Source organism: Olea europaea, chromosome 10, assembly GCF_002742605.1.
Source record: "Olea europaea var. sylvestris chromosome 10, O_europaea_v1, whole genome shotgun sequence".
NCBI classification, from domain to species: Eukaryota; Viridiplantae; Streptophyta; class Magnoliopsida; order Lamiales; family Oleaceae; genus Olea; species Olea europaea.
The window spans coordinates 33,433,578-33,499,387 of record NC_036246.1 but is presented as its reverse complement, the minus strand read 5'-3'; the positions used below and the strand labels follow the sequence as shown (position 1 = coordinate 33,499,387).

At 31.9% G+C, this 65,810-nt stretch overlaps 4 protein-coding genes across 10 annotated transcripts; 1 reads left to right on the top strand and 3 right to left on the bottom strand.

Moving 5' to 3' along the window:
• Positions 1 to 13,453: 13,453 nt before the first annotated feature.
• LOC111402736 (probable N-acetyltransferase HLS1) lies at positions 13,454 to 15,914 on the bottom strand. Its single transcript, XM_023031077.1, has 3 exons — positions 15,581 to 15,914; positions 15,102 to 15,250; positions 13,454 to 14,399 (listed from the first exon to the last, which is right to left on the bottom strand). The coding sequence occupies exons 1-3, from the start codon at positions 15,794 to 15,796 to the stop codon at positions 13,535 to 13,537; spliced, it is 1,230 nt and encodes a 409-aa protein (XP_022886845.1). The 5' UTR covers positions 15,797 to 15,914; the 3' UTR covers positions 13,454 to 13,534.
• Positions 15,915 to 39,244: 23,330 nt separating this feature from the next.
• On the bottom strand, positions 39,245 to 42,307 carry LOC111401909 (photosynthetic NDH subunit of subcomplex B 1, chloroplastic). The gene is made up of 6 exons (XM_023029885.1): positions 41,700 to 42,307; positions 41,209 to 41,399; positions 40,518 to 40,775; positions 40,319 to 40,424; positions 39,869 to 39,954; positions 39,245 to 39,577 (listed from the first exon to the last, which is right to left on the bottom strand). Exons 1-6 carry the CDS (start codon positions 42,282 to 42,284, stop codon positions 39,412 to 39,414), a joined length of 1,392 nt encoding a protein of 463 aa, XP_022885653.1. The 5' UTR covers positions 42,285 to 42,307; the 3' UTR covers positions 39,245 to 39,411.
• A 5,433-nt stretch (positions 42,308 to 47,740) lies between these two features.
• On the top strand, positions 47,741 to 53,402 carry LOC111401908 (DNA-3-methyladenine glycosylase 1-like). 7 transcript variants are annotated; one of them, XR_002704139.1, is made up of 6 exons: positions 47,742 to 48,643; positions 50,044 to 50,126; positions 51,155 to 51,229; positions 51,338 to 51,421; positions 51,567 to 51,662; positions 52,364 to 53,402. XR_002704139.1 is itself a non-coding variant. In XM_023029883.1 (6 exons), the coding sequence occupies exons 2-6, from the start codon at positions 50,072 to 50,074 to the stop codon at positions 52,372 to 52,374; spliced, it is 306 nt and encodes a 101-aa protein (XP_022885651.1). In that variant the 5' UTR covers positions 47,742 to 48,643; positions 50,044 to 50,071; the 3' UTR covers positions 52,375 to 53,402. The 7 variants fall into 7 exon arrangements, 1 of the variants encoding a protein (XP_022885651.1); XR_002704138.1 differs by having other exon boundaries at positions 51,535 to 51,662; XM_023029883.1 differs by having other exon boundaries at positions 51,202 to 51,229; positions 51,535 to 51,662.
• A 56-nt stretch (positions 53,403 to 53,458) lies between these two features.
• Positions 53,459 to 56,373, bottom strand: LOC111401906 (probable WRKY transcription factor 40). The gene is made up of 5 exons (XM_023029882.1): positions 56,081 to 56,373; positions 55,923 to 55,982; positions 55,305 to 55,616; positions 54,929 to 55,045; positions 53,459 to 54,199 (listed from the first exon to the last, which is right to left on the bottom strand). The coding sequence occupies exons 1-5, from the start codon at positions 56,159 to 56,161 to the stop codon at positions 53,840 to 53,842; spliced, it is 930 nt and encodes a 309-aa protein (XP_022885650.1). The 5' UTR covers positions 56,162 to 56,373; the 3' UTR covers positions 53,459 to 53,839.
• Between the last annotated feature and the right edge of the window lie 9,437 nt (positions 56,374 to 65,810).

Genomic DNA, 65,810 nt, shown 5'->3' with positions numbered 1-65,810 from the left:
CGATTGGAGGACCAAAATGGCAATTCATGCCTACTCCGATGGCCACCAAGGAAACGCAAACTGGCAATCTTACTGCTGGTCCACCTGCCACATTAATTAATGTGAATGTTCCTACCACCGAAGTTAACTTCGAAGTGATCAGTAATGAGTTGCAGACCATTGATGAGGCAGAATCGGTGCGGTTGAGAGCTGACAGGGCACGAAAAAGAAGGAATGATGCGATAAGTTCGAAGGCCACATCCTTACACCCTACAAGCAGAAGGGCAGGGACAAAGTGAAGCGTAGCAATGAAATGATATTTTTTGGTTTTTTGATTTTTTGGAGCGGCCTTAACTCTATAAAACCGAGTTAAAGCATTGATGTTTAGGTCACTACACATTTGTTGGCTGCTTGGAGACGTTGTAATGTTGGACTTGCATGGTCATGGCCTCTATGAAAAATTAACTTCTCCTTCTTGTATCTATGATTTCATTTCATTGATGGCCTGTTGTTTGCATTTGGTCCAAGTTGCTTAACGTTAGATTTAATGTTTACAATCTGTTTTTGATTAATGACATTAAATAATTCTGTAACATACACATGCATCTAAAATGGGTTTCTACAACATTGCATATAAGATTGGAGGGAACCACTTTCATTGAAAAATAATTGAGTTACTACAACATTCCATCGATAAATAATGGAGTTAATACAAATCGCATCCAAGTCTCGATGCCTTAAAAGACAATGCAACTACTACTGTTGATTACATAAGCATTATGTTTCAAAACTACAATTCAAACTTTTCTTCCATTACATAGCTGAGAACAAGTTATGGAACTTTTCCCTTTCCTTTCCCGTCGTCCTCGGTAGCTCCTTTTCCCTTATGAATCGTTATGTTAATAGATATCTCCAATTGTTGTTCTTCTATTAACCGAACGGCGGTCTTCAACATGGATGACAAATCTTCAGGCGGGTCTTTCGCCTTCAATTTTCCACTCGACTCACTGTCATATTGTAGAGGCGTTTCTTGTGACGACGATGGATCATCGATCCACTTGAATTAACCACAATCTCTAGTACAACATTTGAATAATCGACCTATGTTTTCTGTCTTTTTTTCAACTCCCATACATTTCACAAATCCCAATCCACATTTTTGGCATCCTGTCTTTGTTGGGCATTCCAGTAACATGTGCCCAAGCAGCCTACAACTATGACAAATTTCCCTGTTTCTCCATGGCATTCTGAAGTAGAATGTGTAGGTAAGGAAGAAACCCAAAGAAATTTAACCCTGTTTCTATGAAAGACATATGAACTCCATGTCATTAGGCATAATTCATACAAGTTCATTTAATTCGCACCAGCAGCAACCCGTTTCATCTCGCAGCTAAGTTCGTACATATGAAGAAAATCAAAAACACTTAATTTTAAAACAAATTAAATGCAAACCTGGATTGGTCTTCCCTAAACCAATGAAACAATTAACTATTCACACACAAAATGTAATTCTGGGGATTTTCTTCAATTGCAGAGTGTTTGGGAATTCTGGGGATTTTCTTCGATTACCGTTTGTGTTTGGGTTTGATATTTGTTCAGCAATTCCCCTGCCCGAACCTGAATTGAATGGTTTGCCAAATGGATTTCAGGTCTGCGATTCGTCGTGTGTCGTTATGGGCTATCGAATTCGAAAGAGGAAACACATTCTACACACGAAATGGATTTGGGAGAATGACTACATTTTAGGGGTTTCTTCAGTTGCAGAGCGAGTGAGTGAGTTTAGGATTTCCAATTCGACTGCGAATTAACTCAAACCGGGGGCTAGGGCTTTGGAAGGGCGAAGAGGGTTTTTGGTTGAGTTTCTATTCTTTGTGGCCGTCTCCAACTTCTAGTAATAGAAAGAAAGAAATAATGGGGTGTGTTTGGATGATTTGTCATCCACATCTTTCATTTATTAGCATTTTAACAGACAAGTCAGCATACTGTCTTCCACGTGGATAGTTTGACGGACGGAATCCATCAATGGCCATTTGGGTGAAATAGGGATAAGTTCAATGGCTGTTGGGAAGCATCGTGAAGTTCAGTAGGTAAGCTGTGACGATGGGCAAAGTACAATGGCCAATGAAACAATTTACAATTGTAAAGAAGTGTAAATTTTATTTCAACGCACTTTATTTTGTATGTTTGTGTTTGGAAGGGCTCATGTACCCTGTTTTAAATTATATGTATTGGTTTGTGAAAGCTGATAAATTTTCAGATGATTTTAGTCCATATTTTTTAGGAAACTCCACCAAATTTTTTATAAAATTATGTCACAGTCAAAGCAAATCATAGTTGCCTTGGTGGTGGGTCCAGCATTTAACTGGTATCCTTCATTGGCGCACGACACGTATCGGGTCCATTAGGGTGATTCGGGACGGATCGTGTCAGTTGCCATGTCCAATTGTCCTAGGCATAGTTGAAGCTTGTTGCACAAATTAAAGCCTTCATCTTCTTATCGCTAGAAATGTTTGCCATATTTTAAGCTTTGTGAGTGAAATTTGCGCTGCATCTGTTGCTTGTATTCTCGTATTAGATCGTTAACTTTTCTCATTGTAGGTTCTGACAATTGAAAAGCTGCCTAGGTTTTCCTCATCTTTGATTTTTAAAGGCAGAAGCATTCAAATAGATGGTGAGGTAATAAAATTTTGTTACTGCTAATTATATTGATTCTTCTCGCAGAATCCAACAACCCATGCTAAAAAATTGGTCAACATTAGATGTATTCATAGTCTGTAAATTACTTATTTGTTAGCCTCTACATGAACTTCGGGCGATTTACTCCATACCATCTATCATAACAGAATAATATGTAATCCTCCAGTCTAGAAAATTATAGATAAGCTTTTTAATGTAACTAAGAACGTCAGGCTGTTGAGACTCGAACCAGATTTGTGCTCCCATAATTTTCAGAACTTAAAACGTGTTTTTCAAAACACATTTTTATAAGTTGGCAACTCATTGGATGATGACACCTGGCCTATTATCTACCTTTGGATGGAGGGTTTGATCTTTGGTGATATATATACCCAAAGATGGTTTAATTGGCCAAAGACTTTTCATATTTGGTGGCTTTTCGCGTGAGGGTGTTTGAGAGAGAGTTCCATCTTATCTCTGTAGCTAGGGTTTCTAATTTCCTCATTTCTGTTGCACATCTCATTCGAAATTGTGGTTTGATGTTTCAGCCATAGAATACTTGTATTTTCTTGAGTGAAAATTTGTAAGAACAAGAGGGTTTTTATGTGTTGAGTATGAAGTACGCATTGACCACCAAGGTTTAGCCAGGCTCAAATTATTCTTTCAATTACAACACAATCAAACAACCAATCGGCCCAAGACAATGCCAAGCCTTCTCACTTATAGTTGCCATGAGAGTACACAATTAGGAGACCATAAAGGCAGATAATAACTCAATGACAATCACCAAGAAGGTAGAGATGAAGAAGAAAAAAGCAACGTGCAGAGAAGTAGAAGAAGCAGAAAGAAAAAAAAATCTCACACAAAGAAGAAAAGAGGCGCACGATCACCTTGGCAAAGGGTAGAAGACCCAATATGTTCAACTAATGAGCCAAGTAAGGTAAGTTACAATAGGGTAACTAATGGGTCAAGTAAAGGCCCAAATGTTACCGAAACATACTCCAAGGATCTTCAAATTGGTGTTTTTCGGGTTCAGTCCAATGTACATTTCTCTATCAAACAACCAAACCAACTGGCTTCAATTCACAACCAATTTATTCACATCGATTCCTATTCAATCTTACCCACAAAGAACAAAAAAAAGTGATGATTTGTAATTACAAAGGCAAGGAAAAACACAACAAAGGTAGACTATGAAGAGACCACAAAATATGGACTAAAATCAAATTGGTGTTTTTCGGGTTTAGTCCAATGTACATTTCTCTATAAACCAACCAAACCAACTGGCTCCAATCCACAACCAATTTATTCACCTTGATTTCTATTCAATCTTACCTACAAAGGAAGAGTAAAAGGAAAAAACACAACAAAGGTAGACTATGAAGAGACCACAAAATAGACAGAGTAATCAACCGGTTTTGGACACAAAGAAGGGCCGATTTTCACACTTCAAAGGGGTAGCTGAAAATTCTCCTTTTGCACACACAAATCACACTAGAAAATAGCTAGTGTTGTAATCTTATAAGTAGGCTAGGGTTAGACTTTAAATTGGACCTATAAAAAAGTTAAACGGGCCAAGATTCAAGTCATCCAAGAGGGAAAAAAAATTGGATCGAGTAGAGCTCATGGATTTGGTTGTTGGACTTATTTTATTCTTTGGCATAGGCCTATGAAATACATTATCCCATGTTAACATCATAACCTGAGATTTATTGGATATCAAAATCCAATATTGAGATTTGATAAATTGGTCTGATGATTCATGAGTGATCTGAGGTAGATCTGTTGATTTCTTGAAAAGATAAGTCTCTTCCTTTGTGTATTCTTGTATTGGCTGAAGATTGTAACATTCGTTGCCGATTTTTGAGGCATCTAGTGCAACCGAGCAATATTCATTCTTGATTGGATGCTTAACAGGGGATTAGGTGTTTGAAAGAACACTGAACCTCTAGGGCTTTGGCCCAAAAATTCTGCTGTGTTCATTTTATTTTTCTGCAAGTTTATATTCTGTTTTATTGTTGATTGATTGTATCTTACAATTAATTGTGTGGGTTTGGTCCCCTTTTCATAGCCCTTTAAGCGACATATCCAAACCAGAAAGAGGAAACGAAACATAAATATGTTTAACATCATTTATTTTAGATAAATCAAGATAGGAGAATCTCAAACTTTTGATAAAGGCAAAAATAGCTTATAAATGTAGTAGTTTATAAAACCTGATAAATGAGGAAATGAATGCCTCCAGTTTTTCTTTTTTCCACTTTTGTTTACGTTTAGGCTAGTGACTACAGTTATTTGGAAACCAAGGGACAGAGACTCCACAGCTAAGGCACTATATATATATATGTATATATATATGTATATGTATATGTATATATATGTGTATATATATATGTAGTGTCTTTGGTTACAAGTTCAACTTTTGTTTGTGAGAACTCGAATGGAATTAATTATTTCTCTACAACTCTGGTTAGCACCTTCAATTTTTGCATACAGAATGACAATAGGTTAGCAGCAACATAAAATAATTTTATGTTACTTATCTCCAAACAGCAGGTTCTCTTGTTTGCTTTAGTGTGGAGTTTTGGATAATGTGCAAGGAATCGAGTAACATATCTATCGAGTTTGAATTTGAGAAGATTGACATCAATTTTGTAATCTAATTTTTCCTGGTTAGCTGTTACGTTTTATAAGATAGTTCGTACTGCACTTACTACTTGCTCCTATGAGAAATTCCCATAATAATTTGGAAAATAATTTGGCCACACCTTAGTAAATCATGAGGCGATTGAGGTTGTGGAAATGAATGAGATGGCTCCTTTTAATACAACTGGTAATGTAAGGTGAGATCTCGAAAGTGAATATGAAGCATAATCTCGAAGATGGGAAACCAAGGGACAGAGACTCCACAGCTAAGGCACTATATATATATATGTATATATATATGTATATGTATATGTATATATATGTGTATATATATATGTAGTGTCTTTGGTTACAAGTTCAACTTTTGTTTGTGAGAACTCGAATGGAATTAATTATTTCTCTACAACTCTGGTTAGCACCTTCAATTTTTGCATACAGAATGACAATAGGTTAGCAGCAACATAAAATAATTTTATGTTACTTATCTCCAAACAGCAGGTTCTCTTGTTTGCTTTAGTGTGGAGTTTTGGATAATGTGCATGGAATCGAGTAACATATCTATCGAGTTTGAATTTGAGAAGATTGACATCAATTTTGTAATCTAATTTTTCCTGGTTAGCTGTTACGTTTTATAAGATAGTTCGTACTGCACTTACTACTTGCTCCTATGAGAAATTCCCATAATAATTTGGAAAATAATTTGGCCACACCTTAGTAAATCATGAGGCGATTGAGGTTGTGGAAATGAATGAGATGGCTCCTTTTAATACAACTGGTAATGTAAGGTGAGATCTCGAAAGTGAATATGAAGCATAATCTCGAAGATGGAAAAACGAAGTTGGTTTCCAGGTTTGGAGCATTAGCGAAGGAGCTAGATAAGCCTTTGATATCCTTTCTCTAACTAGTTAGAGTTGCTCCCAATCGTTTAAGAATTTCCTTTTCAGCATCCTGAATTTATGTTCTATTTGTGTCATATCAATGCATGCCTCCTTGTACCTGGCATTCATGAGATTTCATAATCAGTTGCAAAAATTTTCCTTTTTCAGGGACTTGCGTGACAACTAAGGTGTCATCTTAAACAACTACATGAATATTCATTTAACCAAAGAACAAATTAAGGGTGAGATGAAAGCACTATCTAACTGCCTCCTGGATTTTTTGCTATTTGTCTTGTCTTTCTAGTTCTGTTTGCTTCTTTTCAGGTTTGGTGAAAATCATGAAATTATTAGCAGTATATTTATTAGAACCTTGCTATATGTAAACTTTAATTTACACTTTATTACGTGTTATTATCTTATTGGACAATTTAAATTTCAAACAATTTTTTCATCCAATTGACACTTGGTAACAATGCAAATGTTAACCGAAGTATCAAAAATCAGTGTACAAATAACAAATTTCCATTTATTATATGTTTTTTTTTTGGGCAACTTACAAAAATACCCTCAAAATTATAGGTGTATTGAAAAATCATATGAAAAGCTTTTTGAATGTAAAAAATACTGTGTAAAATGAAAAGTGACACAATGTCACTTTTTTTATAAAAATTGAAAAAAAGTGACACAAACTCAAAAAAAGTGACACAAACGCTTAAAAAGTGACAAAATAAAAAAAAACTGACACAAACTCAAAAAAATGACAAACACAAAAATAGCATCATCTATTTGTGCAGCACCAATAATCATATTAATATAATCAACACATCCAGGACAATCTAGATGAGCGTAGTGGCGGTTCTTAACATAATATGCATGTCCAGGATGATCTACATGCTGATTATGCTAGAAAAATATAACATATCATGTCACTTTTTATCTTATTAAATAAGTGCCAAAAATTTTAAAGGTGACGAAAATTCAAGAAAAAAGTGACAAAATGTAATAAAGTGACAATGTCACTTTTGAAAGTTTAGTGTCACATTTTTATTAAAAAATGACATACAATGTCACTTTTATTAAAAAGTGATATTTGTCACTAAAAAAAGTTATAGAAATTTCAAGAACGTAATTGATAAAAAAGTGATAAACACTAAAAAAAAAAGTGACAAAAATTCAAAAAAAGTGATAAATATTAAAAAAAGTGACAATTTTTAAAAAGTGACATCAATTTAAAAAAGTGGCGAAAAAGAAAAAGACACCAATTAAAAAAAGCTACAAAATTAAAAAAAAAAAGTGACAGAAAATAAAAAAAAGTGACAAACAGTTAAAAAAATGAAGTAAATTAAAAAAAGTGACAACCTAAAAAAAGTGATGAAACATCGATCAAAAACTTAAAATATATCATTTTATGCAAATTCAATACAAACTACAATTGAAAATGCCTATCAACTAGCTGCATAAAATTGATTCTATGCAAATGCAATCTTACAAACATAAATACTCTTTATTGAGGAGGAAAATTTCTTTTGACACCAGAATGAAGTAACATATAATAAATGCACTTCAATAGAGGGTGAACTGCTGCAAATTTCTCTTGCTAGTTCAGATTGTATACATTTATGACATCTGCAACTCATTAGTGACAGTGGACTAGCTTCACACTGAGAAAATCATCAATAATTAAACATTTTCTACTCTTCCCATATATTTGTTGCAACTAAAAACCAGCTATTTTTGAATTAAAGCAAAAGATTAACCTTAAGATGGAAATGAAGATGTTGAATATGGTACCTAAACAGGAGTAAAATCCAGAAAAATAAAAATAAAATAAAAATAAAAATAAAAAGTAAAGAATTAAACTCAAAAGAATACTATCTTAATGCCACCGCAAACTTTCTATCTTCCCTACCCCGAAAAACGTATAATCAAAGGAGCACAATAAAACGTAAACTATAGTACCTTGCTCTGGCAGAATGAATATAATATGCACAATTTTCTTCTTAGATCATTCAGTAAGTTTTAACTTACCTATATCAACAAAAACCCAAAATAACAAAATCCACTTTATTGTATATGCAACCCAGAAACACAAGGAGATTCGCATACATAAATAAATTGCTAATAGTTTGAATACCGATTTCTTGAGAAATGGAGCATGTGGATAGTATTAACAATGACAATCTTGCAGCAGAAATGTTCTCCATTATCAATTTGACAACTTGAGCTAAGAGTTTTTTCGATTTTGGAAACAAAGTTCCTCTTCCGTTACAAAGATGACAAGCTTTGGATTTCAAAACAATGTCATTTAACAACCGAATGTTGAGTAAATGACGTTGACGATATTCAGACGTTAAAATACCAGAGAGGTAAAATCTGCATTTTCAACATGAGCGGCGGTGGAATGCACAATATAAAATCGGGTGAAGCGCTTTCGTCTCTGGAAATAGAATTGAAGCATAAGTCAAGGAATCTAGTAGACAGGATAGCTGATTATTTTGATCACTATTTGCACAGGCGTCGGAGGAATTCCCACGACGATGCCTTTCCCTACTAAAGATCAGAACTAGATTGTTGAAAATATTTTTCCACTCAACTGGAATGTAATGAACCCTAGCTCTGATTTCATTCTTGAACTCTTCATTGAAAATTGGGATTTTACCGACGTCGACCCTGTTGCAGTCATGACTGTTGCCATATTTGTAAAATTTCAATCTTTTTCTTAATTTTTGTATAAAATGCTTCAAGAAAATCGGGGAGAAGGGGGTTAGAGGCGGAGAGTGAGTGTGTTTGAGTGGGTGAGTTATAACACTTAAGCTTTTAAGACATACTGATTACGGTGTTAAATGATTTAATTACTTTATAAGTGTACTATTCAATTTAGTTATTTTAATAGAGTAGTGGGCCTAATTTGCCCCTTTTTTGTGTAATCAAGTCCGTATGAAATAATAATGGGCCCTGCTTGAAGTAAAAGAGGGGGCCGGCCCTGTACAAAGGCCCTTTTCCAATAATAATCTTTATTTATTTGGTTTGCACTTTGCAATACACATTTATAAGATAGACTTATTGAATCTGGATTCTTTAAAAAACATAAATTTCAAGGAAAAAATGTCGTACTAATTTAGTTATGATCTTCTATCATGTTAATTTAAAATTAGGGATATGAGTAAGCTTCTCTACAATTGAGTAGAAAGCATGGGGGAGGGCGGAACTTGCTCCTGTCAGATTTTTTTCATTCTAGGAGCATTGACTCCTGTACAAATTCAGCTATATTATAAATTATACTACAAATATTGAATATGTTAAAATATATTATGAAATGAATCATAATGATTGTAAAATAAATTACGCGATAAACATTACTTATTTTGAAATGTATATTACTACAAACATATTTTGATGCAAAAAGAAATAGGTAGCAAACATTATACTTTTAAATAGTATTCACAACAAATTTTCTTGCAAAATTAATTTTAGAATAAATTTTCGATAAATTGACTTGTCGCCCTTTTAATTTTCGTGACATATAGGCATTGCAACGACATTATAACAAAAATATATTGCTGCTCTTTATACTATTTGCATCAAACAAATAATATTGCGAGTTTATTTAGGAGATGAATGATTCAAAGCTGTTACAAAATAAATATTGTGAATCATATAGCATGACAATTCCCCCAACAACATTGTCGTTAAATTATATTTACAACATAATTTTTATTTATGTGATAACATTTTTTTTTCAATTTTTTGAGTCAAGTCGATTTAGATTATTCCAACGTTTTATTACTTTTTTTTTTTTGAACAGAAAAACTTTTTGAATTCCCGGTAGAAAGAGAACATCTAGTACCGGATCAATGATTTGGATGATATTGCCCAAGTTTTGTTTTTTCAAGCGTGGAAACCCGAGAACCAAAAGCAGTAAGATTAGGGGTGGGCGTGGGCCGGTTTGTTTCGATTCTAAAGAGAACCGAACCGAACCGAACCAAAATTTTTTGGTATTTAGCAAATGGAACCGTCGGGTCCAAATATAATTATGGAACCGTTCGGGTTCAGTTCGGTTCGGTTCTATACTATAATTAAATTTTTTAACATTTATAACAACATTATATGAATACAACTAATGACATATTCAATGGTTTTAAAATGTCAGAGACTAGTAGACTACCTTGTTCAAATGATCGCTACAGTCAAAATTTCGATTGGCGGAGGTTACAGTTTCGATCGGAGGTCATAGCATCGATCGACGATTGTATATATTTTGGAATGTTAGCAAGGCTGCGAGATTAAGACAGCGTTATGCACTTTAGTTAGGTGTTTAGGGTTATTTAATGGGTTTGATCTTGTTCGGCTAAGAAATGAGACAATAAAATGGATAATTTGACCAAAAATTAAAAAATTAGAAATGAAACAAATTATTGGGCAAAAAATTTGAATTTATAAATTGTTAATTTGTTTAGAAAAAATTAAAATTAAAATAATTTGATTTATTCAATATAAAAAAAATTAGAAAGATTCGGTTTTTCGGTTCTTGGTCTAGAACCGAGAACCAAATCGTACCCGTCGGTTCTCAATTCAGATACCCGTTCGGGTATTTAATTTGATAAGAACCGTCGGATTCGGTTCGGATTTGATTCGGTCGATTTGGTTCGGGAGATTTGCCTAGCCCTAAGTAAAATTAATTCTCATAATAATAAACAAAGACCTGGCCATTTCTCAAGAATAATAGTTAAAGGATCTGATACTACCACTTGGATTTGGAACCTATATGCTGATGCTCACGACACTTGAACCCTTCATTTTTTGCTTTTTATTGGGTTGTAAATAGTCAACGATGGAGCTCGAGTGGAAAGGATTAACCTTTCTTTTGAAAAGAAATTATGTTCAAGTAAGCGCAAAAATGTCATGGTTAACGGAAAGATCCATTAGATAATGAACTATTGGTTCTAAGTCATCTCTGACGATTAATCAACTATTATATATAATTCTGCGAAAAAGCTGTATTCGATGAAAGTCGTATGTACAGCTTGGAGGGAGATCTTTCATTAATGTTGTTTGAGGAACCATATGTGGAGCATTATCCTTAAATTTAGAATGACAAAGAATCATTTATTTCAGGCTTAAGAAAAAAGGGATTTCTTAATATTGAAGAAATGATTTTAATTTATACAAGTTAATAACTTGGGTTTGAGATAATTTGTAAAATACATATGCTTGTGATAAGTATGATAAGTTATAAAAAATATGTAGAGGGAGAAGGGTTAAGGATTTACTCGGTGTAAGATATCACATTGTTTGAGGAACCCTAGATGCTAGAGACCTCGCCCGTGAAGTAAATCATCGCACCTACGGTCCAACCAATTGGGAGAGAATCAATAGATTCCTTTTCGGGAGTGATTCGTTCATCGTGAATCATACTTTTTGTAGAGAATCTTGGATCATCGCGTCAGGCAATTCTTCTCGCCTCCATTTCTCTAAGCCTTAGGTGCAAAGTTATGTATCTGTGTATTTTTTTTTTTCCTTCCTAGAAAGGTTCCCCACTGAAGTAAAAGAGTTCTACTACATATCAGAATCAATTAGGGTGTAAAATTCAAGTACAAGTTGACCCAAAATACCCATAAGAATCCTACCAAAATTAAACTTTGTATGTTGCAATGGACGTCCCGCTCGAGCGAATAGAACAATCACATTCTTTTTACACAGGTCTGCTTGAGCCGATAGACAAGTGTAAAACTATGCTTATCATATCTATACTGTTTTATACAAAAGAATAAAAAAATTTCATTGTTGAGTTCTCTGCCTTTACATTAATCAACATTTAACAATCATAGTATACGAGACAAAAATCTCAACATAGTGATTTTAAGCCGCTCAAAATGTGGTTCTCAATCTCATTTTGATAAAGTTGAAGATTTGACTGCGGTGACAGGTGTTAAAGCTCAAAGTTAGCACGTTCCTTTATTCTCAATTGATATATAATCAATTTATGGATTAGTTAGTAGAATAATTAATGTGTACTAATTACATTATTAAAGTCGAGTTTGTTCTTTCAGCCGAAAGGATGGAAGCTTTTTTCAAGCTGTTTTATTTAATAATCACACGTTAATAACACGTTAATGATTCTTCATAAATGTATAATACCCTCCATACAAAGAAACTTTTTGTTAAGATTGACAACAAGTATTCAGCTTCGATACATGATAATGTATTAATTCTAAGACTCAAATAGCATCCAAGTGTAATTCTCTTTGTTGATTGTACCATAGATCGAGAATAATTAAAAATTGTACCATTATTTGTCGAAACACTAAATATAATGCTTAACAATTAATCTACTTGCACACTTATGATTTACACCTTTGTTGATAGATAACAAGGTGACATGCAGTTTGGCCATTGATTTGAATAACATTTATATTAATCACTAGCCATACTGCACACCACATCATTATCTGTCAAATTTTTTTGCCAACAAAGGTATGCACGTAGAGAGTTGAATGCTTGAAAGGGTAGTAATAAATCATAGAATCAATTGATTCATGATGTCACTATTTTCTAGTGAATGAAAAATTTGTCAAACCTAACCATTTACTCATTTTTGCCAACCTTCTGTCATAGTAAAGAATTAAACCAGATGATTACGTTTCTCGTCGTTTATCTTTAGGAGGTAAGGTTTGAATTTTATACTTTATTTTTTGAATTTAATTTAGGAGTAAGAGTCCACGTCTAACAAGAATATCTTCTTTTTTCTTAATAAATAAACAAGTAAATTCAAAGGGCACTCATTTTTTTTTTTTATCGTCAACTGATCAGAGTTCAATTCTGGTCATGGTGCAAGTAAAATATAATGCAAAATTAGCAATCAAAGAATGTGTGTTCTTAGGACGTGTAGGTGAAGGATATTTAATTCGCTGTTAAATTTTTGTCATACCTTAGTTTTATTTTTTACAACCGGCATAAGAAGAGGGAGTTTGTCTTGAACGGTTACAGCATATTATTGACTACAGAATAGACATGGCTCGGGACATTTTTCTTTGTCTATGATTTACGGGTTGTCAATGGAATTTTTCCTTAAATTAATCAATCTATGCCTCTATTGGGTATAACTTAAAAAGTTCACAAAAATAAATTTAAAGTCAATAATTAGTTTTGACAACATATTTCATGAGACTTACGACTATTTTTCAATTACGTATTTCATCAACTTTTATTAAAATATTCTAAAATTTTAATTTTTAAATGCAAACAAAGAGTATAAATTAGATCTTTGCCCTATTTCACGGAAGAAAATTAATATGAGTTCTCTTTTTCCTTACATTATTTCTGTCAAAATGAATGTACTTAAATTCAAATAACAATCAATTATCCCGTGGATCGACGAAAATAACTGAAGAAGATGTCTGAGATTTAATCCAGTATTCTTGAGAATTTCTATTGTCTTCTCCTTGTGCTTCTCTGAGTTTTTTAATGCACCATATATCTTGATCCCATGAAAATTTTCTCCAGTGCGGAATTGCCTCTCTAACAGGGTCCATTTGCCCTACTTCAGCCACCAAAACCCTACAATCTTTATCATCTCGGGCCATATTATGAGCAAATGCACATAGAGATTTCATGAGATTGGAGCCATCCTTTCCTTCCATGTGCAGCCCATACAGAAAATAAAACCCAAAATTCTCGAAAATATTTGGTACTGATGGAAATTTTAGCCAGGGCATCAATGCATCAATAACCCGACTACCTAAACAGGCTGCAGACTTTAATCCTGAAACGCCCTTCACTTGTAACTTGTAAACTTCTTTGGTGTTCCATATGCTAAGCATAGCAAAATTCGCTGGCAATTCCCCGGTTTTAGGGTTCCAACTTTTTAGGGATTTCTTTGTTAAGGCCATAAAAGTGCCTAAAGTGAGTTTGTTGTTCAACACACAGTCGATGTCATTAGGGAAGAACTCCGAGTGAGAAAATATTCGACGATATATTGATTCAGATAGTTGTGGAGAAACCCTAATTATAGCGATACCTGAGCCTAATGGCTTGTAGTGAAGATGAACAGGCTGCACCAATACTGTAGGGTTTCTGAATTTGACATAATTGCACCTTAGGGTGAAAAGATTTAGTGAAGGTTGATTGCTACCGTCAGTAGCCATGTATGCATAGTTAGCCCCATTTTGTCTACACCATTCTTCTAGTTGTTGAACTAATTTTGCTCCAATTCCAAGCCTCCTGCATGCAAAATCTTGATCAAAAATTAATAGATAATCTAATTAAAATAATTGCATTAAAATAATCCATATGCATTATCATGATATATAGTATATGGATTTTAATATTCCACTATAAGTTTACTAGATTTTCGGGTCTTTGTTTAATCTAAAATAGGAATATGTTCCGATAATAGAATTTCTTTTAAAATAATATTAAATAAGAATGATGAGATACACAACAATTACTAGAGTTTTTTGGATTTTGTTGAAGGAATTTAATCACACTGTCTATAATTCGAAGGAAAATCTAAGTTTGACCATGTGTTAAAAGATAGAATGGTGAAAAAAATGTTATTTTTTCCTCAAAATTTTGAACTCATCATAGAAAATAATAATAGAAATCATGTATCTTATTTTCAACCGTCAATCTCCATTAATAGTACTTGTCTAGTATTAATGGAAATAAGCATATGCTATGAACATGTGATATGCATATGTTATGCACATGTATTAGAAAGAGGCGACTAATTATAGGGGAGCTTCCCTGAGACCGTGATTAATCAAACAAAATAAGTCCTCCGGGAGGAAATCGTATGTCTACCATTGTTGATATAACAAGGTCCTCCCCGAGGGGGGATTCAGGCTTTTCCCTCTCTTACTGAACACATACATGTGTTATGTATATATATGTAAAGAGAGATAGAGAAAGAGAGAGAGAGACCTGTGTGCAGATGAAACTCTGAGTCCAAAAACATAAGCCAGCTTTACATAGATTGGAAATTCATTTGAGCTTCTCTTTCCAATTGCCACAGTTTTTATACAGCCCCTAATAGTCCCCACAACTTCCTTTCTATTTCCATATTCTGCTACCTGTTGATCATTTATAATCATTTACCTAAGAAAAAAGTGTATCTATTTGAACAGTCACTGGTTAGAACATATTTATTTTGGCAAGAAACTAATTTAAAAAATTAAATACATAATTATATCCTTAATTCCATTTATTTGCGTAATGTGCATCATAAATATACTAAAAGACATTTTAGTATCATAGATTAGACATTTGTTTGACATGAATTATCGACTGCTAAAGTTTATCGAGTGAGTATGACAAACAACATGGACTTCAAGTGGTCGAAGAAAATGTGTCAAAGCGAACATGCAAACGTTTCAACTTTAGGGTGAGACTGAAGTTTTTACCAGCATAACATGCGATGCAAAATATCGAAGACGGCAAATCGGGTCACCCATGAGGTCGGTGACGAGTGCTGGTTTCCCTCGCTGACCCACCTCGCACTGGCGCTCCAGCTCATTCACAGCCACCTTATCTCTTCTTTCGTCATACTCTCGCACCACCACTAGTGGTGTCTCTGCCCCCGCACTTGGCATATTCTCTGCTGCTATTTTGGATGACATTGCAAAGAAATTTATAATCTCTCTTCAAAAGTTCAGTTCTTTAGGTTTCTAAAGTTGTGTGGGTTCTTGAACCTCCAAATCCATATCCTTATATATACATATAAATAGGCAATGGACTGGCTGAAATGGCATCCATTTGGCTACCTAAACACCTAATGGGTATATCAAATTCATATTAAATGTATGACGTTTTATTCTGACTATCAACTTAGGTACCCTTTTATCGTTTCCTCAAATCTGAGACTCACTATGTAAGAAGAAAATCGTAAGTTCTAGGTGCTCATTCTTGTTTTCTTGCAGAGTAAAATGGTAATTGATGAATAATAACCAGATAGTTTACCATTTATTGATCCAGAAGCTGCAGGATAATTTATATTGGGTTTGTCGTCTTGTGCGTTTATGGCTATGGCGGCGAATATGGAACCTTGTATAAATAACTTGTTTGCGCTTTCCTAGATATGCCTTTTACACATATATACTATCCCAGAATAACCATACCCTATGGTTCATCGCCATATTTCATTAATACTTTCACTATCCCTACCCAACTTTGATCCTTTTTCTTTAAATTCTTATTTTATTGAGCCTTATTTATTTTGATAAGTAAGTATTTCAATTCATTTTAATAGAACGCGAGTCTTCAAAATTTCATGCTTCTAATTCATTTTAGTAGAACGTGAGCCTTCAAAATTCAATAACATAAAGGCTTCTAATTCAATTTGGTAGAATGTAAACGTTCTCCAAAACTCAATGTTGTACCTCATCCATATGCTTAGGAAGTCACCTCCAAATTAGTTTTGTACTTAAAAGTATCTATAGCTTTAAAAGGAAAAGTTTTTCCCCTTTGCCTCCTATATTGATGGATGAATTATATATATGTAAACTTTCAATTATTATATGTCTACATACCTTCGATTTCAAGAAAATCGAAGATGAAGGATGTTATTTTGACTTAGAAGTCTATGCGTGAACATTGATATGTGAAGGGGATTGTTTCTCAAATACTTTCATGAATAAACTTGTGAGAAAATATAGTTATTTTCTAGAGTATTCATTTGACAGCTCATTAAATGAGAAGAAAATAAAAATCCAAAGAACGCTAGTATAAACAAGTGTTTGCATTAGTACATATAAAACTAATATATTCTAATCCTATTGTTTTATCATTCACAAAAGGAAGTAATTAAGATGACGTGCTTATCTCCACTCCCCATTGCAGAAAAGGGTTTTTAAGTATTAAATAGGTGATTAAGATCAATTATTAGGTGGATTTTGGAGAGAATGATGCTTAAGACCATGTTCATTGGTTAACATGTGGAAGAATTTTTATGATTGTATGGTGATGATCACATGATCTTGATTAATTTATTTAGAGATTTGCCTTTGTTAAAAGAATGGTTATGAGACGAAAAGGGGGCAGATGTTGTATGGCTAAGAATTTTAAGACCATCTTTTTATCAAATTCAAAATTATTGCTCATCTGTCCAATTGTTTTTATGGTTCTTGGAGTGAGTTTGACCTTTGAAAGGTAAAGATGACGCATCACAAATTAAAGGCCCATTCACACGATAAAAGATACGTAATTTTGAACCTTTTTATTATATGGATAATGTATGAGTTTTTGTTTAAGGTTTTGATTAGATGTAAAACTTGAATATAGTAAAATATATATCATGTATTCTAGTTATTACAAGTGACAAATACACATAAAATAGATCTAGCAAAAATGGGCATATCGGAATCCATGTATATTTATTCTAGAATACACATAAAATAAGAAATAAATACAGATACACAAATGAGTAAAGATATATATGTTGAACTAACTGAAAATAAAAAAGAAAATGACTGCTGGTTTGGTGAGCATGTTAATGCATTTATCTTCCAAGTGTTAATTGTCTAGTAGACTTCATAATTAATATTGGACTTACTGTCATTGGAACGAGTAATTACCTTTTGGGCCCATTTGAGTTAGGGTTTATTAATCATAATGGAATTAGGATTTGTGGAAATATATAAGTACATGGCTATGTTTAGGATTTTATACACTTGTTTTTATTGATTATTAGCCAAGAGAAATAGGCATAAACCATAAACTTGATTATCTAAATTCGATCGTCGTCGCGGTTGCCACCTCGCCACTTGGTTCCCGCCTTGATCTAATCATGGTGGTGGAGTTCCAATTTTATTCTTGTCGTGTGAATGTTATTAGAGACTAGACATTTAGACAAGTTTGGTGCGATGAGGTCGTGTTAAATCAGATTGTGAATCGTTCCAACTAATAGGAATTGTCGAGGTATAATTCTTATTATAAATCCTATCTAAACACAAAGATGACCAAGCGGTATTAAATTTGATTTAATTCCATTATACATATCTAAATAAATACTTAATAGTGGTATCAAATCTACTTTATTGTATGGTTGGGCACAATACATAATAACTATAGTTTCAAGATACACTTTTAAATTTAAGAAGCTTGTGGACTTTTTTTAAAAACTAGGTTGAATTAATTAAATAAATTAAGGTCAGAATAACATATAATTTATATTTACAATTATGTACTAATTACAAATCACACATTTTTAGATGTCATGACTTATTTATCAACCACAAATTATCAAATTAATTGGTCACAACTTATTTATTAATTATAAATTATCAATTTATTTATCGAGAATAACTTATTTATCAATCACAATGATATAAATCATAGGTCACAGTTACAAATTTAGTCACAAATTACATATTTTATGTCACACCATTTATTAGTTACAAATTATCCATTGTAATAGTTACAATTACTCATATAATTGGCCACAAATGCTCTTAGTCCTATCTCCACTACTCCACCATCATTCCACCACCACTAACATCACTCAAACACCGCTACCATCTCACCACCAACGCACTACTACACCATCATCTACAATACCACCTCCTGTACCAACAACTATCACCACCACCACCAAATCACACCATACAGAACACACCAACAACTATCAACAACCATCACCACCACCTAGACTTTCACCACTAACAACCATCATCACCACCTCACTAACCTTCACCACCAACGACCATCACCCAGGTCGCACAAATACAATCATCACCACCACTCAAATCACACTACCACCCAAAACTCCACCATCCAGATCCTACCACCAATGCATAACTAGAGATGCAACACCATTACCATTGCACCACCACCACCTTTTCCACTATTGAAAATCACATTCAATTTCAAAAACCAAAAGGAATAAACAAAATTGCCTTACAAATTGAAGCAATGTGCGGTACCCACACAAATCTATTTCTATAGCACAAACCTAAGATAAATGACCTCGATTTTAATGGAAGAAGGAAAGACAGTCGGTGGGCAACCACGTGCTTCCTATTGGAATGTTCAAAAATAAATAAATGAATGTGGAATGAAAAATCAGAACCAAAGAACTTAAAGTTGACCTATGTGACTGCATAGGCCAGAGGGCTTGCGATCACATAGGCATTTGTAGGGCCTAAAGGCCCTGTCATTGGTTGTTCTATGTGACCGCATGAGTTTGTTCTATGTGGTCACATATAACAACAATTTAGCCATTGGGGGCCTTTTGTCTAAATTTCTGGTGGCTCTTCAAGTGTTTTGGCACCACTTCGTGTAGTCTTGGATGATGACTATAAATAGGTGATTAGTGATCAATGAAATCGCATTGAAAAACGTTGAGCAACACTTGAAATTATTTCCTAATTCCAAAAGCATTTAAATTCATTTTCTTCATATTCATATCTTGATTTTGCATTCTCAAGTTTTGGAGGATTTCATTAGTGTTTGCGTGTTAAATCTTTGTCAAGACTTTGATAAATCCGATAAACCATTTACCGTAAATGCCTTTAAGCTCTAAATTCAATTCAAGAGAGGGCAAATATCGTTTAAGGACAACGATTATGTATTCAAGCCTTCTTCTTCATAATTTTCTTTTCTTGGTTTTATTTTTTGTTTTTTCTCCATTCTTCTTTTGTGAGACCACATATCCAACAATCTCAAAACGATATTTTGTAGTGGAGATGAAACTAATATGGTGACAATCAAATTGATGAATAAAGATCTAGTTTGGTTGGACCATTTTGATGGCACTAACTTCACAAAATGGCAAAATAAATTTAAGTTCCTGTTATTAGCATTGAAGATATACTACATCATTGATCCGGAGTTGGCACCGCTACCAGAACCAACAAGTGGAGAAATGGATGCTATAAAAGTCGAAAGACAAAAGCGCCAAGAAGATGAACTTGTATGTCGTGGCCATATTCTCAATGCTCTATCAGGCTGGTTGTATGATTTATACACTAGCACATCATCGATAAAGGAAATTTGGAACGTCTTGGAAAGTAAGTACAAAGCTGCAAAAGAAGGTGTCAAGAAATTTTTAATTTCAAAATGTTTTTATTTTAAATTTTTTGATAATATTTTCCTTCTTCCCCAAATACATGAATTGCAAGTCACTATCAACAAATTAAATGTGGTCAAAATTGATATTTCAGAAACTTTCCAAGTGGGAGCAATTATTGCAAAATTCCCTAGAACTTGGAAAAGATATCGGAAGAAAAGTATGCATAGTTCCAAAGACTATTCTTTGGAATAATTGCAGAAACATCTTCGAATAGAAGAAGAGTCTATGGCAGGAGATAAGAACGACAATTCTCATGAAAGGACTTCAAATGCCAATTGGAGAAGATCGAGCTTTCTAATAAATCCAACAAGAGAAAGCTTTCAAGAAACTTTGACAAAAGAAGACCAAAGGTGGTTGTTTCATATTTGGGAAAGCTGGACATTATGCAAAGGAATGTCAACATTGAAAATGAAACAACTCCAAGGAAAAGTGAACTCCATCAATGAAGACACCATCGTGCCACCTTAAGCAAAATTAATGCTGTCAAGGGAGAGGTTCTTGATTGGTGGTATTATACATGTGTGACCGTACATCTGTCATATGATAAATCATTGTTCAAAACATGCTATGATGTTGATGGAGACTAAGATATTCAGATGGATAATGAAGTTCGATCCAAGGTGATTGGAAAAGCAAATGTAAAGATTTTCTTCACTTTCGACAAGATCGTTACTTTAACCAATGTGTTACATGTTCCCAACATAAATAGAAATTTGGTTAGCGGTAATCACTTAGGAAAATTGGACATAAAATATGTTCATGAGTCCAGTAAATTTATATTATTCCTAAATGGAAAATTTATTGGAAAAGGTCATTCTTGTGAAGGAATTGTCAAATTATGAATTGTTGACAAAAAAATTAATAATAAAGTTGATTTTGCTTATATTGTTGATTCATTTTCTTTATGACATGCTAGATTAGGTCATACGGGTAAAAGTACTATGAAAAGAATGATGAAATGTGACTTAATATCTTACAATGAAAATTATACATTTAAATGTAAAACTTGCATAAAACTAAGATGACTAAAAGGCCTTATCAAAGTGTAAAAATGACTTTTAGTATCTTAGAATTAATTCATACGGATATATGTGAGTTAAATGGTATGTTGACTAGAGGTGAAAATATGTATTTTATTACCTTTATTGATGATTTCATTAGATATACACGAAGACTTTGACATGTTTAAGATATATAAAAATGAAGTTAAATATCACCTAAGTAAGAAAATAAAAACTCTAAGAAGTGATAGAAGAGGTGAATACTTTTTCAGTGATTTTAACTTGTTTTGTGAACAGGGCAATGTTCATCAATGTTTTGCACCTAGGATACTTGAATAAAATGGTTTCGCTGAATGAAAAAATAGAACTCTAGTTGAAATGATAAATGTTATGTTAACTTATGCTAAGTTGTCATTTAATTTGTTGGGTGAAGCATTGTTGAGTGCATGTAGAATACTAAATAAGATTCCTTCTAAAATTACAAAGATTTCTCTTTATGAATTGTGAAAATGAAGAAAGCCTAACATTGGATACTTCAAAGTATGGGGGTGTTTTGCTTATTGTAAGAACATGAACCTTAATATGCCCAAGTTGGGTCTGAGAGGCATTAAATATACTTTTGTTGGATATGCTAATAATAGAAAATCATATAGATTATTAAATTTGGAGACCAATGTGATTATTGAATCCAATGATGTAGAGTTCTTTGAGAATTCACTAACCTCAGATATTGAATTAAGGGAAACTTTTAAAGAAATCCCAAACTTTAGTAGAACAAAAGATGAAACATCTTCTAAAGATGTTGATGAATCTAGTGAAATTAAGAGAAGTTAAAGAACTCGAATTGAGAAGTCTTTAGGACCGGATGAAATTGACTCTCAACTTATTTCCTTTTGCTTAGTAGAGAAAAGTGAGAAAAATGTTGTAAAAACAATTCTTTTTGTTCTATAAGTGGAAACCAATCCCAAGATTTATAGGGAGGCTATGACTTTTCGTGATTGCGTCTCTTAGAAAGAAGCAATTAAAGGTGAAATGGATTCAATTATGTCGAACAATACATGGGAACTTGTTGATTTACCACTTGGATCCAAACCTATTTGATGTAAATGGGTGTTTAGGATGGGTATTTAAGAGAAAGTATAACGTTGATGGTTCTCTTAATGCCTTTAAGTCTAAACTAGTAGCTAAAGGTTATCGACAAAAGAAAGGAATAGATTATTTTGATACTTATGCATCGATAACAATAATAACATCAATTAGATATTATTCGCATGCGTCTATACATGACTTGTATGTTCATTAAATGGATGTTAAGAAGATATTCTTAAATGGGGATCTCGATAAGGAGGTTTATATGAACAACCTAAAGGGTTAGCTCTATCTAAAATTGAACATATGGTGTGCAAGTTAGTAAAGTCATTATACAGTTTGAAGCAAACTCCCAATAAATGGCATGAAAATTTTGATTTAGCCATCATTTCATTTAGTTTTAAACATAATAGTTTAGCTAAATGTTTTTAATCTAAATTATGTGATGATTATTTGATATTTACTTGTTAATGATGACATGTTGATTTTGAGTAATCACGTTAATGAAATAAAAGAAACGAAGATGTTTCTTTCTTCCACATTTAAGATAAAGGATTTTGGACAAGTAGATGCCATTTTGGATATCAAAGTTACTAAAACTAGTGAAGGTTACCATTGAAATAAATCACATTATATCGAGAATATGATGAATAAGTTCAAATATTAGAACACAAAAGAATGTAGTACCTTTATTGATCCAAGTTCAAAGCTTATGAAGAATGATAGAAGGGCGATGTTCAATTGGAGTACGTAAGTGTTATAAGGAGTCTAATGTACGTAGTTCAATGTACAAGACCAGGCATAATATTTGCAATTAATAAGCCTAGTAGGTTTACTAGTAATTCGAGTAATGAACATTGCAAGGTCATTGGAAAAGTTCTTGGATACTTAAAAAAAAATCTAGAACTTAGGTCTACAATATACTAAATTTTCGGCTATATTAGAAGGTTTAAAGATGTTAGTTGGATATCTAGTATGAGTGAAAGTAAATCTACTTTAGGTTGGGTGTTTATTCTTGTAAGAGGAGCTGTTTCTTAGAAATCGAAGAAGCAGACATGTATAACACACTCAACTATGAATCTGAATTCATAGCGTTGTCAAAAATCAGGAAAGAAGCTAAGTGGCCTAAGAATTTACTTTATGAGATATAGTTGGGATCGAAGAGCACATGTTTGATACCTATCATGTATGATAGTCAAGCCACATTAGTGAAAGCATACAAGGAAATATACAATGGAAAGTCTAGACATATGGGTCTAAGTCAATTGAGAATTTAGCGGATCCTTTAACTAAACCTGTAAATAGAGATTTAGTAACTTTTATTTCGAGTAGGATATTGTTCAAACTCTTAAACTAAAAGATTCACCAATCATGACAACCTTTCTTGTTATTACTTAACAAGCAATCCATAGGTTCAAAGGGTAATAACAAATTATTCGATATGTGATGATAGTCTCAACTTTATAATATTCACGATAACACTATTCTAATTGAATAATGCTGGTTGTTATTGAAATGAGGGCTAAGCTTCACGCTCTTAATGAAGTTCAGTGCTAATTACAAGTATCTCTAAAAGTAACAAAGATACTAGAAGAACTTTATTTAGATAAACTTCGAGATGATGCCGTCTCAATAGAGAGTTAGAGTTTCTCTTTTAAAAGTTTGTTGAAAAAGATGAGTGCAAAGCCATATTAGCGCTAAGTAAGTTTGAGGAACTTGAGAATGCGTGATACTTGTATGTGTCCATATTGTCACATGGAGTAATTGGTTCAAAGTTTAATGTTACCTTTAATTCCGACTTTGCTTTGTTTGAATTACACCATGGTTAGATTCAAATCGAGAGATATTTAATCCTTATGCATGAGTATTATATATTTTAAATATGAGATTTCACTGAATATTGAACAAGTCGGAGATTGTTGAAATGTTGTTCAAAAATCAATAAAACAAACGTGGAGTGAAAAATTGGAACCGAAAACATTAAAGTCGCATAGGCGAGAAAGCTTGCAGTCGCATAGACATTTGCAGGGCGTAAAGGCCCAACAGTTGGTTGTTCTATGCGATAGAATGGGTTGGTTCTATGCGGTCACATAGAACAACAATGCAGCTATTGAGGGCCTTTTAGTTTAAATTTCTGGCGACTTTTCAAGTGTTTTGGCACCGCTTCGTGTAACCTTGGATGATTGCTATAAATAGGTGATTAGTGATCAAAGAAATCACATTGAAAAACATTGAGTAACACTCGAAATTATTCCTCATTTCAAAAGCATTTAAATTCATTTTCTTCATATTCGTATTCATATTCAAATCTTAATTTTGTATTCTCAAGTTTTGGAAGATTTCACTAGTGTTTGAGTATTTAGTCCTTGTCATGGTTTGATAAATCCTGCATACCATTTGTCATAAATCCTTTTAAGCACCAAGTTCAATTCGAGAGGGAGCAAATATCATTTGACGACAGTGATTACACGTTCGAGCGTTCTTCTCCATAATTTTCTTTTTTTGGTTTCATTCTTTATTTCTTCTCCATTCCTCTTTTGTAAGACCATATATCCAACACTTTCGGCAGACAGTGAAATTCGAAAATAATATGATAATGGATTTTAGTTGAGCCTAGCACTACTAAAAAACATGGCAGGGACGGATTTTCCATTTGTGAAATCCCGATATCCGTTGCTATTACTATTTACCAACGAAATATTTGCAATCGCAAATTCGTTGCTAATTTGAGGGTCTACTAAAAAACATGGCAGGGACGGATTTTCCATTTGTGAAATCCCGATATCCGTTGCTATTACTATTTACCAACGGAATATTTGCAATCGCAAATTCGTTGCTAATTTGAGGGTCATTGATAGTTACAACGAATCCTGCCGTAGGTAAAGAATAAACATTTTACCAACTAGTTTTTCGTTGGTAAAGTGTGAATCTTTTACCAACGAAATTTTCGTTGATAAAAATCTTGACCAATACTAATGTACTTTCCGTTGGTAAATATCTACCATTACAATTGGTAAAAATCAATGTTATAAATAACCGCATGGTTGTGAGGCATGGAAAAAAAATTATTTATTTTTTTATTATTGTTATTATTATTTATTTAATAATTCTATTTTTTTTTTTAAACTTTTAGCCAACCAAATCGAAAGGCTAAATTATTGTTTACCCAAAAATTGGACCACAAATTAATTTATAGAGGACAACTCCAAAAACTTTGTTAAGAAAATTCGATGTGGGATAAGTGAATTACTTTTACCAACGGATAATTCGTTTCTAATTATCAACGGAATATCCGTAGATGAAAAATTCAAATGTTAAACGATTACATGAGGCACGAAATATCCGTTAGTAAAGAGATATCATCGTTACCAATGAAAAATTCGTTGCTGATTATCGTAGTTGAAAGTAATTACCAACGGATGCAATCTGTTGGTAATATTCAGTACGTCATCTACGGATATTTCGTAGGTGAAAGATCCAAATATTAAACAGTTACATGAGGCACGAAATATCATTTGGTAAAGAAATATTATCATTACCAACGGAAAATCCGTTGCTGATTATCGTGGTTGAAAGTGAATAACTTTTATCAACGGATAATCCGTTTCTAATTACCAACGAATTGCATCCATTGATAATTTTTCGTAGGTGAAAAGCTGTTTTTTAGTAGTGTATGTTGGGTTTAAGTTTTCTAGTTTTGAATCTTTCCAAATGATTTAGGTGCCGAAGAGAAAGGTGGCGATGCTGGAAATGTGGAATGAAGCAGCCTTTTCTATGAACTTTTTGGGGTTAAAAAAGAATTAGGGCTAGGGGGGTTATGGTGTGGAATCGGTACACCTGTTTTTAGAAAAATAACTTTATCATCCGATTATTGAAATGAAAAATTTTTTAAAAAAAAAATGTATGGGTGTAATTTTCTCTGTAGGGTTTGACCCAAAATTGTGAATTTTGACCTGAGTAGACTTTGATCAAATTCAGATATTTAATTGATTTAACGTTTTATTGATTTCTTAAACAATTGTTTTAACTTAATTTATTTTGGATTAAAATTGAAATTTTGACCTAACCAATATAATTTTGCCATAAATTTGGGATTTCATCGAATGGATTTTGACTCAATTTTAATATTAACCTATTTTAGGGCTTGAATCTAAATGAGGTTTTAATTAATAACCTAATTTTATCCCAAATTGAAAATTAGGTTAGGATCTAATTTATAATTTTAATTTATTACATATTATCAAATTAAATTTAATGCTTGACAATCAATTATATCAATTAGTTTAATTAATTAAGGGGTTTGATTATCATTTAACGTTCCAATTTCGTCTAAATAGTTTAGACTAATATTTCATTTCGAAATACATAGGATTGGCATGATTTTATTCAGATTAAATCTTCAGGAATTCATGATATTAGTCTAGTGGATGACTGTGGATTCAACTTATGTGATTGATTTTAATAGTTGACTTATTTATTGCTGCTTTAATTATTGATTTTTGACCTGCGTGCTCACTATTTTTAATTATTGGGCTTTTATTCTCATTTTATTATAATTATTTTTTATGTCATGTTGTAATTTTTGGCCTACTTGTCCATTTATTTTAAGTCTACGCGCCACCTAGTAAGCCTGAGCCCCATTTTATTGTACGAATGCATTTTGAAATAGCGGATTGATGAAAAATATATGGTTAAAAAATAAGAAAAAATTTGAGTTTGCATGTAATATTATTTTATTGAAGAATGCGTGGTTAAAAAGAAGAGGGATAGAAATGTATTTTGAAAATTCTTCCTTTTAGCTCAGAAATATTATATAATATTAGTCCATAATCATCCACAATTTAAGTTATTTATGTTTGATTGCATGGTAGATGAAACTTTTGTAAACATAATTGCGATGATGCTAAATCTCTTATTTAAAATATTGAGTTTGTATATATTTCAATATACATTGTGCTTTCCAACGTTATAGTGAAAAATCAACATCCCTCATCTATGTCAAATTGTTGAGTCACTCGAGGTTGCTTGATTACATGTACGAGTAATATTATGAAATATTTGATTTTTGTGAACAACGTGTCAGCCAAAATTAAAATTCGCTCTTTCGTTGGGTCATTCAAGGAGATGCAATTCTAAGAGTCATAAGTAATTACATAAGATGTGTGCTACAAAGATATTGTCTACTTGATGATTTAGGGGTTACATAAAGATGTAATTGATAAAGTCTATATATTTTGATTTTCTATTAGGGCATGTTGAGTCGCTCAGGATTCAAATAAAAGAAAAAGGATCCTAGCCCGCTGGGTATCCAATAATTTATATTAGTTATTAATACAGAGGAGTTTATAATGAGTAATCAGTTGAACTTATATAGCATAATTGATGCTAACAAATTTACTGGATTGAATTACTTGGATTGGCATTGTTGTTTGAAGATTGTTCTCACATTAGACAGTCGGAATGATTCTTGATAAAACCACCTTGGACATGCCAATAGAAGGTTATTGAAAGTAAAAATGCAAAGCTTTCATAATCAAAATGGAGAGCAAGAAGCTTAGTGAAGTCTCTACTTCATACTAATATTTGATATAGGTTAACTTGTCTACTACTTTACTCGCTTAGGTATTACATAACTGGTACAGATCACATAATTTTTTTTATTTTTTTTCCAGAAATGTGCAAGGGCTAAAAGTAGAGTTCAAGAAATCTTCTTTTAGAAAACTAGTATGAGATGATTCTAATTTAATTTTGTTTATTGCCTTTTTAAGCATATAGTGCAATTAATATTTGATGTGAAGACGAAACATTATTAGATTTCTATATTGAACAACTACACTTATGTATTTATATAAAACAATATTGATGTAAGTTTTTTAATTTACTATTGACGTGGTTATTGTTGTTGATATTTTTATTACAAAACATAATGCTTTTGAATATTTACATTTGACAACTAACGAATTAGGAATGATATTTAATAAGTATATATTACAATCAAAAAATGCTATTGAAAATGATACATTATATTCAACGACTACTATAAATATTAAAAAATTATAATGGAAAAAGAAAACTATTGAAGATGTAACCATGATGATTAAAATTTTTTTATTAAAGTCAAAATTATAACAAAAAATGCTATCAAATTAAAAAAAAAAATTGCACGAAAAGAATACTATAAGTATTAAAATCATGATGACAACAAAATGCTATTTAAAAGTTTTTATAACACTTTATAATAGCATTAAAAAATCTTTATAGTAAATGTACAACTTTTAATGATATCACCTGCAATAGCATTTCAAAAATGCTATAGAACATGATAGATAGCACTCTTGGCAAGTTATAGATAAGTTGATATGTTGTAGTGAATATCTCTAATGAAGCAATAGATTTTTAGCTGATGGGGTTAAATACAAGATTTAATGAGCAATCGATAGAGCTCGTCTCTCTCACTATTGCTTTGGATCCTCAAGATTCTTGAATCATTAACGAGGAGCATTTGTAAGCTTGTATAGAAGTTTTATCCTGATGATTTTAAAGAGCAAGAGGTTTGTTCTTTGAGGTTTGAGTTACAACATTATGAGTATGATGTGATTCGTGAACCTTGATTTCAATTGCCTTCACTTTTTGAATTACGCAAGCTCTTCGTTGCAAGTAGGAGGTCACAACATAATATTATGCTGAATATATTGATTTGTATTATACTAACACTACTTGTATCTACAACGACTTCGAGCGAGCTTTTTCATCAATTAAACATGTGAAAATAGCGATTTGTAATAGAACTGAGGATGAGTTTCTTTTTGATCATAAGACACTTTTATATCAAATGAGAATTTGCCGATTTTATATATATATATAAATTGTACTTGACTTATTTTAAATTTCAGCTCCCTTGATATGATTTTCCGAATCCACACTGATGCGATGCACGATATCGAATGGAAGACAAAATTAGGTCCATGAACATTCAAAACACCAAGATAATGATGAATAGTAGTATAGAATAACAAGTTGATTCTTTAGAATCAGATTCATGAATTTTCTACTTAGACTGAAAAGCTACTTCTATGATGCACAAGAATCTTGTTCCCATGTCCACTGTCTGTTACTCCTATTTGTCTCTGCCAGCACTTTTATCCGGGACAAATCTGAATTTCTGATTAATGATATAATTGTTTAGGGAAAAATAACATAATGGTTAAAAAGTTGAGGGCTATAAAATAAAGATAAACGTGATAAAATAATTATCAGAAATAAATGAATATTTTATAATTTTCTGTTTTTTGTATTATAAAGTTGAAAGACATGATATTTTTGGAGTTACAAAAAGATATAAAAATAAAGATTTGTAATAAAACAGATCATGAAAAAAAGTGGCAGATCTCTAACTACATGCTTTATTAAACTTTAAATATATAACACCTTCGTTTCTAAACATATTTAAAATAAGTTATTCCTCTTACTTACGAGTACTAAATAATTGGTAATTTAACAATAAATTATATATTATGTTCAAGATAAGGAACTTACTTATTTCAAGCTTAACTAACAAAAAAAATGTTTATTTCAATATGTTATTTACTATTAAGTAAACTTATAAGTAAATTTTTAATCTTACTAATGCATAACATCAACAATTCAGATGTTAAAAAGATCTGTTCTAATGTATGATAGATAAATCTATTAAAATACATTAAATGATACCATTTTTCTCTTCTTTAATCTACATTCACCAAACATAAGAAGACCTAGGTGGGGTGGACGAGGGTGAGGCTGAGGTGTGATTAAAAAACAAAAAGAGATTTTCAAGATCGGGAATATGGAAAGAGGCAAATGAAAGGAAAGAACTAAAAGAAACTAAAGGGTTTAATTAGAAGGCATATTCGTTGTTCAACACAGATAATTATTTGTCTTACTATATTCTAACTTTAAGTAATAGATTTTTGTGTCATCATCTTGTCACATGCCTTTCTGCTTTTTTCTTTTTTCCCCTCTAAGTATAATTTGTTTTCAATAAGGATTTTTAATTGCAATTCATTAGTTACAAATGTTTAACTCAAATTTTGCACATGTTGAGGCGAGTTTCTACTTTGAGCCTAAGATATAAGTAAGGATTGAATAGCCCAATTCGAAAAAATTATGTTATTAAGGTTTTCACTTGAATTCATTGTTTCGTGCAGCATCAAGTGGTATTAGAGCCGTTTTTTCCTTCTCTATTCTTTGATTTATTACCATAGGTGACGTACCAATTACTAAGGCAGATTTAAATGATTAGAATTGATGAATTGACTTTCTTACTACTCAGATCGGAGAGTCCATTCATTGTTGCTATAGGTGTTAGAAACAAAGGGCGGAATGAACAACAGAAAATCAACAATAAACAAGTCACTGAGCCTATAGTTCGGAGAGATAATAATAGGAGACTTGCAGTAAAAGATAGCGAATCAAAATTTGATAAAGAATTTGAAATGTTTTTCTAACCCTAATCATTAAAATTGAAAGGCCTTTGATAATTATCGTATTAAAGCACATATTCTGTTGTTCTTTGGTAATATGAAGATAGAGGATTCTTGGATTGGTTGGTAGAGGTTGAACAAGTTTTCGAAATTATAGATGTTTTAGAGGACAAGACGGTTAAAATGGTGACGTTCCGTTTGAAATTTGCAACAGCGGTATGGTGAGATCACTTATAGAATGTTTGAATAAGGAATGAAATGAGTCATATTTGGACTTGGAGAAAAATGGAGCAGTCAGTGATGGTCGATTTCTACCTACAGATTAGAAACAGATTTATATCATATGTACCTAGGATGCACGTGGGGTAGTCATATAGTATAAGACTACACCAATGAATTTATGTGATTGGTAGAGAGGAACAATCTATTAGAATCCAAAAATTAAAGGGTGGCCAAGTATACCACTGGTTTGAAAGCGGCTGTTCAAGATAGAATTGGATTGCAGAATATTTGGATGTTGTAAGAAATTATAAACCTGGCAATGAAGACTGAGATTATAGAATCAGAAAAGAGGGCGAGTTCGTATAGGAGGTCTCCACCTACCAAACCATCATCATCAGTTCTTTCAAACATAGGAAAGGCCATGTAAAAACCAATCCTAACAATAGTAATGTTAACAACAATGGTCGGTCTAGCAACAAAGGTCGAATTCGAGGTGTACCTTAAAATGAAAATTCGTAAACTTATCCCATGGGAGATATTGTTATAGATGCCACAAGCCTAGCATCATTCTAATACCTATCCTAAAAGAAAGTATGTCAATTTGGTGAAACCGGAGACAGTGGATGAGTAAGAAGACATTGAGATGGAAGATAAGTACGCAGGAATGGATTTTGCTGTTGACGAAGGTGTAGAAAGACTCACTTTGTTATTGTAGTGGATCCCTTTGTCATTTAAGAAGGAGGGACAACGTGACTACATCTTTCGATTACTTTGTTCTGTCAAAAATAAGGTGTGTAAAGTGATTGTTGACAACAAAAGCTATGAGAATTTTGTGTCGAAGAGGTTGGTGAATTTGTTGAAGTCACCAACTGAGAACCATCCTAAACCTTATTCTCTTGGTTGGATGAAGAGATGTCATTCCGTTCAGGTTGTTAAAACTTCTAAAGTACTTGTTTCCATTGGTGAGTATTATAAAGATGAAATTATGTGTGATGACATGATATGGATGCTTGCCATAACCTATTGGATCTCCCATGATGGTTTGATGTGGATTCAACTCTCAAAGAACGTGATAATGTGGTATACTTTTCATGGGCCAGTCATAAAATTGCTATGGTTCCTCTCAAACAGGCGGAGAAATCTTCTCAACAACGAACCAAGAGTTTCTTTACCTTACAAGTTATGAGAAGGAGATTGCACAGTTTATAAGAGAATCTGATTACCTTTATCCAATTGTGATTAAGTGGCTTTTTACAGTAAATAAGGAAGATGAGAGTGTTCTACTTGAGATACAAGAAATATTGGTAGAATTTAAGGATTTGGTTTTCGATGAATTGCCGAATGAATTACCTATTATGAGGAATATTGGACACTAGATTGATTTGGTACCTAGAGCTAGCCTTCCAAATTTGCCTAATTATTAAATGAGTCAAGAGGAGAATGAGATTCTGAGGAAACAAGTTGAAAACCTATTGAGGAAATGCTTCATAAAGGAGAGTATGGGTCTGTGTATAGTACGTATCCTCTTAATACCAAAGAAAGATAGAAAGTGGCATATGTGGGTTGAAGGTCAAACTATCAACAAGATAACACTGAAGTACAATTTCCTATTCCACGGTTGGAGGACATGTTAGATGTGCTTGGGAATTCTAAGGTCTTTTTAAAAATAGACCTTGGCAGTGGCAATCACCAGATCCGTATCAAACTTGGGAACGAGCAAAAAAATAACTTCAAGATTAAGTATAGACTTTATGAATGGTTGGTGATGCCATTCGGACTCTCATATGCTCCGAGTACCTTCATAAGGGTGATTGAACCAGGTCCTACGTCCTTTTATTGGGTCTTTTGTTATGGTTTATTTTGATGATATACTCATTTACAGCAAGTCCAAAGAAGATCATTCGAGTCAATTGAGGCAAGTCCTAGAGGTTCTAAAAGAAAGTCAACTATACATCAACCCGAAGAAGTGCACTTTCAGTGTGCATAAGCTACTGATTCTAAGCTTTGTGGTTGGTGAAGAAGTTCTACAAATGGTTGAAGAGAAGACAAAAGCAATTTGAGATTGGCCAACACCAAAATCAATTTATAAAGTAAGGAGTTTCCATGGTTTGGCAACTTCTTATATGCTATTTATTAGGCATCTTAGCACTATTATGGCACCAATCATAAAATGTTTGAAGAATGAGAGATTCAGTTGGCGAGAGAAGCAAGATAAAAGCTTTATCTTCATAAAAAAAAAAAAGTTGTGCACTTTTCAGTATTAGCTTTTCTAAGTTTCAAGAAGATCTTTGAGGTGGAGTGTGTTGCTAGTGGTATGGGTGTTAAAGCTGTCCTTTCCCAGAAAAGCTGAGTAATGCAAGGTAGAAGTGGAGTACATATGAGTGAGAATTCTATGTGGTTGTGATGGCTTTGAAGTAATGAGAACACTATCTTGTACAAAATGAGTTTGTGTTGTTTACCGATCACTAAGCCTTGAAATTTATTTATAATAAAAAAACATATTAGCAAGATGTACGCTCTGTGGGTGGCTTTCCTTCAAAAAATTTATTTTGTGATTAAACATAAATCTGAAAGTACAAATACCCTGATCGGAGAGCTTCTTTATTGGTCTCACTTTGAGTGCTTGAAAGAATTGTATGCAGATGATCCCAACTTTAAGGAGATTTGGAGCAATGTGTGAATCATGAATTAGTGGTGAATTTTTATATTAGTGGTTTATATTTGTTCAAAGGCAACTGTTTTGCATTATTTTATCTCTATGTAAAAAGTTGATTCAAGATCTGCACAGTGGAGTTCTATGTGTGCATTTGGGGCATGACAAGACAACAGTTTGTAAGCTAGGTATTATTGTCCACAATGGAAGCGAGATGTTGAAGTTCTGGTTAGAAAATATTATACTCGTTAGGTGTCAAAGGGTCAAGTGCAGAATATCGGATTGCACATGCCATTCCTATCCTTCAGGACATATGACAAGATCTTACTATGGATTTTATTTTAGGATTACCTCTTACTCATCAGGGAGTAGATTCTGTTATTGTGGCGATTGGGTGGCTCACTTTATAACTTCTCGGAAGACTTCTGATTCATCGAATATTGCTAAATTGTTTTTCAAGAAGGTTGTTAGATTGAATGGAGTTCCCAAGTCTATCTCGTCAAATCGAGATACAAAATTTTTGGGATACTTTTGGATTACCTTATGGAAGTTGTTTGGAACAAATTTGAATTGAAACTGCACTGCCTATCCCCAAATCGATAGACAGACTGAAGTCACTAACTGTGCCTTTCAAAATATGGTTTGAAGTATTTGTAGAGATAAGCCCAAATAGTGAGATCTTACTCCCCCTTAGGCAGAGTTTGCATACAACTGTGCAGTTCATAGTACTACAAGCATGTCCCCATTTGCTATTGTATATATCAAGGTTCCTTATCACGCGGTGGATTTAGTGAAGTTGCCCAATGGCATCAGCAAGAGTGTTGCTACTGAACATCTAGCAGAAAAGGTGTCATCATTCTGTGATGATGTAAAAAGGAATTGGAGAAGACTAACGTACAGTATAAGGTAGCAGTAGATTCACATCGACGAGATAAATGATTTCAAGATGGAGATTCAGTGATAGTGTTTTTTAGAAAAGAGGGATTTCCCGTTGGTACTTACAACAAGTTGAAACTGAGGAAGTATGAGCCTTTCAAAGTACTTAAGCAAATTAACAACAATGCCTACATTATTGATTTACCAACTTCTATAGCTATCTCTAGTACATTCAGAGTGATACAACCATTCGCATTCCATGAAGATGATGAGCCTCTTTATCCAGATTATAACTTGGGGTCAAGTTCTTTGGATGTGGAAGAACTGATGTAGAATAGATTGTTGAATGGATTGAAAAAGAATTGGATCGAAATGAAAAAAAAAGGTAATAGTGCATAGAGAGCATCCGATCTCTGGTATGGACAATAATACCATTCAGAAAAGAGAATGATGAGACGAGTAGAACTCACTATTGTGATGTACGACGAATTTTGGCCATCCGAGTTCGTCTAGGACTTGAAAACTACTTTTAGAGTTTTAGTGATGTTTTTATCATTTAGTTTTGAATTTTTTTTTTTTGTTTATTTTGTTTAAAGTAGGTTTTCATGTAAACCCTTTTAAATAAGAGGGTTATTTCATTGTTTTTGATCATCTTACACTAATAAAATTTGTGAGTTTATTTTCTTCATAATTTGATGGGTTCCAAAATTGTATTTTTAGGGTTTTTGTATGAACTCCTTGTTTTACGATGCGTCAGATTCTCTGAATTCTAATGACAATTTTTTTGGCCGATATGTGTTTATTAATCAAAGAAATTGGCCTGAATCTAGATAGTCTATTGGGACATCTCTATTTTTCCTCCGGAGAATATTTAGAATTCTCATTGCTTAGTTTTCAATTTGCGTCTAACTATCAAATGAAATATGAGTAACCCGTCATCCTCTTTTTGATAGTTTTAGGTAGTGAAATAGAAATTATTTTTTAAAAAAAAATGTTTATGAGATTTGCAAGAATGAATATATTTTTTTGTTAGCTATGTGCTAAAAGGAAGTACCAAGCTTTGAGTAAAAAAGAGATTACATTCAAACAATTTTGGCTCGTTAGGTGGGTGCATTATACGATTGTGAACAATATCTAAAAAGAAAAAAGAAAATGCTAAGAGTCTTTTCTACCCAACGTCTCATCATGTACCGCATATGGCCTTTTATTCATTCTTTGTGGGCTCTTATTAGAAAGATATATATGTTGTAATAAGAGAAATTGCGAAACCACCATCGCCAACCTGGATTGCAAGCACAACGATCTAGTCTAAGAGAGTTGATCAAAGTCAAGTACCATTACCGCGTTACAAATTTTGAAGTCAACACTGTTAAATTGTGTGTCCATATAGTATAATTTTACAATTGTAAAATAACAATTTCGTAATCAATAAATTATGTTTTTTATTTATTTATTTTGTATTATTGCATTTTATTTAATGTTGAGCATGTGAATAAAATGGTCAATGATTATGTGTGATAAAATAAGTTGGGTATTTATGTGAAAAAACATTGTGTGACATACTTATATTTTGATCATAAATAAAATGGTTCATAACCAATGTATAAGGGTTGACATATTTACATTGAAAGTTTGTAGCGTCCACTAATTCAATATTCGGGATTATGATTGATCATTGTCTCAGAAATATTTTAATACTGAATAACTAGACTTGTAGTAGATGGAACGGTCACATAACGAGATTAATTTAATAGCATGACCGTTCAATAAATTAAATTTCATTTGATCATTGGGTATTTTATCTAATTCTTGGACATGATCGTGGAATTCAATAATTCTTTTTTTGTCACTAGGTGAGATGATTGATAAAATATCTCGATAGGCCAAAAGCTTGAAAACGAATGAAATAGAGAATACAAATTCATTTCAAGAAATATCTCCCTAACAAAGGGATAAGCTACTACTTAAGTATTTTTTATTGAATGACTATAAATTTGAGCTTAGTCTTTAGCGACAACTAAACTTTGATATTTGTGTTTGGTTGGTTCACAAGACCGTTGAAGAAAATGGAAATTAAATTATTTAAAATAATTAAAGGGACAAAACAATCATTTGTATCCCTAAATAAATATTGGATCTAGGATGGGAATGAAATACATATACTCTAGGTTAGAGAAAAGTATTCTAGAAATATATTAGCTTTTGCGATATTATATATTTCAGGAGTGTGGTATTTTGCCTTTAGTGAAAAATTTAAAGACTAATAATTAGATTGAATGACTTATGATAGATTAGATATGATCTAATTATTGGAATTTAAATAATATATGTCCAAACCAATGGAAAAAAGTATTAGGATTTTATTAAATTGTGTATCGACAAGAATAAAATATTATGAAACATTGACAAACACAATAATTCCTTTGATCATTAATCTCCTTGGTTCCACATTCAGGCCTCCTTGTTTGATTTTTTTGATTCACCTTCAAACATTTTAACCTTCTCCAGTGCTCTTCAAGAAATCAAAACTGTAGAGATTTCTTTTGTGTGTGAGCGCATGAATTGTTATGATCTTGCTTATTAATTAAACCCTAATGTTAAGCATCTTTATAATATGGATTTGATTAGGAGGTATCACAATCCCAAAAGAATTTTTTCTTTTGATTGAATAAAGATCCTAAATAAAAAAGGACTCTTTTAATTCTAATCCAAATTAAAGTCTTCTATATCTTAAATGGCACATCCATGACACATCTGTGAAACATTTCGGTTCAATTAATTTATCTTTTTACAATTATTAATAATAATAATAATAATAATAATAATAATAATAATAATAATAATAATAATAATAATAATAATAAATTATAGCTCCTATCACTTATTCCGATTTCTATTTTGAAGCACTGAAAGGATTGAAGGACCCAATTAAATTAAGCTCCAATAAACTGATTTTGACCCGTTCAACTCTTGATTGGTCTATATAATTTATTAATCATGTTCTATTCTACTAAAAGAATGAGATTTCGCTTTAACTTAATTGAAATCATTGAAGCTACAATAATTATATCCCCTGACATATTATTCTTACATATTCCCCCATTAGTCATGTTGAATATTTGGAACAAGGTAAAATGACCAAAATACCATTTTCCAAATATAAATTAAATCCTCAATCTCATTTTTCTATCTGATAATTTCATACAATCATATCACAATATTAATTCCACGATCAATGTCGAATTACTGAGCTCAAATGTAATTGTCCACTAGAAAATCTCTTGAGGTCATTATCATGCCTATTAAATAGGTTAGGGATTCAATATTGCGAATAATTGTTCTCCAATTATTTCACTTTAATTCTCAAGGCATCGAGATATTGATTAGCAATTTAATCTCACTCATTGATGCCTCAAAGAACTTCAAGTTAGTAACCAAAGTTCATTACCGGCTCAGGATAAGATACTACGTACAATAGTAAAGTGAAATTAAATTCATGTGGTCAATTCCATAAATTAATTTCACATGGTTTGGTCCAATACATTCTAAAATGTACAATCAATTTTATTACTAATAAAGCATTTGTATTTATTTACCAATTGTTGACAATAAATTTTAGATCGAATTATAAATCTTTTTGTTTTTGTTTTTGTTTTTGTTTTTGTTTTTTTTTGTGTTTAACAATTTAAACACTCGATTTATAAAATCAAGTCGATCCATGAACAGAACGCAAGCTCAAATTAATACAAATAATTTATTGAAAAATAAAATGATATTTTATTTCAAAATGTCATCAGTACAAATAAATTTATTCGTAGGGCTAACATTAAACTAACAGGAAGATGTCTAATCCATCTAGCCTAGAATTTGATTTCTGGTTTAATTAGTAGAAGGCGTCTTAACGCCAATGTAGTCTTGATTTTTAAGAATATCATAAAATGCCTGAAGATTTCAAGTGTCAAGCTCTTGAAATCATGACTCAAATCCAATCGAGAAATTGATTATCGAATTAAATTCTAAATCTTTATTTCTTGATTACACGAGAACATCTAGTAAAAAATCTTAATTTTTTGAATTAAAGAAAATTTTAATTTTTTAGGTAATTCTTGTTCCGTTTTCCAACAATCACAACCACAACCATTACCATTCTCGTATGCATTTTTTTTTATCTTTGTACTACGGATAAAGATATTTGTACAAAATTTTGTCGACAAAATGGTGTACTCACTCCCACAAAATTAGTGGACCCCACGTGAATTTAAAAAATGTTGGCTTGTGGTCCCCACCCCCTTGTGAGTAGTGAGTAAGGGAATTTGTAAAAAAAAAAATGTACATGTAACATGATCCTTATATTACAGATGCATACACACCGTAACTATCTACGTATAGGGATAGTACAACTCTTGCTTTTTAGCATGCATTTAGTACTTCGTTCACGGACTTGAACATCAAAAGACCTACACCAAGATGGCAAAACATTTATCCTAATATATTTTAATCTTGGAGATCAAAGAGCCGCAAAGTTAGAGAAATGACCTTATATGAGTCAAATATCATGGATCAATTAAGAAAAAAGCTATATGTACAGGGGAGTTTCAACAGGGAGAGAGTGGTGCTCTTGGATTGAAAGATGGGAAAAAAAAGATTAAAATAGACCAATGCAGTGTTGACACTTGATATTAGGCAAAAAAAAAACGTGTGAAACACCCCTGTACTTGAAGCGTTGTTGATCAATTGATGATAGAATTTTTGTTACTCCACTTTGTTATGCATTTTCTCAATATAAAGAATAATACAATTATACGAATTTTCCTGCATTTCTAACCATTATAGACCTCAAAGATAGACATGCCAATGGCAATAGCTAGGCAACAACCAAGGGCATGGTGAAAATCTGTGTTACAGTCTTCACGGCTTCAACGTCAATGTCTATCAATTTTCCCGTCTTAGACGAAAAAATTGCACATTTCTTCTCTTCAGCATTCGGAACAAATAACTTGGCCTTATCATCAGAACAAAATAATGCAATACTGTGGCATAGATGCAACCAGAAAAAAAATTAGTGAAGGGTGTATTGGATTTGAATAAATCTATTTGTACAATCATTTTGTACAACATCGTTGACAATGATTGGATTATGACGAGTAAAAAACCAGAAAAAAAATAAATAAATAAATTAGTGAAGGTTACATTGGATTTTGACAGATAAAACATTTGTTTACGATAATTCATAAAAAGGAGGCGCGTTCCTCAGAGTAATTCAGCTGGACAGGGAATCTTTCTTTCTTTGTAATAAATCAAAAGAGGTAAATAGGAATCACCTCGGTTTTTCGCGGGCATGTGCAAGTTGTATGGCTGCTGTGTTTGTTGCTATTACCGCGGCCGAGTCATTGATTAAAGCAGCAAGCTAAAACAGAAGCATTGTAGAAAGCAAATTTAACCCTTTAGTATTGGATGCTTGTCAAATGTATTTATGCCATTAAGTTTAAGAAAATGTAAAAGACTTGCTGTTGAATAAGCAAGATTTTGTAATGAACATCTTAAATGAAGTAACATGTAAAAGATCTCACACGTTTGGAAAACTTAGTTATTTAGAAGTAATTTTAAGCTTAGACAAACATTCTCTTAAGCCTTGTTCCAACAGTGTGTTGTAGCAAAGATCCTAGAAAGAGTCTCAGAGTCCATTTAACTTCTCGATGGCTCGCCTATGTTATTTTTACATTAAAAGCACATCAGAACTGAAACATTGTAATGAAGGTAGAGAAGAAAACCTGTCCAGGAGTTGTAATAAACACTATACTAGCATCATCCCCAACAACATCTTCTACGTTTTCCCTTTCTTTCTCGTGTGGGATGACGAAAACTGGTGTGAGTCCGCTGTTCACATTATTGATCAAGAAATTTTTTATCAGATAATAGTATAACTTTGCTCTCTGTATAAGAAGAAATGACTGATAGTACATTCCATACCTTATTACACTAGCTATTTCAGCCCATAATTCAATTGGTAGCAAGCTATCAGTGTCGCCTCTGGACTGCATTGAGGCTTTTGAGTCCGACTTTATTCCATGAATGACAATATATTTCCCTTTCTGTGCACCAGCATTCTTATATTTTCTCTCTACAACCTCCTTTAACCTCCTCGAGATTGACACTTTTAGCGAAGGCACTGGTTGCCTCGGCACATTTCGACCTGGTCTCCCCAGCCAATCAATCATCTGATGATACCTAAATCGAACGTCCCAAGAAAGGATTTTACGTGTATAAGATTCATATAGATATATCACTGCTTGCAATGTTGAGTTAGTGTTGTATGTGTTATCCTTGGTAGGAAAAAGTAACAATAAACAGATGAAATAAAAAACCTGCAAAGCAAATACACAAATATATAGTAGCCCCCCTCAACGTGAGATCTACATTCACTTGTCACTACAGTTTTTCATATAAGAGTACAAGGATTCCCTTGCCTCTCTCCACTGAGGCTGGCCCCATAAGGAGTTTTAGGGTAATCCACGAGTGAGTGGATAACTGTACTCTTCAATGTAGCTGAACACAGTCCAGATGTATGGACCGACACAATTTTTTTGCCTCTCCACAAGGATGTCTATTGAGTTAAAACGTTAAACTATCAGATATCTTTGTTGGATTTTTAGGTACTTACATATTGTATCCACCCTCAGAGAGATTCAGACTATCTGCAGTAAATGTTTCTGATAGGAATAGTCCTGCTCCTGCAGCATTCACATTGGGGTAAATGTAGCTTACTCGGTCTCGGGCCGATGACATAAACAAGAATGCTCCATGACCAAGCCCTGCCAACTTCGTTGATAAGATCATATCGTAATACCTATTCTGCAATCAAGCAAAAGGGTATTTATACTATATTACCGTGTTCACTGATGCAAACCTTACTTACAACATCGATGAACTAAGCCTCGGCTATATGAATCCCTTTTCATTATTCCATTCAGTTCATTGCTATAACTATTCGAAGCAACTAGATCTTTAGCAAAATGCAAACCTTACATTAGTATGATAAATTAAGACTGAACAAGTGATAAATAGTGTATGAGATCCTCAAAAATTGGAGAGGGACAGACCCGAACTCGATGATCTCCAATCGATCATAGAAATAGCATATTATTGACCAACCTTAAGAACTCCAATCATGTCAATATAATCTGCTGGTTCAGGAAAATCGTCATCCAGATCATATTCAGTGGTCCATCTCACATTCTTATTCAACTCAAAAGTCTGCTTCCCTCTGGCTGATGCCACCACATCCACTTGAACACCAGGGTACCTGTCCTTAATCAACTGAATCGTCGGAAAAAACAGCAGATTTTCGTAAACACCCCCTGAAATTATACAACAACATCTTCTAACATCTCCTCTAATCTTCAATCCCAATGAAGTTATCTCCACATTATAACCCATTGGAAACTTAAGAAATCCATAGGGGTTCTTAGGATTGTCCGGTGGCCTTGGGTCCTCCTCCTGCTTGCCTTCTGAAAACAATGAACTGTACTCCATTTCAGGATCATCGCCATCGTCGAAAGGGTCCAGCCAGAAGTTTTTCTTCTTTGCCTTGGGCAAAAATGTAGTTGATTTCTTGGAGCAAAAAATTTGGTCGGATGGATTGTTCAAGAAAGAGACATTGGTGCATTGGGTTAGTGGAAATAAAGGTGGATTTAGCAGAAAAGGGGAGATGCATTTTGGAAGCAGAGTAGAAACCATTGGTGCTGGCAGAGATAAGCTGATGAAATCGTTAGATGAAATAGAACGTTGGATTTGAATGTGTGAAGGCAGTTGGATAAGTGGGGCCCCTTCTCCCGCTTTTTCCAATTGGTCAGCCTCTGAAGTTAATAATTTTATCTTTTTTTTCTTCATTTTCTTAATATATATATATATATATATATATATATATATAAATATATCACTACTACCTTAAAAGAGCGAATCCTCTGAGTACTATTCATTCGAGATGTATTTTCCTTTTCCATGTTACCTTTAAATGGACTGTTCAATAAAGAGGTCAACTATGGGAAAAAAAAAAGGGCAATATGGATATTTCCGTCATCTTTTCTATTTTTGGTCTCTGTGTGGGAGAGTTTTCAACCAAAATTTTTGACGGACCTCTCTCACCGGTGGGTTCCAAGTGACTGAAAGAGGGTATCCGTACTTTAAACACTTGCTCCGTGACACGCAAGGAGAAGATAGAGCAAACATGTAGCCAAATAGTACCAAAAGGTGGGCTCAAAAGTTGAAAAAAAATTATACAAAAGGATGGAGAGTCTTGCTTTGTAACACCTACAAGAGAAGGTAGAACAAATATGTAATCAAATAGTCAAAAAGGTGGGCTCAAAAGTTACTAATTTTTTATTTTTATTTTTTTTAATCCCTATTACAATAAAAGAGGGAATGTGGCATGCACTATTCATTCAAGATCTATTTTGTGTTTTCATATTTTACCGTTGAATATTTCATAATATCCCAGTTCACTCTTGAAATCAATACTAATGATCTTCCTACATGTGTGTGGTGCTGCTATTTTACCTTATTTGAATTTTTACATAAAAAAAAATAGTTGACGTCATACAACATAATATTTTTTTTTATAAAAATTGTCAAAAAAAATAATAAACATTAATAAATAATTGATTTTTTTTTAAAAGAAGAAAGACGAGTTATACGCTTTTTTTAACACACACGTTTGATGTAAGTTTAACTATTTTCGATATTCATTTAGATTATTCAATGTATCTATGATATAATTCTCAAAATGAGTTTCGAGAGAATATAGAAGATTTATGCATTCGACTACCGTACATTCGTTGATGATATAAAGTTAGCTTGTTATCGAAATTCTTAATTTTTTAAATGATATTTCTTTTGATATTAAAAAAATTTAAAAATTTATTAGGAAATTTTCTAAATGACGTCAAAAATTATTGTCGCGAAAAAATAATAAATATTAATAAAATAATTGATTTTTTTAAAGAAAAAACAAGTTATACGCATTTTTTAACGTACACGTTTGATGTACGTTTAACTATTTTCGATATTCATTTAAATCATTCGATATGTTTATGATATAGTTCTTGAAATAAGTTTCGAGAGAATATAGAAGATTTATGGAAGATTTTTATTAAAAAAATAACTAAATAAATCACTTAGTGAAAAAAAAAAATCCAATAGAGCAACTCTACACATCACGGAGCTATCGAAAATAGTTGAACGTATATCAAATATGTATGTTAAAAAATGCGTATAACTCATTCTTTTTTCTTTAAAAAAATTATTATTTTATTAATATTTATTATTTTTTCGTGACAATTTTCTCAATATAATTTCTTTTTTCCTTGGTGATTGATATATTTTTTATACAAATCTATTTTACCCTTATATAACGTGACACGGGGTATATTAAATCATGTATATTGTTTATTTTCTAAAAGTAGTTACGATAAATCAAAGTAAAACTTAACACAACGTTGAAAAAATTTAATACTCAGTCAAAAAGATGTCGATTAATTTATTTGACGATATTGAATATTTTAGATGTATATAAATTCTGGAGGATTAAATTCAAATATATCAAAATTGGGTGATTAAATAAAAATCTCAACCCCATTTAAGTGACAAAATATTATATTGTGGCTCAGCTTGTATTTGGCTCCATTAGATTTTTTTTTCTTTTATTTTTCAATTACAAAATCTTCCATAAAATAATATTATACGTAAATTAAAAAAATTCATTAAATTGATTGGATATTGAACAATAAAAAAAAGATACGATTAATTACACGATTTAATTATATTGAATATAGTTATCATCAAATAAATCCTTTATATGTAAAATAATCACTCAAGCTAAAATAATGTTTGATATATAAATTCTGAGCTACAATAATTTGGGTTTTTAATCCATGCATCAAGGGAACATTTATCATATCCTCAAAAAATACATTTCAATTATAGCAAGAGGAAATTGAGACCAACTAATTTTTCATCTTGATATTTTAACATCTGAAAAAAAAATTTATATATAAAAGAAATTCGATCGTTTTTAGAAATTTTTTTCTTATTGTTACTTTTTCCTCTCGATCAATTAATTTTTTAAATAATCTAATAAAATTCATTTAGAAAATTTCTTAATAAACTTTTAATTTTTTTTAATATCAAAAGTGTGTCATATATGAAGATTACATTTTTATTTATCATTTTAAACAATTAATCAAATTTATAGATTTATTGAGTGAACTAAATAGATATTTTGACATGTTTATAACTTAATATTACCTAAAAAATGACATAACCCGTGCATTACACGTGTGGAAAACTAGTATATATATAAGATCTTATCCTCCGTTTCACAACCATTATTTAAAAGTTATTTTTTCTACGTATTCATTTTTAATCACACGTTAAAATATTTAGAATATAAATTCAAAACTTTTTCTTACTTTTTAATCACGTATTTTTCTAAAAATCATTATTCAAAATATTGCTTTTAAGAAAAAATTGCCATCAAACAGATGCTTTCACATCTTTAATAAATTGACCAATCTACGTACGGCATCAGTGGTAAGTTTTAGCATGTTTGAGTATGGTTATTTTAAATGCATTTATTTTTAAAATACATGAATTATATAAGATGTAATTACATTTTGTATATAGTGTTCTATAAATTTACATTTGCACACTACATTTGACATAATGGTTAAAAAAAGCATAATTTTTTGAAACGTTTACAAATACATTATTATAAAACTGAATAAACAAATATATTTTTAATTGAAATAACAAATCATACATTATATATTACTTGCGTATTTATTTTTCAATTATTAATTTTTTATAATTTTTTTAATGATGATTTTTCCCCATTTTTTGTTGTGAGATATATATTACTTCTTTTTCCTAAACTCTAATCAATAAAAATTAATTTTATCAATTTAATAAAATATTGGTATTTCAACTTTTCGTGGTCCAATCATCGTAAAATTTGGATAGAAAGTTTACAACTCTTTGTTATTAAAATACAATGATCAAGATTTAAGTTGAATGATCATTTGTGAAAAATGTTATGTGAACAGAAGTGAATTTTGATGAATATTTGGAGAAAACATAATTTTTAAGATTTACATTCATAAAGATTTTGAGACTACTTCTAGTTATCTAAATCTCTCAAATTTAAGTATTACTTTCACCAAATGACTATCTTTATACGCCAAATAAGTTTATGCTTACAAATCTTTTGATTATATTTTGTAAGATTAGAATTACATAATTTGTGAAAATTTTTATTTTAGATTGATTAAATTTTTTGATGTAACTAATACTCCTTAAGAAGTTTATGTTTATATTATTATACAATAAGTATTACTGTTCATGAAGAGCACGGCTTTATAATTTTTAATATTTTTGAAGAATATATAATACTATTAATTTTCTTGAATAGAGTACAAATATTTAATAATGCTTATGCTTCTTTAAAGAAACATGATTAAAAATTTTATTTAATATAAACAAATAAGATGTTGATGTTTTTGAAGACATTATATAAAAAGTTTCAAAAGTAAAATTATATTTATCAATGTTCTGTAAAAATATTGTGTTGCTTTCAAAGAAGCACAATACAAAAATTTGAAAATATAAGAATTCTCGAAGAATATCACAATGTCGAATTTTCTGAAGTGATAATACCTAAATATAAATTTTATAAATAAATATTTTATCCTTGAAGGAATGTATACAACAACTTTTATGCTATTGGTTATGCATCAATATTTGACACATTATATCATATTAGTTTTGGATGACATGGTCCTGGATCAAAATTTATGAGAATACTGCCAATTTTACATCATGATGAAAGTTATTTGTCATCCACTTATAATTTATATTTTATTTCTATATTAATTATGATAAAGTGACAATAAAAAACAAATTTTTCGTCCATTTAATTATGAATATCGATCATATTCCTATCATCATGTTGTGTGTATCACGATTGCCTAAAGGAGATATGGATGATGATTGAAACTAACATAATATAATATCCAGAAGACCTAATACTATATTACTCGCTTTATTTTAAATTGTACTATACAAATATTAGTACAATAAAAAATTTTATTCTTTGGCATGACTGGCCAGACAATCTCGAATAAAAAATGATGAAAAATTGTTAAATATTTGAATGGACAATCAATGAAGAATCAAAAGATTTTTCAATCAATTGAATTCATATATAATCACTGCAAATAATAATAATAATAATAATAATAATAATAATAATAATAATAAAGTGAATCTGTGACAAAAAAAATGTTGTAGCATAAATAGAGATTTTGTTGTAAAAATAATTTCGTGACAAAAATATGTATGTTGCACGTATTGTCCCACTATATGAGTCATAGAATGTATTATATGACAACTTATTAACCATATAGCACATTAATAAACATGTAACATTATTTATTTGATGCAAAGAACACGATATAGCAACAAGATATTTGTTGCTATAATGTTGTCGTAACATATACATGTCACGGAAAATTAAGAGGGCAATAAGATAATTTGTCTCAACGATTATTTCAAAAAGGATTTTTGTAACGTTTGTTGCAAATACTATTTTAAAAATATAACATTTGTTATAGATTCTATTTTGCAATAAAACATGTATATATTAATACATATTTTATTACATGTCAAGTTTATAGCGAAATTTGTTTAACAATGCATTTGATACGTTGCATAATATATTCTAAGATATTCAATATCTGTAGTAGGAGTTTGTCGTACCATCACTTTTGTAAAGTTGCTTAAATTATATTGTGATTATTTATGTATGTCTTGTATTTTATCTTCCAACTATTGAAATTTATTTTCAAATTATGGTTAATATTATTTTATGAAATATTGTCTGATTAAAAATATGGGAGAAAAAAATAAAATTAATTTAATGTGGGTCAAGGCTAATTGTTGCCTTGTCTTTAAACTATTCAAACGTTAGTTTTTGATTGGCAATTTGACAGTGGACTTTGTTACATGTACATTAAAGTTTACACATGAGATTATATAATATCACGTGATACTTTTTTATTTATCAGTTTAAAACACGGTAATATTTTCATCCAATATTTTTCTTCCACGTTATTTCCGGTAATAGCATATGTACCATTTTGATGTGAATGGAGCAAATTCGTTTGGCAGTTGACTGTCTTTGAGGATGTACACAAGCACACTCCCACCACATAACACCTTCTCTAGAAAATCCTGAGAATCCGGTCGTGAATCCTCTATCGGCGAGCCACAAACTGGCGGTGCCACCACTACTCAGCCAGTCCTCCGCTGCTTTTCAAAATCCTCTCTACTTTCTCTCTCCGGGGGTTCTATTTCCTGCATTTCTCCCATTGCAAAAGAAGAGAAAAACAGCAAAAAACAAAAGAAGAAGAAGCACAATGCAACTTCGCATCTTACTCGAAAAAGCCCAAAATTTCGAACGCAATGATTCCACAATTCCACTCGTGAAGTAAAATTGAAGAGTCTTAACCTTTTTCTTCAAGTGAATTGCGCGAAATTGATTAATTAAGATAATGCCAGGACCACGGCAGACCGCAGTCCTATATGCGGCCAGTGCTTGGTCCGGCTGGGAACAAATCTAGATCAGTGGAATTGAGGAAGCCCTTTGGAAAGCCCAACAGTGAAAAGGTACAGAAATCACTAGACGTTGTTGACGAATCCAACGGGAAAAAGTCACCGGCAACAATTTAGTCCCCTGTGACCGTGACAGATGATCATTTGGCGTTGAAGGTGGATTCGAAGTGGATGAATGTTTGTGCCGCCTCGATTCTGGGGCTGCACAGGCATAATTTGTCACTGACTGCTTCGTGTTCATCTGATGCATCCACGGATTCTTTTCATAGCCCGTCTCCAGGGAAAATTAGCTGGCGGACGGTGACACCGACAATGAGGAGGAAGCAGCAATGCAGCCCAAAAGCTTTGAATTCTCAGGAGAATTTTGATAGTGAGAGTGAGGGATATCGATCTGGCTAAGAAAATGTGTTCTTGGGTGGCTTCGAATACTGGTATGCCTTTTTATGAGCTGCTTCAACTTCTAGAGCTTATTGTAGGAGCTATGCACCTTCAACTTTATGTGTTTATATGAATGGTGAGTTCATGCATAGAAATGCGTGTAATGTCCAAAATGTAAGTGTTATGTTGGTAATGGTTATCCTTGCGATGATCTTTCTTCAGGATAGAATAATGGAAGAATTAGAAGTGCATTTGTAAATCCATCCTTCAATGATAATATGATATATTTTTCACAGTCGTTCTTGTTTTATTCTTTTCCTTAATCATATGTATGTGATTTGTTGATCTCCAATTTTCAAGGCACTGTTCATTGGATGCGGTCTTGAAGCAAGAATTTTGATGTTTAAACGTTTGACTCCCATTCTTGAGAAAGAGGAAAAGAAAGAGAAATAATGACAGTCGCGCTGGTAAATTAAATTTAAACCATCATTGCTGAAGAAGTGTTAAATCTAATTAAGTTGAATAAAGTTCTAGAATAACAAACTAGGACTTATGGCATGCCAGTGAAGAGTGAACTATTTTTCATGAGCCCTGGGTCCCCAGCTACTTTAGCCCCTTTTTGTTGTTCATTATTTGAGAAAAATAATGTTTTGAGTAGTGATTTTTAAGAGAATGTATGGTGTACAGAATATTTTATTGTGTGAATTTATGATTGAAAATGAGTATGTAAAAAAAGAGTTTTCAAATAATGGTTGTCAAATAGGGTCATAGTTTTGTTATAATTTCTTAATGGAATATGGTTAACTACCTTGAAGGTTCATTCCTGAGCCTTTGTTTCCTGTATCGAACATTCTTATTTCCAAAACTCTTGTTCCAGTTTTGACCATTTTTATGTCAGTGTTACTGTGAACGATTTCTTTCTATTGAGTCTGTAACTTACATTTCAGTTGTGGTGTAACTTATAAGTCTCGCTGGATTAGCTTAATGATTTGAAACTGGATGACTTAAAGAAGAGCCCACCTTTATTTTTATTGATCTCTTTCTGAAGGAACACTGTAAATTACTAGTAACGACAAAGAAAAGAGATTATTCAATTCATTATCCATAGCTGTGATTTGGTTCATCTTGTGAATGTTGGAAACCTTCATTTTTCAGAGCAAAAAAGATAGGCAAGCATATATATCGCTAAGTGCATGTTTAGCTAAGCTTAAATTAAAAATTAAGCTGGTCAAACATATTTATTCACGCATTACGTAGGACTCATAACTTACTATACACTTACTATTCACCCATTCCGTAGGATCCACATCTTATAAGCACTAAAAAAAAAAATTAACCTTTGCCAATCATGCACTAAATGAATGTTTACATCCATGTGCTGTAGAATGATCAGCAGAAGTATAGAATAATCTTTTGTTGACTTTAATTGTCATCTGTTTAAATTTTTCCTCAGTTGGAATGTGGAGTCTGGAGGGTTGCAAATGGAATATCCCAAACACGAACTAATGGCAGCTACCTTGCTCTACTTCTTTGTAGGTTAGATTCTCTCATTGGAATAATAGTATTTGAGTCTTTAAAGATTAGTGAATTTGTCTCCTGTGAGTGGACAAGATTTCTTCCTTGGTTTCTGGTGCTCCAAGGAGGCGCAATCCATTCGCTAGTATGAGTAACTCTCTTAGACTCAGACTGAATCGCATTTCTCTAAGTCATTATACAAGCTGTAATTCAGGAACAAATGTTCGAATCATTGTCAATGATCAATTATGCAGTTATAGAAAAAAGAGCTAGAGGACATGTGCAGTTTTACAATAAAGTATGTATTGCATAGTTGTCTTCTAGTCTTCTTTGAGAAGCAGGTTGTAATTCACATAATCCCCCAGGATAGTTGAATTATTCACATCCATAACCTCCATGGCAGCATCTGAAGCTTAATAGCCACTGTTTGAATAAACTTGCAATGTATTATTATTATCATCATTGTGTGTTACGCATCAATTTGTCATAATTTTAAACTCAGAAAATAATGTTTATGTTGCCTTATGTTTTTTCTCTTTAATTTTTTATTCAAATCCCCCTGTTAATGTGACATTTTCGGCTTATTTTTTTATTTTGTTGCACTCAATGTTCTTTAAGTTCATGTTGAAAATTGTGCTGGCTTTTCTCCCTTCCAGTATAAGGATTCCCATCGCTGTCATTTTTATTGGTTTAAATTATAGGTATATTCTCATACACGTTAATTGTTTCAGATTGTCAAGTAGCAAATGGAAAAAAGAGTCAACTATATTTTTCAACCCTAGGGAAACAGAGCGTGCAGGAAGGAAGGGGACCCCCCCCCCCCCCCCCCCAAAAAAAAAAAAAAAAAAAAGTTATGTAGCATCAAACTCATTGCAATTTTATATATTTGAATACAGATGGTCGGTGTTAGCACAGTTGCATTCTATTTTTGTTATATATAATTTTCCATCTAGCATTTTGATCCTTCCCTCACTATAGTTTTTTGACATGCAATCCTCTTTAGACATGCAGTTTCTCTAAATGCTTAAATAATTTTTATTGTTATTTAGATTCCTTGTGCTAATTGGGTTTCCTTATGCTGCTTTCCATGATGAAGAATGGGGAGTTCCTGTCCATGATGATAAGTAACTCCTTCCAGCATTTTTTGCTTATTTTAGTTTTGGCTTCCAATTATCGGACAACCCTATTTTATGGCTTCGTCATTCTTATTTGAGTGCTTTGACGATTGGCAGGAAACTTTTTGAATTGTCGAGCTTTTCCACTGCATTGGTTGAACTAACATGGCCCCTCATTCTTAACAAAAGGAATATATTTAGGTATCATAGTTTTTGATGTAATATTTTGAACAATCAGAAAATGGTTGCAGCAATTTGATTATTAAAATTTTCATAAGCTCTCGTGTTGCTGATTCCAATAAATGTGAGTGCAGAGAAGTCTTTCTGAACTTTGATCCAAATGCAGTGTCAAAATTAAATGAGAAGAAAGTAGGTACACCAGGAAGCCGTGCCAGTTCTCTCCTATTGGAGCGAGCAATAATTGAAAATGCGCGTCTAATCTGTACGATAAGTGCTGATCGCATTGTATATTACAAATATATCAAACATTCATTATTGACATTTTTCCTGATTAGTATCACTGATTTTATTAGAATGGTCATGATGTCCTTGTTATAGTTATTACTTACTATTGTATTCTTCTTACAGATTATGTAAACATTGCCTTTTGAACCTAAAGCTGAATCAAAAAGTGTAGATATTTATTAGTGTTTAAATGAGAAAGTTAATATTAGTTGCCATGTTTCTCAAATTTTAGTCTATAATAGCTTCTGACCACTGTCTATTCAGGTTTGAAACCTAAGTGAATTTTTTTATATATGTTTCTCCTACAGAAAGATTAGATAACTTATTGCCATGTTTTAAACTTAGCATGTAGGCATGATGAGGCAATTTTCAAATACTTTCTCCAACCAGAAATGGTTGATAAATGATAGGCAAGTTTTATATAAAAAAAATTCTGAATCGCTTGATATCCTTTAGTATGTTCAATTTGTCAAGGTTACAAAAATTAGTTTACTACTGATACCTTGAACTTTTGGTAAAGTTGGGTTACCAAGAACCCAATGCCAAGTTTGCTAACCAAGCAGTCACTGCTTACGAATATAAATGACAAAAAATAGGGTAGAATAAACAATTACGTCTTGCAAACGATGTCCCTGCAAACAATTGGTCTCATGTTCATGTACTTTGCTCATGATGCAGGTAATAGATGACCTTGGGTCCTTTGACAAGTTTGACAAGTATATATGGAGTTTTGTTAACTACAAGCCTATAATTGATAATTTCCGCTATCCTCGGCAAGTTCCTATTAAGATGTCAAAAGCCGGCTTAGTAAGAAGAGGATTCCAAGGAGTTGGGCCTACAGTTGTCCACTTCTTTATGCAAGTGGCAGGAATTAAAAATGACCATCTCATCAGCTGTCTCAGATACCAGGATTGTATAGCTGCAGGTGATTTAATAAATGAGGATAAAGGCCTGAAGACCATGAATAAAGGCAAGACAGTAGAAGAGATCGCTGAATTGGAACTAGGTAGAGCTATTGATGATTTTGGTTTTACTACTCAGTAGTAATGATTTTAGATTTACTTTGAATCTTTGTTATATAAAAAGTGAAGAGGTGGTTTCCCACACTAGGAATGGCTCGCGTATGTCAGGAAGTTTAACTGTTATGAATTAACTAATTCATTTCTATGTAGATCTCTTAAATAGAATTTCACTGTAGAGAAGTTCTATTTGCCGTGTTCCCCCTTATGTTTCACGATGCTCTCCTAAGACGTACACGCGTGCATATGCGCACACACGGGGAGAGTGAGAGTACGAGATGTTCTATTTGGTTTTCCATTTCATGAAATGATGATTTCTTTTGCTGGGTTGAAATTGCAGCCAAGATTGTTAGAATGGGAGTCTGTCTAGAAGGACTCGAGACAACTGTGTAAGATATCAGAGAGTTGTTGGTCGTTTTGCTTTTGCTTTTTGCTTTTGCTCCATTCTTTGTATGCATTTGGTTTACTATGATTTTGAGCCATTGAAAAAAAGAAAGTGAACTTTTGGTTTGGAAGAGGATTCAAATTGCATTTCAAGATGATGAATGGTTACAGTCAGGAAGATTGTAGGAGCACGTGTGTTTCTGTTATATCTATACTGAGAATTAGTGTCTGCTTCAGTGTAGGATGATATACTCCTTGTCCATGCTAAACGTTTGAGCATTTTCATCTTAATGACTTTATACTTTTATATTGAAGTTTTTGAATCCTTGTCTGGACGGTAGAGAGACAATTATATGACTTGTACAGAGAATTAGTGAATAACAGAATAATTTTACATTTCCATTTGGAATCTTCTGATATGTGTTCCCCATAAAAGAAATTCTATGCTAGATGACCGACATCTCCACAAGCAAGCTTTTGCAAACTGTGGTGGAATCAAGCATTGTGGCTTTTTTGCTCATACAAAACCCTCAGCATAATGTCTAACCACAGCTTCATGAGGCCAAGCCCGGAAGTGTTTTGGTCAGATCAACGAATTGGGTCAAGAAATCGAACCAAATTTTTCCGTTTCAACCACTTGATCATGATCATGTCATAATGTTAATTTGTGTCTAAACTGGTTCTTTTCAACGTCCCACGTTATAGAAGGACGACCCAAAAGTATCCCCCACAAACTCCTTCGTTCGAGCTCCTACGATTTTCCTGTCTCTGGATTTTTCTGAAGAAATTTCCCCGAAATGGCAGCCGCAATGCTTGCTGTGAAATTGGGATCTTTCGTTAGTGAAGAAGCCATCTGTTCCACAAAATATCGTTGGAATTCTGGTGAATCAATTTTTCTGATTGAATTTCTTGCATTATCAGCATTTTGTTTTGGTTTTGTACGATCGAGTGCAGCGGTTGCCCCGGACGAGCTCACAGAGGTCGGGGTCTTGCCGAGTATCACGCAACGGTTGGAGCCCGAAGCAGCCTCAATTTTTGAGGGTTGAAGATGGTTGTGCTCCCCTTCATAAGTAGCAACTAGAATAGATTGATCATCTATACTTCTTTGAACCTGCGTAAAGATGGAAACAATTGCCTTAGAATGCTAAGAAGTTTGAACAAGTTGGAGAAGTCCAAGGAAAAACCATACTGTAATGCTCACTTTCATTGCAAGAAAATAATATAATTACTTAGGTAAATTATAGAAGTTCAGTTTATTTAGCCCCTATTCGATGGACATTATTTTGGGAAAAAAAAAAAAAAGATATTTTAAATATTGATCTTTTGAAGAATGTGTAGTTAAAAGTAGAAAAAAATTTTAGATTTACGTGTAAAATATTTTATTATGTGAATGTGTAATTAAAAATTAGTACAGAAATTAAAGAATTTTGTTTTGAAAGGAAATGAATGGAGGCGAAATTTCCAATGCATATTGACAGCTAAAATGACACTTCTTTTAAATCTTACGACATGGATCTATATTCATTTCATTAGTTGCACCCCTTTTGATTCTCATTCCTTGCCACAAAAATAAAAAACATGACAGTTATCCATCACATCAAACCACCATATTAAACTTTTTATATTTTGTGTGGGTCTCATAACAACTATATTTTTCATTCTCATTTTTACAAAAATGGATCCCAAACGGATATCCAATTAGCGATTCTAGTTTTAAAATACCAACTGGTACTTGGTTTAGTTGACTTCTCTTTGGAGTTCTTTCGAGGCAAACCGGGTCCACCCCTACACATTGCTTATAGATGTAACAATGAACAAAGTGCTTAGAAATCTCGCTTACCTTCTTCTTGACAGGACAAGTTGGAGCAAAAGAACACTTGAAGTAAGCTCTTGGAGAAGGGTTGTCCCTTGTGACCTTTTGTCCATATTTCCTCCATTGATATCCATCCTTAACTATCTGTAAATTTTAGTATTCTCTCTTTCAGCAATAGCAAACAAACGAACAAAAAATTTCAAAAAATAATTTGTCATAAATTGTTCATATTTCATCTCGAACTCCTAATAATATTTTGATGGATTTTTAATATTTCAACACTTGCAAAACAACAATAAATTAAGCCTAGTTGTTAATAAATTTAGGGTCGGCTACATAAATCCTATTTCAGTACTGCTCCGTTAGGTTCATTGCTAGGAAGATTGATTAATTTGGTACTTACAAGGCTTGTATCAGATGCTGCTGCACGTACATAAAACCGAGAAGTCTGAGCTTTTATGTGTTCTTCCCTAGGTTTCTTGGATGAATCTTCATCACTTGAACTACTGTCATCATGGCTGTTGATTCCATGATTAATACTGCCATTGTTGATGCTGCTTTCTGCTTTTCTCTTCTTTGACGCAGGATTTTTGGATGTATACTCCGTTAACTGTTTTTTCAGTTCGTTATAATTCTCACAGATAACTGTTAATAATTCTGTAAGTTTCCTGTTTTCTTCATTCACCCTCTTTAGCTCTTCAATTAAGGCACCTTTCTGAAAAATGGGGGAAAAAATTCAGAGATTATCCTAGTTCGAAAGTACGAGATTCCCAAAGAGAACAATTGTCATCCACACGAAAACGCAATTTTTGTTTTTTCTTCAAGGTGAATACGATGAAAGAATTGCCGAGCAGCGGAAAATCCTTCTCTATACAAGATCTCGGATGAGGTATTTGAGCAGAGCAAAGGGCGTATCATAACTAGTCCTATCCTTCGACAGGTTAGGGAAAAACCGACACTTTTATCATGTCTATACGTACACGTGTGTGTATGTAAGAACTAAGAACTAGTAAGTACTCACCTCTTCTTTCACTGCTACATTTCTTCCCAACTGAATGAAATCACTTGGCACCTCTTGTTTCTGAAAAAAAGGAACAAACCAAGTTTAGTGGCTTCGTCATTTTCATACCGGAAACCCTAGTCTTCGACTATGTATAACTGTCATAAAACTTCACATACCAGTACCGGGTTGCCGTCAAAAATCCTGGGAGGTTTGGCGTTAAGATCCAATGAAGTATCCAGCAGACTAGTGAATTCCATAGCGAATATTTTCGGAAAAATAGTTTCTTGATAACTTTCTTTCTGTGTTTAAGTCAATGAAGAGAAGATATTAAGAAGAGAACTTTTAGAAGATCTGCAGGTTGTAGAAAGGCACAAAGGAAGATGAAGAGAAGAAGAGAGAAGAATAATACCACTTGGTAGATGTAAACTGGAATCTCGTCAGTATGGCTGGCATTTATTTATATTACTATGAGTAGCACAGTTGGCGACGGCATGAAAAGTAAAATTTAAATCCGCGTTGATTAAAAGTTGTCGGGATCTAGCACGTATGGTAGAATTGGAAAAGATGGATATATATATATATATATATTCGATTTTTTATTTTTATTTTTAAGAAATACTTAATTTTGTACGATATATTCTGAGCTCAAGCCTCTTTTCCATTTTTCTAAAAATTTTACATTTTAGAAGCGAATCTAGAGCTTGTTTGAGAGTGATTTTGAGAATTGATTTTTTCACTGTTAGGAGAAAAGTGGAGTTCACCTTTGAAAGAAAAAGTCAAATATGACAGCTGAAATAGTGAAATAACGATCAGAAAATCAATTTTTTGGACCAAAAAATCACTCCCAAACAAGCTGCTAATGTGTACACCGAAAAGATATATTGTAAAAATATAGATATAAAATATATTTCTTCCAGTAAGAACTTAAATTTGTGAAAGAAGTCAAACAGAGGAAAAATGAAATTCATGTAGTTAAAGAATTTTTCTGGTAAGAACTTAAATTTGTAAAAGAAGTCAAATAGCGGAAAAAAGAAATTCATGTAGTTGAATAGTAAATCTGATATATAGAGTTGAAGATCTTGACCTCAAAAGATTTTTGTATCGTCTTTAAATGAAATTTATTTCATTTTCACGAAAAACTACATATACATCCTTAACTTTTCGAGAAATCCTTCATTAGTGGTTGTGAATGACTGATTTTTTCAATCTTTTTGATCTTGGTTCCGTAGGAGCAAGTCAGAAAGATTGAGAAATAGATGGTAAATTAAAATTGAAACTGGCGCAATTCGCAGAATTAGAAGCCTTTGCACAATTTGTTTCGAATCTCGATAAAGCTATATTATATAAAATCGTATATTTTGTTCCTATCTTTTTTCTGTTCTACATTAGTAATTTATCCTGAAAGTACATATTGTTCTACATTAGTAATTTATCCTGAAAGTACATATTATTCATTTAATTCATAGAACAATTTATTATGTTGGATAAGCGAAGATTTTGAAAACATGGATATTGAAATGTACATAAAAAATTGAAGTCAAGCCCACCTTTGAAAGGAAATAGAAGAGAAAGTAGGTACTACTTTTATTTATATAGCATTTAAGAGTTGAACTCCTATATTGACCAACCCTTTTATATGTATCTCTCACTCTTAGTAGACTTTACATTTTCGCTGTTTGTGGGCTTCTTTTCTGTCACGTTCACACGTATTTTCCACGTTACACCGTTATGTGGAGGACAGTGGATAATATTTATTTATTTTATTTTTTTTGTATTTTGTTTTTTTTAAATCTAAGCTTGTTGAATATAAGAAATAATAGGTGCATATAAGCATTCTATTAGGTGGATAACCTTTTAACACTCTCATCATTTACTGTACTTTATTAGTAATAATAAAAGAAAGAGTACATCGAAGTAAAAAATAATAATAATAATAATAATAAATAAATAATTATCAAATCTATAATTATATGGTTGATATATATTAATAAATAAATGCGTGTAAAAAGTTAAAAATACGTAATTTACACTCTTTGTGTGCTAGTGTAAAGTGTGCTCTTATGTGAATTAGTACAAGTAGTAAATTTATTTTTATACTTTGATTAAAAAAAAAAAGTAAAGTATCATCTCATTAAATATTTAAAATCTTAGAAATCAAAGAATTAAAGAAGAGAATTTATTTATTTATAATAAGTATTAAACATAAAATTAATCTCATGTGGGAACTAAATTATATTTTATCCCAAGACGGAGTTTATCTAGTAAGAACGAAGCCTTACCATGTGAGTTATTAGGCTCAAGTCTCATTTTGGGTGAAAAATTCCCAAAAAGAAAATAAAAAAGGAAAAGAAAGGAAAAAAAAAAAAGAAAACTAAAATAAGTAGAACTTTCAAAATTAATTTATACTTTCAAACACTTTAGCGGTGTATTTAATTGAAATTTCTAAAAACTTATATAGATTTTTTAAGTGGGTGACTTTTTATGGATTTTATGGACTTTTAAGTAACTTCTATGAATTCGTTGAGAATTAATAAAAGTCTTCCATAAATTTCTGTAAACTTTAGTTAAAGATTTTTAAAAACTTTCAGAGACTTTTCATCTTATAAATATATTATATATCTAAAAAATTAAAATCTTTCTTACTATTTGATTAACATTTTCGAGAACCATGATACCCACAAGATTTTCTTGGGTAAAGTCACAAGTCACTGTTCAGTTATTCAATTTTGGAGCAAATAAAATAATAAAATCCTTTTACATAATTTTTTTTTATAAAATTAACATAAATTCTAGGAAAAGAACTGTTCTTAACCAAATAATAATAATAATAATAATAGATCAATTACATAGAATTTTATATTTTAAAACAGTTGTATATAATTTCAATTCAAAAGTAATTATGTATATTTTCTTTTGTATTTGGGTTGGACTTTTTTATGTTTAATTTTCACCCCTTATAATTCAAATTTAAGAGTATCAAACTTAAGTTGGTTATTGCTTTTAAGAAATTTATCATCACTGCAAAAAGCTTGACCCACCCCCTCTTACTTTTCTTCTCGACCTTTCTCTGTTGTAGAACTTGAAATATGGAACAGTAGAAAAAGCCTCTCTCATATCTTCTTTATGTATATAAATCTGTGTTGTACGTATACGGCATTAGAAAAGCCAAAGTACAGTGTGTATAGAATAAACATAAATTGATCACAGCGAATGAATTGAAGAAATAAGATGAAGTTCTAGAATTCAAGAAAAAGACATTCTTTTTTTTTTTTTTTTTTATTGAAATCTTCACAAATCTCAAAGTATATGAGAGATTTTATTTGAGATTTGATATTTGAAATTTTCACCATAAAATTTCCAGAAATCCAATAAGTAGAGGATTTTTCAAAAGTTATTCTCTATTTGAATACCTCGTGACTTGCAAAGAGTTCTAAAAGTTTCAATTAAATACCTATAGAAATCACAATTGAATATGCAGAAACTTTTAGAAAATTCTTAAAAATTTCAATTGAATATACTTAAATTTTTTAAAATCCTCAACAATTTTCAAAAGTTTCAAATGAATACAATTCTTTTAAATCCCATAAGCAGGGAAATACCGTTGAGGGGTCCAGTGGGTACAATTGCCCCCATTGGTTGCACCCACTGGACCCTTAATTTTTGACATTGAAAACACATCCATATAATTTTAGACTATAATTTTTTAATACAAATCTAATTATTCTTTTACATAATTTTGTCTCGCTCGATTGAACAATAATCTTGGATCTGTCCCTATCCCAAAGGATTGATTTTAGAACTCAACTTCTATATCTCAAATAATAAGAAGTTGTTTTAAATGTTTGGTAAACTCTAAAAAATTAATTTCATGGTCCCGTTTGATTCTTATTGTTCTCAAAATGTATTTTTCTCTCTTTTCATTTCAACCATATATTTTTCATTAAAGTAATATTACACGCAAATCAAAACTTTTTTTTATTTTTCATTTACACATCTCCATCAATATATTATTTTAAAATTTGTTTTTCCATAAAAATGGGTGTCAAAACACCCACGGAATAATATGCACTCTTTGACAGCAAGGTGGTGGTGGAGGATTTTTTTTTTTTTATTATATATATATAAAATAAAGTGACAATGAAATGAATTCTTTAAAATAAAATTCCCAGCAAAATCTTGGTAATAAAAAGTTAAACTTTAAACACATTTTTCTTTAAACAATCAAATCCATTCTAGCATGTTCAGTATGACCTGATAATATCATTGAAAAGCAACATGATGTAAAATATTTATCTATTATTTTATTCAAATAAATTTTGCACAATAAGTGCGTTGTACCCCACAAGTGATGTTGCACGTGTATTTATTTACTTGTCCAGGTTCAATGATTTCTGGTTCGAAATGAAAATTAGTAAACTTTAAATTTTAGATCAGCCCAAACAAATTAAGAAAGGAGTATTATATTAAAATGGAATCAAATGCAATGAACTACAAAAACGTGTCAACTTTGGCACTATTAAAGAATTTTCACATTTGATCTACAAAAACGTGTCAAATTTCCCACTTGGAAGAGTAAACGGATCCTATGTTAATGATGCTAAGTTGTCATTGCAGTGTGATCGACAGGGACGGAGCCAGGAACTTAAATTACGTGGGACAAAAATTTAGAAATTTATTGTACAAAATACTTACTTAGTGCTTACATAGTTTGTTGTCGACAACGTGAACGGATAACTAGATGAATTATTAATCTTGTTTCGATACTTTAAAAACAAACTAACCAAATGTCTACTTAGTGTTTACATAGTTTGTTGCCGACAACGTGAACGAATAACTAGATGAATTGTTAAACTTGTTTCGATACTTTAAAATCAAACTAATCAAATGTCTGTAAACAAATTTGAACAGAAAATTCATTAAAAACTAAAAGTTTTCAACAATTAAAAATCATAAATATAAAACCATAAACATAACATACTTAAAAAATCATATCATAACCAAGAATAAAATAAGAAACTGATTTTACAAATTGTGGTGGGTTGATTAATAGTTGGTGGGACTAAAATTAAAATATTTCAATATTATTTTTTTTGGGATTTTTATTGGACTTGGGCTTGGACATTACTGAGCTACATACTAGTAGTGCCCTCACTTCCCTCCGTCTCTGGTGATTGATCAAGGTGCCAAACATCGAGACGGTGAGGGCACGAGAGAAAGCATCATCCGTGGCACGGGAAAACCCTTCGATCGATTAAGCCTTAGTTGCTCACTTAAACAAAGTCTTTGTGTTGCGTTTTGACATCAATTATAGTTATAAAACTATAAATAGACCTATAAGAAAATTCATTCTGTAATGTAGATGGTTAATGGGGTGAACGAGGCAGATCTTTTGCCCTAAAAGGATCGGGATAAGATATTTTTCTTAAAGCTTCTTTAATTTGTTTGATTAATGGTTTTATGTTAATTGATCCAAACTAAACAAATTGTAATAGGATTTGGATTCGAAGGGTTTTGTGGAGAATAATCTTGTAAGAAAAACTAAGGGTAATGACTGAAACTAGTTTGAAACATTTTATCATTTTCTCAATTTTAAATTAACTTCAAAATTTGGAAATGTAATCAAATTAAGCTTACTGTGATAAACGAAAGATGATGAATACTTAGAAATCTATCATATGCTACTTATATTTTGACCTTTTCGTGATGACAATTAGAAAATAGCCGTCATGCTACTATTTCAATGGGATAAAACTGTGTGTACACCTTATGGTGTACACACAGCTTTACACTCCCCTCATATGGAGGGGGCTCCACGAATATTTTATTACACGTGTGCCCCTCTCCATGTGAGGGGGTGTAAGGCTATGCGTACATCATTGTGTACACATAGCAAAACCAATTTTAATGAGAGTTATCGAGTAGCCATTCTGGAAAATTAATTAAAATATGGTTAAAGACATGATTTATATTTGCAAGAGCTAGTTGATGTTAAAGTATAAATTTGCTAAATCAATCTTTCTTCTTTTATACAAGTCTATCTACCGATCTCTTATCAAATTGTTTATAAAGAAATGTACGAGCACATTTGGTCAATGTATGAATTAGATTAGGTCTACTTTTAGAATAAGAAATAAGGATTGAACTTTGAACTTAAAAATCAATTAGTTTTAAATTTACTTGATTACCTATAAGTCAATATTTTTAAGCTTAGCTAAAAATTCTAATTAATTGTTGTTCCGACTTCTTGCCTATTGAAAATTCTCTTGATACATGAAAGTAAAGACATTGAAATTTGATTTAATTAATACCTAAAGAGTTTACCATGGACCAAGACCAAATGACTAAATGTTGGTGTTCATTGAACATTGATAGTTCGTACGAAATTGTTCACCTAGAGTAGACTGGACAAATAATTATCTCTATTTTGCTCAAGCGTTTGGTGGTTAAAAAAAAATAAAAAATAAAAATCTTTTATATTTTTATTAACATTATAATTTGGGTAGCACTATACTAAAGTAGACCTTTCGAGATGAATAAAATATAGTGGATACTTCATAAAATGATTGATAATATATTATATTTCATATAACTGATTTTTGGGAATTAAAACCTAGCTTTTCTGCAAGTAATTAAATGAAATTTTAAACTTTTTTTTAACAATATCTAGTAAATTTCCATAGTAGAATGTACCGCAAAAAAATATTAAGAGCCTGTTTGGGAGTGATTTTTTTTCCAAGAAAAATTGATTTTTTAACCGTTATTTCACTATTTCAGCCGTCATATTTGACTTCTTCTCTCACAGGTGGACCCCACTTTTCTCGTAACGGTCAAAAAATTAATTCTCAAAATGACTCACAAACAGACTCTAAAGGAAGAAAAAATGTGGCCGTTTAGTCTGGTAGCCGCCCCGTAAACATTTCCAGGCGTGCAATAGGGAGAGAGACCTCCGTATACCAAAAAAGAACAAATTAATTAATCTCTCAATTTCTTGCCTATTGAAAATTCTCTTAATACTTCAAAGTAAAGACCAAATGTAGATGTTCATTGAACATTGGCTACACCAAATTTGTCCTCGTTCAGTTCACGTGTAGCATTGTAAACCGGACAATACATCACAATAACACCTACATTTAACATCTTCTCTAATTCCAAAGCTTTGGTCTTCAAGTCTAAGCACATGGTGAGAATAATAATTAGACCAACATACCTGAATTTGAACCTTGTCGGACCGGCTTAACCAAAAACCAATAAATTAATATTAAAATAAATTTGTTTTTTAAATAATTCCTCTTTTTTTTTTTTTTTTTTAAAAGTACGGTAAACCCAAGTAGGTGTCGTGAGACCCACTAGCTGAAATTCCAAAGCCAATTCTGATACAATCTCCGCCCTATGGTCCGGGATAAAATTCAATGCTGATTTTTCAAAATTTATTTCTTGACCTAACGGTTGTTAATATGTAGTTAACATAATCGATGGAATTAGGCAGACAGAATCTCGTACTTGTAGAAATATAATATTAATAGGAATTGACAAAAATTGTGTATTTCGCGAGTCACGTATTGAAACAAGCCAGTATCTTTTCTTTCAATGTTCATTAACTTCATGCACTTGGGAGAAGATTAAAGCTTGGTTGAGGATTAGGAGACTAATGACTACGATTTCTAGCACATTGAAGTGGATCAAGGAGGCACGAGGCACCTCTTGGCAAAGTAAAGCTAAGAAAATTACTCTTGCTTGCACTGTTTACCAAATATGGACAGTGGGAAATAGGAATTGAAGATCTTAGACTATATTCTGAAAGTACTATACAACGAATCAAAACACATGTACACAATATTATATTTTCCTTGTATCTTCATATTTTAATTCATTTTGAGTCTTTAGCATTAGATCTTTAGATCTTATCATATGTATATCTTTCGATTGTAAGTCAAAGTATGCTCAGATTGCTTGTATATGGATTTCGATTGATACTAATTTACATTTAAGGATTAAAAAAGTTCATCTTTTATTTGCTCATTTGACATCATTGAGTTTTTCCAGGTAAACAAAGTTATAAAATAAACATACTGATAAAATTGTACTGCCTAAGCATTAAAAATAAGGTTGTAACATGGGCGTTCTAGAGATTGAGTAGTTTTCATTTTTAGTAATTTTCAAAGTGAGCACAAATTGGAAACAAAGAAAGAATAAAATGCCCGGGGCATTTTTTAAACTCATTCTTTTGCAAACTCATCTTTAATTATACATTTTACGAATTCACATTTTTATCAACTTTTCAATAACACGTTTCATCATATGTTATTGAAATGTATTAAAAATCTGATTTTATTAAAACCAAATAGGGGCTGAATGATTACTAAATTAAAAAGATGAAAATTTTATTCATTTATCTCTATATGTTTTTTCAATTGTGTTCTTACATTTTTCTTCAGATATTTTTTCATTTATTAAACAATCAAAATCATTAGTATAGCATGTTTATATTGGATTAAAATTATATAACAAAAGAAAAAATGACATAAAATATTTATTGTTTCTCTTAATAAAATCTCTGTTTGGGCTCCATTATTTCTAAAATTCATTTTCTCTTTTCTTTTCAATCACGCATTTTTTAATAAAATAATATATACATAAATATAAAATTTTTCCATCTTTTTTAATCACACATTCTTTTAAAAATCACTATTACAAAATACATTTAAAAAAAAAATTTAGTGCTTGTTTGTGCTCTATTATTTGTGAGTAATGTATTATGAAATAGTGACTGATGTTGAAATATGTGATTAAAAAAGAAGAATTTTTTTTTAATTTATGTATAATATTATTTTAATGAAAAATATGCTATTTAAAATGATTAATATAAAAAAAATAATGTGATAAAATGTGGGAGGATGGGGCACAAACAAAGCATTAATTATAATGGAGCTCAAAGATACAAAACATAGAGCCTGTTTGGGAGTGATTTTGAGAATTGATTTTTTGATCGTTAGGAGAAAAGTGAGATTCACTTGTAAAAGAAAAACTCAAATATGACGGCTAGGATAGTGAAATAACGATCAAAAAATTAATTTTTTGGAAGGAAAAATCGCTCCCAAACAAGCCCATAACGTGGAAACTTTGCACTCTAGGTATGTTGTACCCCACAACTGATGTGGCTTTTAGACTCTTGTCCAGGTTAATTGATTTCTTTGTTGTCATAAAATTTGTATCCAATTTAAAATTAAAAATGGGCTAAAAAAATCAACAAAGTAGAGAAAAATATTTTTTTTGAAACTGAAAAGGCAAATTTTTGTGCAAATAAAACCGAACCACTTCAAACCATCTACAACTAGAAAAATATTCTCAAATGAATGAAAATTTTTCCAATTTTTTTGAACTTTGGATTTTAGAATTAATTTTTATGCATCTAACGACAAACGTTAAGTTTCGTACTTAAATTGAAACAGAAGATTCAATTGCTTTGAGTGATTTTTTTCTGGGAGTCAAAATCTGCTGTTCATTTATTGTCCATCAAATTAATTCTTGATACATTATTAATTTAATAGATTAATGATAAAGTATATGTGAATAAATTTGAGATAACATATTAATTATTGATGGATTAATTGAATGGCCTACAAAATGAAACAGCAGATGTTGACTCTTATGTGGTCGCAATGGCAAAACTTTCACGTTTTGTTTGGTTGAGCACACAAAGGTCTTTCTTGATTAAATTGATATTCAATATGCCACGTAGTTTGAAACATTATAAAATTTAGGTTTAGAATTTTGACACGCTTTCTTTTTAATTTATGCCACTCATTTACTTTAATGTGACCAAGTCGGCAGTTTTGGAAGATGTAACTTGTTAATGGTATATGGACGGTTTTTGACTCATTATCAAATAAAATTTAGCCACGGTTA

Excerpts from the sequence above, each read along its gene's own strand:
- LOC111402736 (XM_023031077.1), bottom strand. The coding sequence starts at position 15,796 with ATGTCATCCAAAATAGCAGCAGAGAATATGCCAAGTGCGGGGGCAGAG. Across the intron at positions 15,251-15,580 it reads TTGCATCGCATGTTATGCTG|GTAGCAGAATATGGAAATAG; the intron begins GTAAAAACTTCA and ends AATGATCAACAG. Across the intron at positions 14,400-15,101 it reads AGAGTTTCATCTGCACACAG|GAGGCTTGGAATTGGAGCAA; the intron begins GTCTCTCTCTCT and ends TTTTGCATGCAG.
- LOC111401909 (XM_023029885.1), bottom strand. The coding sequence starts at position 42,284 with ATGGTTTCTACTCTGCTTCCAAAATGCATCTCCCCTTTTCTGCTAAAT. Across the intron at positions 40,425-40,517 it reads GAAATAGCTAGTGTAATAAG|CGGACTCACACCAGTTTTCG; the intron begins GTATGGAATGTA and ends TAATGTGAACAG. Across the intron at positions 39,955-40,318 it reads TTATTACAACTCCTGGACAG|CTTGCTGCTTTAATCAATGA; the intron begins GTTTTCTTCTCT and ends CTTCTGTTTTAG.
- LOC111401908 (XM_023029883.1), top strand. The coding sequence starts at position 50,072 with ATGGAATATCCCAAACACGAACTAATGGCAGCTACCTTGCTCTACTTC. Across the intron at positions 50,127-51,201 it reads CTTGCTCTACTTCTTTGTAG|AATGGGGAGTTCCTGTCCAT; the intron begins GTTAGATTCTCT and ends TCCATGATGAAG. Across the intron at positions 51,230-51,337 it reads GTTCCTGTCCATGATGATAA|GAAACTTTTTGAATTGTCGA; the intron begins GTAACTCCTTCC and ends GACGATTGGCAG.
- LOC111401906 (XM_023029882.1), bottom strand. The coding sequence starts at position 56,161 with ATGGAATTCACTAGTCTGCTGGATACTTCATTGGATCTTAACGCCAAA. Across the intron at positions 55,046-55,304 it reads CAGCATCTGATACAAGCCTT|ATAGTTAAGGATGGATATCA; the intron begins GTAAGTACCAAA and ends TAAAATTTACAG. Across the intron at positions 54,200-54,928 it reads CTTGTCCTGTCAAGAAGAAG|GTTCAAAGAAGTATAGATGA; the intron begins GTAAGCGAGATT and ends ATCTTTACGCAG.